Source organism: Sceloporus undulatus, unplaced genomic scaffold (genome assembly GCF_019175285.1).
Source record: "Sceloporus undulatus isolate JIND9_A2432 ecotype Alabama unplaced genomic scaffold, SceUnd_v1.1 scaffold_12, whole genome shotgun sequence".
NCBI classification, from domain to species: domain Eukaryota; kingdom Metazoa; phylum Chordata; class Lepidosauria; order Squamata; family Phrynosomatidae; genus Sceloporus; species Sceloporus undulatus.
Window position 1 is genome coordinate 2,640,124 of NW_024802934.1, and position 72,089 is coordinate 2,712,212.

A 72,089-nucleotide genomic window follows, 5' to 3' on the forward strand; every position below is an offset into this window, starting at 1 on the left:
TAGCTACAAGATAAGGGAATTGCCCTTCAAAATAAAAATTCTGCCCCCCAATAACATTTTCCTCCTGTCCGCACATTCCTAGCACTTCAGAGAGTGAAATACTGAAAACTCTTCTCACTTAAATCTCTTACATTTGCTGTGTTTGCATTCCCATGGTAATTTTGCCTGTCTCTAATTGTTCAAGTGAAGTTTTAAGTTACTTTCTAGTATTTCCAACTTGTCATTTCTGACTTTTGGTTTTCTCGACAAGATTTGTTCAGAGAAGGTTTGGCATTGCCTTTCTTGAAGGCTGAGAGAATGTGATTTGCCCATAGTTGCCCAGTGGGTTTCCATGATTGAGTGGGGATTTGAACCCGGGCATGAAAGAAACATCAACATGCATTGGCTGTCAGTCAAAAATGGTGGAAGAATAATATATGCTGACCCAGTAGAGAAATGAGGGGAGTCATTTACCATAAATAACTATGAAGGAGACATTTGTACATTATGTCATAAGCAAATGTTGAATTAGTTTTATCGAGGAAGTAGTTAACAGAATAATTTACTGGCTAAATGTGGCTGGAATAACAAAATGCCAAGATTCTGTGATGAACATTTGTGAGGTTCCTTTAAGGCTGAAGGCCAATACCTTGAGACTTACTGTGTGAAGGATTCGAGGTAAAGCATCTTCCTGATTAAATATTCTGCACTATTCCTGTTTCATTCATTGGTGCTTGCCAGGTTTGAAAGCCAAAATAAATGGCCTATCAGTGTGGTATATTTCCATTCAGACCAATGTATCTCTGAAGTGAAAATGCTGCATAATTATAGGCCAACACACAAGAGACACATAGAATAATATGAAGTTATCATTTCAACAGGATGAATTAAAGGCAGACAGGATGCAAAATTAATGGGTTCTGTCCAATTTGTTGGATCCCAGTATTTCCCACTTTTCATCATTTGGCTTACTGGTATGATGCCCATACACAGGGCTGCTTCCTGTGGCCTAAAGCCATCTCCTTTCCAAAGAAGCCACATTAAAAGTATCCTGATATGTGCTGAATGGATATGACTCATTTTGAAAGATGTGAGCATGATCACAAGTACAAAGAATGGGAAAATATGTGTCTTTGAAAATACAGATTCAAAATGTATATTACTTCATTGCATGTAAGTAGCTGAGTGCACTGATAATCATTTATTTTTATTATTTATATGCTATTTTATAACCAAAAAACCCTAAATATGCTGAACATAAGATCCCATCTGATATTGTAAGCTAAGCAGGGACAGGCCAGGCTAGTACTTGAATGGGAACCAAGGAATACCTGTTGCTGTAGGCAATATTTCAGAGGGAGATAATTGCAATCCACTTCTGAGTGTAATATGAAATTCATGGGGTCACCATAAGTCAGTAGGTGACTTGAAGGAACGCGCGCACACACACACACACACACCCTAAGTAATGTACATAATCAAAAATAATAAGGTAAATAACATTATTAAAAGCCATAAAATTTAATTAGTCATAAAAATTAAGATCTAAAACTCTAAATCAGGGGTCTGCAACCCCCGGCTCGTGGGCCGCATGCGGCCCACCGAGGTCGGGGGACCGACCCAAGCCCGGTGCTGCCGCCGATTGCCAAAGGCCCCGTGCTGGCGGCAATCGGTGGCAGCACCAGGCCCTTCGCGTGGGGCCTTTGGGGGGACCGCCAGCCTCCTCCCTCTCACGGGAGCAGCCGCTCACGTGAGAGGCCAAAGGTCTCTTGCGTGAGCGGGCGGGGCCTTTGGGGGGCCACCGGCCTCCTCCCTTTTGTGCGAGTGGCCGCAAGTCCCACTCACTCGTGCAAGAGGCCAAAGGTCTCTCGCACAAGCGGAAAGGGCGTTTGGGAGGCCGCTGGCCTCCTCCCTTTTGCGTGAGTGGCCACAGGCCCCGCTCGCTCGTGCGAGAGGCCAAAGATCTTGTGCGCAAGTGGGCGGGGCCTTTGGGGGGCCGCTGGCCTCCTCCCTCCTAGACCTCTTCCTCCAGCAGGTGAGTGAAGGAAGGAGGGAAGGGAGGAAAGGACGGAAGGGGAGTGGAGAAAGATAGGAAAAGAAGAAGAAATGGAAGGAAGGAAGGAGAGTGGGAAGGAGGGAAGGAAAGAAAGAGGTGTGGAGGGAGAGATGGGGAGAAGAGAGAATGAGAAAGGGAGGAAGGAAAAGGAAGAGAGGGGAGGAAGGAAGGCAGGAAAGAAAGCAAAAAAGAAAAAGGGGTGTGGAGGGAGAGACAGGGAAGGAAGGCAAGGGGAGAGTGAGAAAGAGAGGGAGGAAAAGAAAGAGAGAAGGAAGGAAGGTGTGGAGAGATGGGGAGGAAGAAGGAGAAGGGAGAATGAGAAAGGAAGGGTGGGAGGCAAAGGAAGAGAGAGACAGATGGAAGGAAAGAAAGTAAGGAAGAGAGGTGGAGGGAGGGAGAGATGAGGAAAGGGGAAGAGAGAGAATGAGAAAGGGAGGGGGAAGAAAGAAGGAAGAGAGAGGTGGTGGAAAGAAGGAAAGAGATTAAAGGAAGGAGAAAGAGTGGAAGGGTTGGAAAGAAAGAAAGAAAGAAAGAAAGAAAGAAAGAAAGAGCGGTGTGGAGGTAGAGATGAAGAGAAGAGAGCCAGGAAGGAAGAAGAAAGGAAGGGGGAAATGAAGGAGAGAGGGATTGAAAGAGGTGCGGAGGGAGAGATGGGGGAGGGAGGGAAGAAGAGAGACATGAGGGAAAGAGGGATGTGAAGGGAGACATAGGGAAGGAAGGAAGGAGAAAGAGAAGGGGAGATGGGAAGGAAGAAGGGATGGACCTCTGCCTCCAGCAGGAAGGGAAGGAATGAAAGAGGTGTGGAGGGAGAGATGGGGAGAAGGGAAGGGAGCTAAGAAGACAGGAGGGAGGGAAGGAAGAAGGAAGGGGGATGAAAAAGGGAGAAGGAAATAAAGGAAGAGGTGGAAGGGAGGGAAGGAAGAAAGAAAGGGGAAATAAAGGAAAGGGAGGAAGAAAGAGATGAATGGAAGGAAAGAAAGAAAGAGTAAAAGGGAGAGTGAGAGAGGAGGAATAAAGGAAATGGAGGAAGAAAGGCATGGAAGGGTAGTAAGAAGGTGAAAGGGAAATAGAAAGGGAGGAATAAGGAAAAGGGAGGAAGAGAGAGATGGATGGAAGGAAAAAGAGTGGGAAGGAGGGAAGAAAGTGGGAGAATGAGAAAAGGAGATGGAATAAGGAAAAGGGAGGAAGGAAAGAGAATGAATGTGAGATGGGGGGGCTGGCAGGGCCGGCAAAGAGGGGGAGGCCTCCAGCGCTGGTGCCCCCGTCGGCTTTTTTGCCAGCCTCTGACAGGGCCTGGGGCCCCGTCAGGGGCTGGCAAAGAGGACGAGGCCTCTAGCGCTGGCGCCACGTTGGCTTTTTTGCCGGCCTCTGACGGGGCCTGGAAAGAGGGCGAGGCCTCCAGCGCTGGCCCCTGCCCCTGGAGGGTGGAAGCTCCACCCTCGGTGTGCGGTACTGCCCCTGGAGGGTGGAAGCTCCACCCCCAGCACGTGGCACCGCCCCCGGAGAGTGGAAGCTCCCCCCCGGCTTCAGCCCCCCAGTTGTCTGAGGGACAGAAACCTGGCCCCCGGCTCAAAAAGGTTGCCTACCCCTGCTCTAAATGATTGTTATTGTTATTTATAATTGAAATAATTGGTGTGCATTACAGGCAACGTCAGAGATTGAAATGTGGGTAAATTTTGTCCTGTAAACCTCTAGCCTGTCTAAAATAGCCATTCTACCAAAAACTCTCAGTGCACACTCCTTAAACATAAAAAGGCATTGAATATTAGTCTATGTTCAAAGCCCTGAATGGGAGCTTACTGTCAGAATTTATAATGGAGTATAAAATCACCATAAGGTGGCAATACATTCCAGACCCAGCCGACACCCAGCCTCATAGCAGCCTGAGAGAGGCAGAACAGAAAATCATATTGTGGATCCAACAGAGGTGCCCGCCAAACAACCAATAAAAGACAGATGTGACTACTGGAAAAATAAATTGTGGTGTTGGGCTTATGACAGAAGGGGCAATTAAACCCTTTCCTCTTTTAATCAAAGCATGTTTTGCCAGGGAGAGAGGAAACCAGCACTTCAGGCTCCACAGAGCAGACCTTGGAGCAGTCGACAGAAAAGATCAACATTCTTGGAGAGTTCTGTGCAATGGCCCTGCCTTCATCCTCAATTCTGTGTAGAAAAAATTTGCTGGACTTTAAGCTTGTCACAAATGGATGCTCTTGCCAACAAGTTACTCCTAGACTTCAGACTTTCCCAAGGTTCCTTTCTCCAGTAATTACCTACCATTGAAGTGAGCTACAAGGTCCATAAGTTACAGCTAATCACTCTTAAGTGCTGGAAGCTAAGTGGCATTCTTTTCTTTTTCTTTTTGCAATGAACAGCAATCATACATGGTAAGCAGATGGCTGCCTCGTGTTTTGTGTTACAGCACTTTGCACAGCATGTTAAGAGAATGATGGATTTATGACCATGGTTGGCTACATTGACACGATCTGGTTTTACTGGAGAAGTTGCAAGAAGAAGAAAGAAGGGCAGATGATGTGAGCTGTTCCAAGCTTAAGCTACAGGGCTTTCTTCTAAGGAGGCAGACAAATTCTTCCACTTACAGGATAATATCTTATATTCAGTGTATCTGGCTTTTTTTTTTTAAAGGCTCTGGTTTCATAGATCTAATTGCCAACCAAGATCTGCAACAAAATGTAGCAATATATCCTTCCTGTCTTACATGAATGCTTCTTTTCAGGGTTTCACTCAGTCTACCAGCTAGTACCATATAAACTACAAAGTGATACATCAGATGTACACACTGACCCCCCCCCCCCCCGACTCCAACAAACATTTAATATACTACAAATCCTGTTCAGTTTTCATTCAGGTGTGAGTTTTTTGTATTGCTAATTTGTTTTGCTTTGTTTGTTTTGTTGGGATGTTTGTCTCACAGCAGATTTGCTTTTAAAAAAAACTGCTTTAGCAAACCTTGCAGTTCTCCCAGCCATACTAAGGACTCTTTCAGATTGATTGTAAAGAAGCATGAGTTCTTGAGATATAGCTCCATGTGTTTTGCCCAGCTTTACCAGTTGTCACTTCCTCCATGTCCACCCATTCCCTTCTTTTGAAGGGCTGTTTGTACCAATTTGTTTAATCTGATCTATGATTTTTCTAAAGGTTTGTTTTAAATGTGAGGTTTGCTCATATACTCCTGTGGTATGAAGGGCAAATGTTAACTTCTCTGATTGTTTTAATTCTTGGTATTATATTATCATAGGCCTGGTACAGACGGGCCTTTAAGCACATCCTGGTGATGTACTAGGGTTGCCTCGGGGTGCCTCTTACAGATACCCCTTAACCCTAGCATATCATCAGGACACCAAAGCTGAGCAGCACTGTACAGATGGCACACTCAGCTATGATGTCGCAGCTGTGCCGCATACAAATGGCGCAGCACAGCTATGATGTCATCATGCCACCGCCAGCGCTTTGTGGAGTCGCAGGTATGCTGCAAAAAGGAGCCACTTCTGCGCGCTCCTTTCTTGCTGCACAGTAGCATCGCACAATTTGGTTGCTGTGGCACTGCTGCAGAGCAAGGAGAGGCGCCTCTCCAGCACCTCTTTTTGGTGCTCTATACTGCACCATAGAGGCATCAGAACTTTTTTTGTTCTGATGTCTTAGGATTCAGGAACAACCCATTTCAGGGAAGGAATATAATATTGCAGTTGGTGCTGGGAATAGTAGTAAAATAGTCTGGGATAACAGAAAGGTTGTCAACTTACCCGTCCTCTACCCAGAGAACTACAGCGACAGATTCCATAACCTCCAGCAATGTCCCAACACATTGGCCTATTTGGAAGACCCCTGAGACATCACTTCTGTTTCCACATGGTCCCATTTTGGTTCCATTTCTATGGGTACCTGTGAATGGAAGAGCTGGACAAGCCTGGTTGATATCAACCAATCACAGTTCAGGAAATGCTGTGAAGGTGGGCCTATGAGATAGAAAGGAAACAAAACTAAGGCTTGTCTCTGAAAGACAGATAGGGCAAAGATGGCACAGAGAAAGGGATACGATTGCAGATATAAGAAAAATGGCATAGAAATAGGGGTAAGATTCACAGAGAGATAGGGGAAGATGGCATAGAGTCAGATAAAATAATGTAGAGAGCTAGGGGAAAGAATGCACGAGGACAGGGAGAAGAATGCAGAGAGATGGAAGACAGATGGCATAGAAAAGCTGTAATAGAGATAGGACAGTCATTTGGGGGGAAGAACTGAATAGGGATTTCGGGGGTTGTGACTGGTTAAATAGTTCAGGGGTTAATGTGTGATCCAACTGTATTAATAAACTTTGGCTTGTTTACTATGACTGTGCCTGGCTGGTCCTGATGTTTTCTAAATATTTTTTTATTAATACACAACTTTTAGTAATTTAAGACAACATATATGAGAAAAATACAACATCTACCCATTTTCCACTATACATTACATGCACTAACATAGTACATATAATAATAATACAGCAACAATTAAAGTCAAAGAAAAAAGGAATAGGCATGACTTCCAAGTTGCTAAATGATAGTTATACTAGTTATTACATTCTTTGACTTCCTCTAAGCAGATATGTAAAATAAACTTCTTCTTATTAATCCAAATTCTTGAACTGCTAAAATGTTTATTTCCCCCCAGTATTTTCAGTTATTAATTTCCATTTTTTAAGTTATCATCTTTAATAAAAAATGTTCAGTTTATCAATTTCTTTTTTATTTAATTAAAACACAAATAATAAATAATGACACATAATAACTAACAAGCATTTTACAAATAGATATTACATACATATACGCATACATATTATACATATTATCAGTAAATCTCTAAAGCTAAACACTTCCATTGCTTCCAGAAAGCCAATTGGTATCCCTCTTTTTTAGTTTATAGCAAATACTACCAAGAAAAAAAGAAAAAACTGTATTAGTACATACATCCTTTACAGTATCCGTATGGGGAAAAGGAAATAAGAGTAAAGGGAAAAATTCATATAAAATTATAAAAATATTTTTTTCCCCTTCAGTTATATCCATTCAATCGTTTAAGCCAGAGAAAAGGAAAAAGAGCCTATATTTTAATCTCTTCATTGAATATTAATTATTATATATATGCTATATTTCGTCTAACTCCCTAATTACACTGCTTTCATTCCATCATATATATTTAGACAATTCCATTCTTCCTTAACCATATTAACATTTTTATTTCTCAGGCTGGCGATAAGTATATCTAGACTTTTAGCCTCCCTGATTTTGACCAACCATGCCTCAGCTGTTGGGGTTTGCGGGTTTCTCCAAAATTGGGCATACAAAATTCTGGCCATGGTGATCATATACAAAATTAAACGTGAGGCTTCCTTTGCCTTTTTGTTTTCCAAAATTCCAGTCATATTTAACAAAAACAGTCGAGGGTCAAGTGGGATATCTAATTGTAAAATATTAATCATCAATAATCATATAGATCTCCAATATTCCCTGGCTTTGATGCAGGACCACCATAAATGGAGATAATCACCTTCATGCTTATCACATTTCCAACATGTTTTCTTCACAGTTTTATATATCCTATTCATTTTAACAGGAGTCATATGCCATCGATACATCATCTTAATATAGTTCTCCTTAAAATTTTGACATAAAGCAAATTTTCTAGTCACTCTCCATGATCTTTCCCATAATTCCAAGTCTATATTTTTTCCTAAATCTTGCGACCATTTCACCATGCAATTCTTTACTATTTCATCCTCAAGATCTCTACCTTTCAGAATTCTATAATATCTTGAAAGATGTCCTTTCTCTTTATTTTCTATAATCTTATCCAATTCATTAGATTCGATGGTAATTCCAAAATTAACACAATCTGATTTAAATCTTTCTGCTATTTGAATGTAACTAAACCAATCTATTATAATATTCTCAAATTCCAATTGTTCCCTTGTTTTTAAGGAGATCATTCTATCATTTCCCCTGAAAACAATATCAGAATATCTAAGCCAGGTCCTATTACAGATTTTGGACCTTTGTTGAAATGCTTCCTGAGGAGACACCCATCAGTTTATCAATTTTTGCAAAATCATACAGTTTTATCAACTATTCTTCTTGTAATGGAGTATCTACATCCTTCTATTTCTGTGCATACAATATTTTCACCACAGTAAGTATATAAAAGTAAGTATATAAAAGTATATACTGAACAATTCTTCCATGTTTCTTCTCTATCTGTTACTCCAGTATTCCCAATAAACAAATTCCTGGTTTCAACTGAAATTTAAGCTTCAGGATGCCTTCTATTGCAGGATGTATCTGAATCCAGTATTTTCTCACTTTGTCACAAGTGCAATACATATGATAAGAAGGCCATCCCCTTTTTGCTTACATTTCCATTGTTTGTTAGTGGAAACCTTGTATATCTTCAAGAGTCTTTCTGGTGTCAAACACCACCGATACTTCATTTTATAAAATGTTTCTTTCAACAAAACTCCCACAGGAGTGCTCACTGATGTTTTCTGAAGCACAAATGTGGAGCCAGAATTCATGGCAAAGATATTTTAAAAGATAATCAGAAATTTCTCGACATGTCTTCTTAATTTCATTCACAAACCTCAACTTCAGCAACAAAATGCAAATTTATTTATTTTTTTCTTGGATGGATGCATTTTGTACAGTCTAACTGATCAAGGTACTGTAATGGATAACTCCATTTCATAATGAATTTCATCACAAGTGTCTATTCCCAGTATTGAACACACACATAACTCAATGAAAGACTCAGTTGCATTCTTCTTCCCTTTTGATTAGCAGGCCATTGTGCATTCAAATTGCAGTAAACCAATTAACAAAACACATTCTCATTATTCAGTATCTGATTACACATTTTAAAAGCTATTCTACATCAACCTGCCCCATCCATGTAGATACTATTGGACCTGTTCTTGGTTTCCTGTTGTCCTACATCTGAGCATTCATCAGCTCATCAGTTTTGCTATTGATAATTGCTTGTCTGTAGAGTAGCTTTAATCAAACTGCATAATCAAAAGGATTTCTCTCTTTGCTGATTCACCTGTAAGTTGTTGTTTTGCAATGATAACTGTAGATCTTTTGACAGAATGCTGAAGCAAAAGAGGAGGCAACCTATATTCACTGTATTTCTAAACCAACTTGTTCTATTACGGTTGACCTTCTCTTCCTGATAGCCACACAAATCATACCACCCTTTATTCCCTCCTATCCATTAGACTGTTTCTCCAATAGCCATTCAATTGCCTGACTTCAACTGGTAATTGGATTCGCATTTGGAGAACAGCATTTTAAATTATAATTCAAATGAAAGGCCTGGTCAATGGCTGGAACCATATGTTAAAGTCATAGTTGTGTCAGTAAGGCCTAATGTCCTAACAATAATAAAATCAAGTTTAATCTTACTGTGGTGTGCATTCCATTAGCTATTGCAACTTTTGGGCCATGTTCCCATGTATTTATTAGTGTAATACTAAAATGTAAGGTCTTTAAAAGATGCAGGACCACTGTGAAGCTTTGCCGTGCAAAACGAAAGCACTATGCAAATCTTCTGGTCCTGTGAAAAGCTATGATTGTTTTATCCACCTTATACCAAGAAAGAAAAGATCATGCAAAAAAAGCTGGTCACATAATTTGGATGGATTGTAATGTGAGGGGAAGGTCACAGAGTCTATGATTTCTTATATGAAATAAGAGTACAGGCAAACACATGTTACAGTTTTATGAGCAATGTTTGATCACTTATATGCATAAAATAAAAACAATAATAAAAATCCAAAACCCACAAAAGAGCAATATCTATATTGAACAGGCAAAATGCAGGAAACACATCATGCAACCTTTCAAAGATCCACTTGCTTCTTCATTCTATATAACTTTTTAACATCTTTTGCCTGCTGAAGAAGATTCAGTGGGGCTTCAAAAGCTTGTATAGTGTATTTTTGACATTTTGGCTGGTGAGTAAAGACATCACTCTTTTATGCATTTTTGATTTTGTTTTATGTTACTGTATGTCCAGCACAATAACCCCTGAATATGTTTCCTGGATTTGAAGATACCTGATTTAGCTGCAACAGGGGAACCCTAAACAAGAGGGAAGTAAGAAGTAAGACTTAACTCTTTGAAGTTTCTATCTTCAAAAAAGGTAAAACACACAGACACACACACATATATACATATAATTGGCTGTCTTTTACCTACACAGCACCTAAAGTTTTTTTCAGATGTAGCAGTACAGAGAGTTTTTGAGAAATTCAGTGTTCTTTGCCTAACAAATTGGCTTTCACAAAAGGCAAAGAAGCTCTGAAATCCCAAGAGAAGTTATTTTACTGCTGCTAATGGAGATTAAATGTTACTGTGCTTTGTCTTGGTCCCCACATAACAAAGAGGGTAGTGCCTGTCTTGAAATCCTTCCAGAACAGCTGAACTACAGCAGAGACAACATCTGATACAAATGTGTGTGTCTCTGTATGTGCATGATAACAGAATGCAAAAACGTAAAAGCTAAAATGGATCAGAGCTAGGTTTCTGTCTATTGATAGAAACATAGGAAACTAGTTATACTGAGTCAGACCATTAGTCTATCGAGCCCAGTGTTATCAACAATGGCAGTCTGACAGCAACTATCCAGGGATTCAAGCAGGTGTTGCCTGATGGTCTTCCACTGAAATATTAACCATTCTTGACCATGCTTAGCATCCAATATCAGATAAGACTGGGTGTCTACAGGATGGTATGGAGATAGTATTTTGTTTTTTACAACAGCCAACCAGTTCCCCATAGAAAGTTCCCCACAATCAGAACATGGCTGCAACATCAGTCTACTTTTTATTTTCCCAATCAAATGGCATAGTAGTCATTACAATGCATCCAGACTTGGCTTCATGAAGAGTACAGTTCCTTCTCTTGCCACAGGGAACCAAATTCTTCCTGAGTTTCTTGGGGCAATGGCTTCCACAAATTCTACACTGTGAGGTCCTGAGTATTGCATAGGATAGGCCCACACACTGTTCTGAAGGTTACCAAGTTCTCTAGAGCAAAATTTCATAGATACAAAGTGCTGCAGGAAGTGAATAATTGGTAAAATTCAATCCTCTTTTGCATCAAAAAGATACCATATATTCTGGCGTATAAGATGACCAGGTGTATAAGACGACCTCCAAGAAGGGCCCTCCCTCCAGTCCATCTGCCTTGGTCTAGGCCTCAGAGGGAGAGAAGGTTTGCTGGATTTTCCCCCTTCCCCACTTCCATCCCCTTCTCCTTTTGTGTCTTGTATTTTTAGATTGTAAACCTGAGGGCAGGGAAATGTCTAATTTAAAATAATGTAAGCCACTCTGATAGCCTTTTGGCTGAAGAGCAGGGTATAAATACTATCTATCTATCTATCTATCTATCTATCTATCTATCTATCTATAAAAATAAAATATGCAAGTGCATATCCTCTAAGAACACATATTTTAAATTACACTGTGACACATTGGAGGGCTAAGAACTCTGTCAGAACATTCAAGAAATGTGAAAATAGTCTCTGTCCTATTTGGATGCTTGTCTGTAAGATGCAGATCAGGTTATTTATATCAGCATATGCAATGTTCAAATTCTTTAGGCATCCTTAACAACAGTACTTATCAACTTTCAAAAGTCTGTACAGTCACATGGTAAAAGTCCCACTTTCAGTGAAAAAGACAGAACTTGAGTTTCTAGTGAAGACACAATAGAAGTTCTTCCTCAGAGGTTCCAACTTAGTTCATTCCCCTGCCCCCTCTATATTTTAATGCACTCTCAGGGTCATATGTAATGGCCACTGCACACATTCAGCACTGTATACATATTGCCTGTGTAGTGGAGCAACAATCATTTGATTGCTCAGTGTCTTTCTCAGTTTACCTGTCAGAGCGCAATGAGGTGAGTAAAAGCATTTAGAAATCTCATTGTGTACAATGACAGGTAAGCTGAGTGAATGACACTGCCACCAAAAGACCCCAACACTTCATGATTGTCATGAATACAGATGTACTCATCTCACATCTAGGTGCATGCAGAAGGTCAGGTGGATTGCCCCAAGCTTCTCCTTATTGCAGAGATGAACTGAACTAGCAAACTATAAGAGCTATCATGTAATCTAATCTAATTTGAGATCAATCCACTTATAGCTACTCTTGCACAGGGCCTGTTGAACAAAATAGCATTTGCACTGGAGGAGCAATATATACACTGCCCTCTTTGTCTGCTGTCCATGAGCCAGCAAGGCATTTAAAAACACATGTTTAACTTTCAGGATATGAATGACATTGCAGAAATCAATGGGAGTACTCAAGAGCATATATATCCCAGCACTTGCTTAAGTGTTTTGCTGGATAAGAGTCAATACAAGTGTGATTTTGAGCCTCTAGAGGTCTCTTAACAATTTATTGTTTGATTTTCAGAAGTTAGAGAGAGGAACATAGTCAGCTGTTTGCAGAACATGGGACACAATACCCCATGTGCTTAACACAGTGAAAGGATTATGGAACTTGGAGCCACACAGAAAATGTAGAAAATATGCTGGCATGGTACAGTAGCATTACAATAAGGATGGGGAGAATTGTCAGTTTTGCTTTCTCTTACTTTCAGTTTATTTTTTTAATCAGGTTTTTCTTTCCCTTCAAACAACATAAAATAATTTTTTTCTCCTCCATTTGCACTGGATGAATAATAGAATCATAGAGTTGGAAGAGACAACAAGAGTAATCCAGTCCAACCTCCTGCCATGCAGGAATACACAATCAAAACACTCCCAAGAGATGGCCATCCAGCCTCTGTTTAAAAAAACCCAAAGAAGGAGATTCCACCACACTCCTTGGCACCATACTCCGATGTCAAACAGCTCTAATGTTGAGGCAGAATCTCTTTCCTGTAGTTTGGATTCATTGCTGCATGTCCTAGTCTTTGGAGCAGCAGAAAACAAGCTTGCTCCATCCTCAATATGATATCCCTTCAAATATTTATACAGGGGTCTCATATCACCTCTTAACCTTCTCTTCCCCAGGGTAAACATACCCAGCCTAAGATATTTCTCAATTAATTCAACAGCCATAGCCATTCCCAAAATGGAGAAGGCCATGCTATATCTTGCATGTCATATAGATGTTAAAGATCAGGTTTCATTGTTAGATGAGGTGAGGGGGAAAAAGAGATGACAACAATTTTTTCAGCAACTCTGGTGTTTATCACACGGAGCTTTTTGGAGATTTTGCAGCTAAGATCAGGGGTGACTGCGGGTCCAACGATGCGAATTCACGTTATAACGTGAATGTGTTATCAGACGAGATTCCTTTCTATGGGAGCTCCTTCTGTGGCACTTACCCAGTGATTCCAAAGTGACCCCTCATTTTGGTGAAATAGGGAAAAAGTGAATTGACAGAATTTGCTTTCAAGCTCACTTCGATTTCACTTCGAATTGGTCTGATGTGGAAGATCACTCCTATGTTGCCCCCCTTGGCCCCCTGCGTCCTACTCTTTCATCCCCCTCCTCCTCTTTGATGCCATCTCGGCCTCTCTGCCACCCTGCGACCTATCCCATCAACCCCTGACTGCTTCTTCACTCTGATCCTGGCCCCAGTGACCCCCTGCGACCTATCCCATCATCCCCTGGCTGTTCCTTCATCCCGATCCTGGCCCCAGTGACCCCCTACGACCTATCCCATCAACCCCTGGCTGTTCCTTCAGCCCGATCCTGGCCCCAGTGACCCCTGAGACCTATCCCTTCATCCCCTGGCTGCTCTTTCATCCAGATCCTGGCCCCAGTGACCCCCTGTGACCTATCCCATTATCCCCTGACTGCTCCTGCATCCCAATGAAGGATGACAGCTAAGGAGGGGGCAGGGAAGGAGGACAGCATCCAGAGCCCCATTGAGCATGCAGAAGGGTGCCGATTCAAATCACTGAACCCTCCAGTGTAGTAGTACAATGTGCACTCACCACGTTTTGCTTGCATCCACATCACATGACTTGTCTGGAATCGAACTGACACGCTTTCCCCTCGATTCAGAAGGGCAACGGAAAGGCAACCAGGTGTGGTAAAACATCACGTTTTAACATGAATTCGTATTGCTAGACAGGAGTGACTCCGGATCTGGTGTGGAAAACATCACATTTCGCGTTGCTAGAACAGGAGTGACTGCGGATCTGAGTTGCAAACCCCCCACGTGTGATAAGGCTCTCAGACATAATGTGCACATATAGCAATTCGACCTCAGACATTTTAGAGCTAACTGCACAAGGCCGGATGGATGAATACCACCATATTGGTTTCCCCTGCTTTCTGTAAAAAAAAATTTAAAAAGTCACGAACCCTCCCCATGTTCCATAGGGTTATAGCTTTGTATGTTGATACATTTTATTATTAATTTTTATGTTTGATCCCCTTTCTCCCTCTCACTACATACACCTATGAATTGGATTTTAATTGTATATTGTAATTAATGTAATGTGGTTTTAATTTTATGTTGTTTTAATAATTTTACTATGTACACCGCTTTGATCACTGCGGAAAAGCGGTATCGAAATAAATTTTATTATTATTATTATTATTTTGAAAAACAAAGTGAAATGATATTCTCACCCATCCATATATTATAACCAGCAGTGTGCATTGCAGGACCTGCTTTAACTCTGGCAGAATGACTAGGCCTAAGTTACACAGCTGAGGTAAAGAACAAAACTGGCTTCTCCTCCACATCCCATGTACAGAAGGGATGCTGAAACATACTTCAGCGTTTTCAATGAGATAGTGTCATATACAACTTCTCAGATAGTGAGAAGGATAGGCTAGAGTCCCTGAGATTGGACGTATGGCATACACATACCTCCAACAAATGAGAACAGCTAGAATGTTCAGGAGGAATTGCTGGAAGGCTGCATCTGCCCTTCAGCATTTTCTACATGAGGCAATTGCCTCACTCCGGCTAAAGATAGTGCCAGCCCTCCAGACAATGCTGATTTTTTGGAACTTTGGTTTCTCCATGAGGGCTTAATACTGTAAAATGTGGTAGAACATGGAGTGCAATGCCAGTTTACATCACATGAATTGTTATAGAACATGGTGTTTGTGGTACTATTGGTGATAGTGTGCCTTCATGTCATTTCTGATTTATGGCGATCCCAAGGCAAATATATCACTGGGTTTTCTCAGCAAGATTCATTGATTTGAGAGTGGTTGCCATTGCTTTCTTCTGAGCTATGCTGAAGATCCAGAAAATGCTGACGTGAATCATTTGGAAAATCAGGTTACAAAGACAGGATTATTATAAGGATCGGGAAATGTGTTAATATTGCTTCCTCCTGCATTCAGTTTAAAAATTCTTTATAATTTGCATAGTTCTTTTTTCAATGGTTTGATATGACTATATTTCCTTCTACTTAACATACTTTATTAAATATAAGGTTGTGACTATCTGAATTATATGAAGCTAGTTTTATATTGAGGTTGGTTTTATATTGGACACCACTACAGCTATCAGCTTCGAAATAAATCATTCATTCATTCACAGGGAAAGGAAGAGCACTACTCACCAGACACAAGCTATATTTCTTCTCATCTGTTGTACTACATTTAAGGCTAAAAGCAAATTGAATAAAAGTGAGACTGTTGGAAGAAAGATGGTCAAAAAATGAGAATGTAGCTGATTGGAAGAGAGCCCTTTAGAAACTTGCTGTTTCTAGACAAAGAAGGTTATATGATCAGGATAGAAGAAAACTCTTTTGCTTTGCCAATAAGGGATAGTGGAACTGATCAATTGACCAATGAAATATCTGGCTTTGGATTTAATGGAATCTCTTACATGGGGGAGTTCTAAACTCTCAATGCAATGTGGGATAAGCATCACAGATCATTTATAATGAAGTCTTTTATTCATCAACGAGGCTCTTTTAAAGGCATCCTTGAAACGTCATTCATCTCTTCAGGATTGCAGTTTATTATCTCATCCATTTAGTGAGTATTGATAACATGATACATAGAGATAAAAAGGAAAAAAAAGGAAATGTTGTCCATGGAGCCAGACTTATAAATGTGTGCATGATAGTTGCAGAATCAGAAAAGTTGCACATTGAGCAAATATCCAAATATGCATCCAAGCTGTTTATCTGTACTGCATTGGGCACCCCACCATGCTAATATGTGCCCTATTGAAAGTGATGCAGAGAAGACAGGTTGCACTTTTTCCTGATAGCATTTATGTGAGAGGTGAATCTATATTTGAAATAATGGCATCCATCTTCCCTAGAACTGCTTTAGCAACCAGAGGTGCTGGTTCAAAGACAAAAGGAAGCTAAGCAGGATCTGCTTCTTTCCATACCATAAAAGATTATAGGTTTCAAAGAATTTGGAGAAAAATGCATCCAAGTATTCAGCTTAGGTCCACCACATATAGGTAAAAGCTGATCTTGCTCTATCTTGTGCATTTATCATGGTGATTGCTGAGGGAGGGAGACAATGGCCCTGTGCAAACTGGCCATTAAGGCCGGTCTGGGGGCGGAGTTGGGACAAAGTGTCTACATGACGCACATCCCGACTCTGCCACAGGGTGCCACATCACACAGTGCCATACTGTGACAACCCACGCCACACCGCATGGCGCAAGGTGTCAAGGTGCTCCTCTGGTGCTGCACCAAAGGAGCACCATCAAGCCACCACACCGTAGTTATTGCACCCTTTCCAGGGTGCAAAAAGGAGCCGCTTTTGTGGCATCTTTTTGTGCTCTGGAAAGGCCAGATTGGGGCTGCAGCATGCAGTTACCACGGCCCCAATCCGGCACACCTGAAAGTGGTTGCAGGCCACCATTTAGGGGCAGTCTGCACAGCCCCAATGTGGATCAAAAGAGCACCATATCTGTATTCCAAAAACAAACAAACAAGCTTCATTTATATATTGCTTCATACCGCCTAAGCAGTGTCTAAGCGGTTTACAATTGTAAGCTAATTTGCCCCCAACAATGTAGGTACTCACCTAGGTACTCGAAAGGATGCAAGCCTGAGTCAAGCTTGGACCCCTTTGCTGGTCTTGAACTTGCAACCTTGTGGTTTTGAGTGAGTGGCTGCAGTACAGGCATTTAACCACTGTGCCACCAAGCTCTGCTTTTTACAGAAGACAACGTTCTGCTTCAAATGATGACCAGTCGAAATCCAAAGAACCATAAAGAAGGAGAACAAGAACCCTGAAGCTGGCCATTAGCAGTTAGTGCCTAGCCAGCAGACTAAGCAGTGACTGGGCAACAGGTTTCATTTCTTTTTATGGTGAATTGTTTTTCTATTTAAATTCAAGCAACATTCAACTTTACATCCACACATATAGATGGGCCTCCTGCTAGTGGCATATGGAAGCAGCTTCCACCTTATTTGGTCACAGCACCAGTTGGTATTCCCTTCCTCCTTCTATAATGATCACGCCACTCAACTTCCTTTTGAATCTCCAGCTTTACCCCCATTCAGCAATTCTGGTATAGGCCAGGAGAGATGGAGAAGCATCTGGCTATCTTCCTGTAGCCAGATGCAAAATAAATATGCCATCCATTGTGACTTCCAGACCTCCTGGGATGCCCCAGAAGATGAGGTAAGGCTGATCTAATTCTGCTTTATTGAACTCATGAAATATTCATAACAGTGAATAGTCCATTCTAGCTTTCCTTCTACTTTTCCCAAATGTCTTCCCTCCCCAAAGTGACTGTGCTCTGAAAAACATGATCTTCCGTACCAACTCAGTGTCTTCTTCTTTCCAGTTACTTTAGGGAGCAGAACAAGGTTGATACTAGCCAGCCACAATAATCCTTGAAGTGGTCAGTGAAGGAAAGAAAGGAATTTACCTTAAAGTGGATTAGCCAAAGAATGTTTGGATGGCAGGTGCCAATCCTTCTCAGGATACATCCTGGAGCAGAGTCTGGAAAAATTACATTTTGAACTACAGCTCCCAAAATTTATAAGCCAACATAGCCACAGCATGGGGGTTGGAGGATTCTGGACACTGTGCTAATTTTTTCCCCATGTTCTGTCCTGTCATAGTCAGTTGGTCATGAACCAAAGGGTTCATCTCAACCTTTCATGTGCCCTTGCCAGATGATAAGCACTGCACTTTAGAACTAGATAGTGCTGCACTTATTATTACAAAACTCTTTAAGTTTCATTATAACATATATGGCCATATAGCTTATCATTGGACTCGATTTTGAGACCATCCAGCTCATTTGACAAAACTCAAGCTCCCTTATCTTTTTTAAAAATGAACTTTTACCTAGAACTTTTTAAATCCCAAAAGGCAGTACAATATAAATGTGGACAGTAACAAAAATAGCATTTGATAATAGCAAATATCAGACTAGCAGAATAATTACAAGCATTGCCATTACTCCTGTTTTAGAGGGTGGAAATCATGTAGCCCTCCAGGTTTTGTTGAACTGTAACTTCCAGTAGCCTTAGCCAGCATAGCAAAGGTTAAGGAAGGCTGGAAGCAATAATCCAATAATATCCTGAGGGCTGAAGGATCCCCACCACACCCAAGTGTAATGTTTGCATAACCACTAGCACAACAAGAGAAAGCATAAGCAACACCTGGCTTTGAAAAATCATAATGAGTTGTACAAGGAATAGCAGGATGTATTACAGAATAGTTTCATGCAATGCCTTGTAAAAGAAGAATAAAAATACATGTATAAAGATGAAAAATAAGATTTCTGCAAGCATTTAAAAGCCTTTCACTAGCAAAATGACACCATTGGCTATGACAAGAACAACCTCCTCCTCCTCCTGTTCTGCTTCATCCTCTTCCCATTATCATGTCAGTTTTATAGTCTACCAGGTGTTACTGACTGGAGCTTTGGACCAGAAATGATCTGGATTCTATCCAAGCATGTATGAATCAGTGAGATATCACTAGATCATGTTCTATGTGTCACTTCTTTAAATTGTGCTATTGTGAACCTATCTATGGTGATTTCAGTCATGCCATTTGGAACTGATCCCAGAACTGCTGCTACTACTACTGCTTTTCCTCCTCTTCTTCCTCCTGATTCTAATTCCTGAATATTCTGCCCTTTCCCAGAAATTTGAATTCCAGGTGGCTTACATTTAAAAAAAATACAGATAAAAGCACATGCAGAGACTTCAGTAAATCAACATTAAAGCAGCTACATAAAATAAACAAGGGTAAAATTAACAGACAGGACATTCACACTAGCATGTGAGTATTGGACTTTGATTCTGGAGACCAGAGTTTGAATTCTCACTCAGCCATGAAAACCCACTGGGTGACTTTGGTGATGTTACAATCTCTAAAGCCCACAGAAAGGCAAAGGCAATTCCCCCGAGAACAAATCCTGCTAAGAACCCACCCCCCCATGATAGGGTTTCCTTAGGGGTGCCATAAGTCAGAGTGACTTGCACAATCTATCTCCACAAGTAACAAAATGATGCTGTCTGGAATCCTGTCCATATCCTTATTTGAGCCTCCCTTCACTCCAAAACTTCAGCCCTCAATTTGCCTTTAAATATCATCTGAGAGACTTATTTCTATGTTTATTACAAACAATGATAGTACTGAATGTAATCTAGAATGCATGGATTCTATTTTCTTACTCTGCGACATTTTTCAAATGTAAGCTTTTTTCTATTCATCATGTTTAAGTATGTTTCTACATGTGAGTAACAAAAGGTATAAACAATCTATATTTTAAAAATATCACATTGAATTAATTGTTCCAAGTTTTTTAAGTTGTAAAAACTCAATAAATGTGGAATATTAATAATTTATTTGCAAAAAGTCTGCTATGCCACACTTTGCCATCTGTCCTAATTAGGTCCAAGTAATGTGGCACAACAATACAGTCGCTAACAAATAAAAATCATGTTATCTTGATCTGCATATTGGAAATAAGTTTCTTCACGTACCTACATGCATAAAACAACTATCAACAATAACCATATATATCTAGAGCTAGTCCCAAGCAATCAGTTCAAGGGATACATGGACAACAACAAAAAAGAAATGGAAGCCTGATTGCTCCCACATTCCTCTTTGTAGTGAAATGACATAAAATTGAAATATGTGGCAGCTTCTCAAATAGATTTGAGCAAACTCTGCTAATGCACTTCTTGTCTTAATGCCAGTATATTACTACATATAGTCATATTGCTATATATCACTACATATTTTTAAAGCAATCAATGTTTACCTCTAGAAGGCAAAGACAACTCATTCCCTGGCCCTTTTTTACCTGTAGAAAATTCATCTGCAGAACCCTTTTATGCCAAGGTCTGGAAGTCCAGCATTCTAGCAAAACATTTTTAAAAATTCAGTTAATGATCAAGATCCTGAATTCTGGGAGAAAAAAAGGCATATAAGTGAAAATAAGTAAATAAATCAGTATTGTCATGTTTTGCATATGCAGAATTACATATTTCCTTTTCATAAGGGTGCCAGAGGATGTGCCCAGCTGTAAGGACTCTGCCATTCCTTTCCTGCTGTCTACTAGCCAGAAAATGGCCACATGGGATGTGGAGTGCATTACAGCAGTCCTACTGGGATGCATTAAGTCCTGTACTAAGGTTGCCAGATCAGATGCTTCCAGGAATGGGTGCAGTTGTTGCAATATTTAAGTGTGCAAAAACATTCCTGGCCCCCAAACAATCTTGTGTCTCCAGGCTAAAGACTGAATTCAGGAGTACACCCAAATTATGAGCCTGCATCTATAGGGGGAATGTAACCCCCTGCAGCTCAGGCTATATCATATTCTCTCATCTCCCCTTTGACTGAGCTCTCCCATTTTCCCTTCAGCCCCATGCCCCCTGTTGGACTGTCTGACTTCTGTATGTTCTAATTACATCCATGGTATTATTTGCAACTGTGTTTTTGTTTTGCTGCAGTCCCATACTGGCTCTGGGCTGTTTATATGCTGGTGAGAAGGTGCACATTTTCCTCCTTGAGTCAGAGTATCCCAGATTCTTTTTGCTCCAGCTTTTAGCATGACTTCATTTTATTTGCCATCTGCTTTCACCTTGGGCATCATCTAAATACCCTGCCTTTGAAATGGTTAGAAGCTGCTTTATTTGGCCATTCTGGACTGACCCTAAGTCCATGAAACCTTAGGCCCGTTACAGACGGGCATCCTAGTACGCGAGGAGCGCGTACTAGGGTTAGAAAGGGGCATCCTTTCCAGACACCCCCAACCCTAATATGTGCTCGGCGCCCATTCCACACAGGGGATGCCATTACGACATCATGAACGCGCCACCTCCAAACGGCGCGGCGTTGACATGACGTCTTTGCACCACACGAGGGCGCCTAGAGCACCCTTTTCACGGTGCACGAAGGAGCTCCGAAACGGAGCTCCTTCCGCAATTTGCATCTCTGGCGCAGTCTTTAGACAGCTGTGCCAGCGACGCAAGGGAGAAAGGGGCCAAGCAGCCCCTTTCTCCTCCTCCCCGCTGCCACTGGGTGTCCTTGGGGCATGAAGCCCTAAGGACACCCCTTTCCAGGCAGCGGAGAAGCAGCCTTTTGCCGCTTCCCCACGGCCTGGAAAGCGGCAGATCGGGACCCCAGAGGCTGCCGTTTTGGCACCTGAGGCCCCGATCCAGCAGGGAGAGGAGCGCCTACAGGCCACCCCAAAGGGGAAGTCTGTAACGTGCCGTAAGCTGAAATTTCTTCATCCTCAAAAGTGCTACTCAGTTCCTTTATTACTTTTTATGCTTAAACTAGGATGGCTATCTTTTTAAAATATATTGTATTAAAAAAAATACTATTGGTTTTGTTCCAGGTTTGATTTAACTATTCTTTAAGCGATGCAGAAGAGATGGGCACAATCAATTAGGAATTAAGCCTCCACAAGAAAGAATGAAAGAGTGTAATGCTTTTATGCAGGGAAAATTCTCTGTACTTCAGGTTTCTGACATCACAACTTCCCTGGAACAGAAGATAAAACTTCAGAATTTCAGAAATATTATATAAAAACACATGAGTGTTTCATTGTTTATTTGTTTCATATATTCAGCATTTAAATCCCATGCTACCTGGAATATAATCATGTAGTAGACTTCTAAAGAATGTCAGCTTTGAAAGAAAAAGCAGACAACTCCCCAAAATGTGATTTTAAAAACTGTGTGGTCACAGGATAATTAATGCAGCAATAATTCAAGAGCCCATAGTCAATAGAAGACTGAGACAACTATTGACACTTTAATGCATAATTAGATACGTATACAGAGAGAGAGAGTGGTGGGATCTGTACCACACAGATGCCAGCAAGGTGATAAGAAAAGGAAATTTTAGTATCCATAGGAAGAGAAATGGAAACAAATCTCAGTTCCTAGAGCCTGTGGAAACTGAAAATTGACTTGCATGACAGTGTTATAGAAAATTGTTAAGATTCTAGGAAAAATCAATGTAATCCAAATTACCATAAAACAAAAATCCAATAGACTCATACTAGTGCCATCATATTGATGCATCTCCTTTGATTCAGTAAAGGAACCAACAAAACACTATATCAGACAGACTTCTTTTAATGTACATAGACCAATTTTGCCTCCCCCCCCTCTTTGTAGTCATGTTTTTCTAGTCATGTTTTAAAGACATTCTGAGCCTCCCCCCTCAAAAAAAAATAAATAAATAAAGGACATGTGAAGTAAACAAATACTTGGAAAGAGAATATGCAAGCTAAGAATTGCTGCCTTCCTACTAATACTCCTAAATGTCGTAATACTGGCCTGAAGCTTTTGGTGTAAAAGAATACACCAGAATAAGATTCTGTATAAGAATAAGAATAAACCAGAATAAGAATAAGTTCATGGGAGGAGAATAAGGGAGTAGAAAATGGAACCCACAATTAGAGGGCTATAAGAGAACAAAAATATGTGTGAGTGAGTGTGTGTGTGTGTGTGTGTGTGTGTGTGTAGGTTTTCAGAGTTATGCAGAAGCCAATGCAGCCCTCCAAACAAAGGCAATTGCCCATCACTGCATCACACTGATACAGAAACTTCATGCTTATACATTGTGTTGTTTTGAAATGTAACTTTGACACATCCTTGTTACCTGTGGAAAGTGGTGGGCTACATTGAAGGTTTTCAATCAGAAGCAGGGTAGAAATCTGTTAGTTATGCTTTATTAAGGAATTCCTACATTGTCAGAGGATATAAACAGATTACCCTTGTGTTCTCTTCCAAGTCAGCACTGCTATGAATCTCTAATTTTTACAGTTTTCTGATTTGCTTAATGTAATTTGTAATCACCATGAACAAAGCTTTCCAGTAAAATTATTAATAACTCAAAATATTCTAAATGAACAAAGAAACATATTTTTCCCCAGAATAATTGCAAGTGAAAAACTGGTGAACCATTAGTTCTCGTTAGCTAGAGAATTCTAAATATTTGATCCTAAACTACAAATCCCAGGATTCCATGGGACTTTATCATGTCAATTAAAGTGGAATTGTAGCACTTTAATTGCATAGTGTGAAACAGCCTCTCAAGCAATTATTACCATTATGTTTTTTTAAAGACAGATTTAGTTCTCCTGTATTATTGATTAATAATGGAAGGATTTTTTATTTTATTTTCTACCTTAATATTATGCCTGTATTTTTGACTAGATGCCTTTGAGGTTGCTGTCCAATTGTAAAATGGTAATAGCTGTGAGATAAGCACAAAACCCGCCTGCACTTTGACTATAAACGGACCCAACAGAATGAGAATTGAAAAAAAGTGAACTTACCACAACAAGAAGATAAAAAAAATCATGTGCTTTTAACCTTATTCTAGATTTCTTTCTCTCCATTACTACTAGATTTCTTTCTCTCCATCTTCCTGATTATTTGCAAGACAAATAACACATATGAGGAAACCTAGAATAGGAAAGAGTGTGTAAAAAATATTCTGATGCATGTAGAAAGAGAGATCAATGCTAATGGTCTCAGCTATGGAAAAGAAGATTTCATCTTATATATGGTTTCTCCTTACAGACACTAAGGGGCAATTTATGGGATAAACAGCAAATGGGACCAGAATATCTTTTATTCCAGTGTCCATGCCCTTGAGAGTAATTTTGTGCTTCCTTTAGTAAGTAGTCCACAACATAGCTATTACTCCTGCTAATGAAATTTTCACAGAGTGAAGTCCTCAACAGCCATGTGATGCAGACTTATAGAAATGTATTTTGTTACAGAAATAGACACATGTCTCCCTTTAACAATAAGGTTGTGCATATAATTCCTGGATTGCTGAACTACAGATGTAACAAAAGTGTAGGGTCTCAAGGAATAATTAGTCATGATAGAGCAATGCTCAGATAAATAAGGAAATGTCTTGTGTCTTTCACTAAGCAAGCTTCTGCTTGACAAAGAACCAAACACATAAAATAAAATGAGAATGAAACTCAGTGCAGAATATAGCTCTTTCTTCAAAGAAAATTGACACCTTTTAAGGTTCTCATTCACTTGAATCTACTTGAATGATCAAAGACATCCTTATGAAGCGCCTGCCTCATCTTTTGAATTCTGTTATTATATGTAGGAATTGCTTTATCTTTACATTATATTTCATATGAGTCAGATTTTAACACTGTTCCAGGGAAGAAAGGAGGGCAATGATGCACCAATAAAATTATAAATGACCCATCACTGGAACCATTATTTTTAATTGACATCTGCGAGCATATTTTGTTGGGTTGCATCAAGATAGATGCGTGGCTTTTGTGCCCTTCTGACAGTGATGGTGATCATTAAAGATTTACAGGGGTCATTAAAATGAGAAATAGCAGTAATGCAGAGCTGAAAATAAGCTTTCCATATGTAGCCATCCCAAAGCGTGACAAAACCAGGGTGGAATTAGCTGAGATCACACAATGTCCTGTTCCCCTTAACCCTACTCTTAAAAAACCATTGACTTGAATAACACACATTAACACCATAAACCAAGGTTTATGGCAGATATTTCTTTGAAAGGACACACCATTTCTAAAAACATGTTTCAGGAAGCTTTCAGAAGCTACATTTATGATCCAAACAATACAATCATATAGAAGCACTCCAGTACAAAGGAGTAAAGTAGTAACAGATATTTTTTTTTTGTCCATAATCTCCTAATCTCCAGTACTTGTTTGGGGAAAGTATATTTATCTAGGCCAGTCAAATAGGTGGACAATGAGGTCATAGTAGCAAAACGTATAAGAATGAAATGGACTGAAAACAGATCTTTATGACAATAGAGTTTCTGGCATTTCTTATTAATATTATTTTACTTCTATATTTCCACCAAATCAGGTTAAAAACAGACCTTTCTCAGCAGATGAAAGGCAGCCTAACATGTTATGCTTATAAAGAATGGGCTAGTTTGTATGGAATGAAAATTCCAGAAGATGCTCTAGACCAATGCTTCCTGAAATTTGGTCTTCCTGGTATTTCTGACTTCAAGAAGCCCCAGCCAGCTTGGCCAACAGCCAGGAATAATGGAAGCTGAAGTCCAAGACAGCTGAAGGACCAAAGTGTGGGAACAGTTGCTCTAGACCCTGGGCCAGATTCACCAGCATGTCTCTTCCTCAGTGGTCCAGTTCATAGAAGGGACTGAAAGCTTACAGATCCTTCCCATTCTCCCAGATAGCATGCTGACTTTGCCTCTGCTCATGTACACAAGGGGATGGAATGTCAGAATGCTACCTGCATGCATATAATTCAGAGCCTGAGTTATGTACAGATTGACCAAATTATGTTGTGTGTACATATTTTGGGTTTTTTGTTTGTTTATTGTTTTTATTTTCATTTGCTGTTGTTGTTGTTCTTTTAAGGGCTGGCCATTGTTCTTTTCACACCAAGGATTGCCAGAAAGCCACATTGTACACAAAACAGAGGGATTTACAGGAATGCCATTGTTTGACATTCTTTCCTTTTGTTTCTAATATAACAATCCAAACAAAATTAATAGCTTTATCACAGTTCCTCCTCTTGATTGCTACATAATGGTCATGATGTTAGGGTCTGGTTTCCCATTTTTGGTGAATAAAGCTGGGAATTTGGAGAAAGCATTTGAATGATTCTCAGGATTACTCACATACATTTCTACTGAAGCTTTAGTACAAAAGAGGAGCATATTTTCCAGAACTTCTCTGAAGTTGATCAGTATCCCCACAAGAACTAAAGTCCCCTCTATCCTGACCTCAACAGCTACTGAAGCCTTGCCACTTCAGTCAGAGCTAGGGGATGCTGATGGCTGCCATTTCAGTAGCATGGTGAATCTAGTCCAGGATTTCACACAGTCATTAAAAGGTGCTGAACCCTGGTCCTAAATGGATTCCGCACTATGTATAGCTAATTTAAAGCTAGCTCAGTCACTCCATTGATATGGAACCACCAGATGCCAGTGAACAGATCTAGATACCCAAGTAAAGCTGCAGCTCTACACAAGGCTTGTTCTGTATTTGCATGCTGCTGAAATGACTCCTCAGCCTGCTTGTATGACTCTCCAGCCTGAACTTCCTACAGAGCTTTTCAGTTTGCTACTTAATTTGTTATATTGGGGCTCCTGCTCTGATTTTCTGCACCCTGCCTGAATTCAAAACTTCTCAATTTCATCTAAATTCCCTTGCTAGATCTCAAACTCATGTATATCACCTCTCCCTTATAGAGCTAGGACTCCCTCCAGCTAAATCCACTATCTGGAAAAAAAAACAAATAACATTTTAAAGAACACTGGGGCTAATTGTCATTCTAGTCACACTGGTTGAGGAGAATGCTTTTTCAAAGCTAGATTGCTAATCCTAAAATCAAAGCACACTTTTAAGAGAAATGTGTGTTCCCTGAGATTAACCCATTTTTCTGCCCAGATCAGATCATCTAAGATATACAATGGGCACTTGATATTGACTGGGGTTTGGTTCCAGAGCACCCTGTGGATACCAAAGTCTGTGGATGCTCCCATCACATAGAATGAAATATAAAAATGGTGTGCCTTATATAAAATGGTGAAATCAAGATTTGCCTTTTGAAATATTTTAAAGTCATGGATGGTTGAATCCATGCATGCAGGATCAACAGATATGGAGCGCTGGCTGAAACTTGCAAATCAAGCCTGTGCTTACTTTCCAAACACCAAACACACAAAAACATGCAAAATAACAGGTGAGAAAAATAAAGTTCTAGAACAAGCAGACATCTTCCACCAACTGAAAGACTACTTCTAAATACATGCTAAGCATGCCATCTAATGCAACCCATAGATTGATTCTTCATATAGTTTCTTATAAGCTGTAATAAATGCCCTCTTGTTCACTTTCAGTGCCTGTATTTATAGCACTCTAAAGGCTTCATCATCTCCCTGCAAATCATCAACATCCATACGCAGCCATCTTAGTGTTGAAAAAGAAACAGAGCCAGGAATTTCATCCAACAGGGATATGAAAAGCCAGCACTCCTTCCTTGTGAAGATTTGTGATGTTTGACTTGACTACTTTCCACTGAATTAACCTATTTTGCCCAATAACAGAAATGTTAAGAAGGCACACAAACCTGACTCCCTGTAGATTATTGCTTAGGAAAGAAATGCAGGGCTTTTTCTCTGAAATATGGTTCCCCCCCCCCCCCGGGACCAGTGAAATAATAATAACAATAATAATAAATATGTTGTGAATTGATATCACAGAGGCATTATTGAAAGAGAAAGCAGTGATGTGCATTTGGAACGTATGCTTGCCTTGCTTTGATTATCCTGTTTGCTATATCAAATGGAACAAAAAAGGGATCCCCTGGGGAATTGGATTCTGAGCTTGTTTTAATCCATTTCCTTTGATTCCCACAAGTTGCTCAGATTAAAGGTAGGTATTCTTTTACTGTCTGATGTTTCCTCTTGCTGTGCTGTTAGCTGTGAGAAGGAGCAAACTCTACAAAGATCTTTGTGTGATATGGCTTCTTTAACCAACAAAATACCTTTCTGCGTAAAGTGCTGAGCTATTTGATGGGGGGATGAACTAGAAAATGCTTCCTGTCTGTCAAAAGAAAAGCAGAATAACTGGCACACCAGGCTGCCAAAAGAGGTTAAAAATAAACGATGAAATCTGCTTCTTCCTCCTTTGAACACAAACATGAATACAAAGGCACACAATGTAAAATATGATATAAAAAGAACCATCTTTGATATTTTGAAAGCTTTGTGAACTCCAGCTTTGAAAATACAAGAATTTCAACCTTTGTCATGAACATCTTGTAACAGCAAAGGAAAGCTTGCAAACAGATACTGGAGGGGCAAAGAACACCCAGGAGTAAACACAGCTTAACAGTTTTGCAGGTAGGTTTCATGGGAAACTAGTATCAAAGCTATTTATGTCTACAAAGAAATATATTTATACAAGTAAATAAATAATATATTCAGAAACACAAATATTTATTTCATTTCACAGTTTTAAAGAAAATAAACAAATAGCCTAGACATTTTTTTTAAAAAAAACTAATTCAATAATTTTGAAAGGGGAAAATATCCTTTTTAAAAAGAAAAAAGACCTGTTAGTATTTAAAATTCAATATCAAGATTATAACACTGGACTCTCAAGTTGAGTGACTAAGACATTATTTTTCAGAAGGAGAAAAAAGAGTAATTTTTCAGTTGTGGGCATGATACTACTTTTCCTTTGTCATCCTAGTCAGTACTTATTGTAATTTTTGTAATAGAAAAAAGTTACAGATTTCATTGTGGTAGGTGACACACTGATATTCCAGAGTACAGGGTAAACAGAAACCTCTAAAAAGTTGTGATTCTCAAAGAATTTGGTATCTACTGATATTTACTGTAGTTGCAAATTAACCATTGGTATGTCCATATTTTGAAGCCTGGTGTCTCAACTGGTACACCCACAGCAGTGAAAATGTTTAAACATATGCTTTATGTTCTAGAATGACTCAGAATATTGTGTCTAATACTTTATATAAACCTTTAATACACCCCCAATGCATATGGTACAGTAAGATAACATATTTTCCCAGGTTGTTGGAAGCACTCATTTCCCTTCATGCCTCCTGATTCTTCCAAGGAGAGTGTTATCTCCTTGTAACACATTCCTTGTTCTGCCTGGCTACTTAATTATTATACATAGCATTCCAGATCAGAATAATTATTATCTCAAATGAACATTATAAATGGTAGGGTCTTCTTCCTGACTTGGAGTTAAGTGAGAATTTTTTAAACTGTGCCTTAGATGGAATATTCTTGGATGCAAACATGCTGTTTTTCCTCCTCTGTTACTCTTCTTCTAACATCCCTCTCCATCTTATTAACATAGGAAATGGAGATCTGATGCCCAAAAGCTCCAAACAACCAAGGATGTGAAAAATCTCTTTCTCAGTCACACTGTGTTTCTGTCACTCCCTCCTGCATTTTCCTCCAATCCTTATTTCATATGGGCTTTCAAGATTTTGTGTGTGTGCTGCACATTTCCCCTAATATACATATTTTAAAGCATTTTTCTTAATGTAACTTTGCATGCATTTTGCCATTGACTGATAATGTCTGTGCACATTATTCAAAGATACACAGTAAAAGCGCCACTATGATATTGCTCCTGTTACAAACAGCATTGTGACAGCTTTTGCAAACCATCAGGTAAGACTAAGCACAACATATTAAACAGCATATTCTTAAATGGGTGTGCTGGTTTTTTTTAGCAGAATGGCTGTGATTGACTGGTTGACTGACTGACTGACTGATTGATTGATTTCAAAAGACAAGACCATTTCACTGTGTCCTGTCATCTGAATCTTCTAGCGGGTTGTGGAAATTTTCCTCTAATAAAACTGGTTTCTCTTACTTCACCCTTTAGCATTTTTTTAAATTATTCTTTTCTGAATATTTGTAATATTAGTTTGTTTAATAATAGCTAGTCTAATAAAATGTAATCTGTTTAGATGATATATTCAGCTGATTCAATATTATAAAATTATCAAGATCAACCACAACATACATGACTGTGATATTCCCCTGCCATATCTACACAGTCAGTCTCTGATTTTAGGAACACATGACTCTGACCGATACCAAGTCAGGTGGTTCATCCATGTAGCTTGATATTGTCCAGTAGTCACTCTCCAAGGTTCCAGACAGGACTTCTCCCAGTTGAACCAGGGACCATTTCATATTACACAATTATAGCACTATTATTCTACTTGAACTGCTATGGCTGCATCTTATGGAATCCTGGGGTTTGTAGAATTCTAAATATCCCTCCCAAAACTGCAAATCCTAGGATTCCACAGGATGAAATCATATCAGTTAAAGTGGATTCATAGTGCTATAATGGTGTAGTGTGAAAGGGACCCAGATATGCCAGGAACAGAACATGAACAGGGGTGATGCAATGTCTCCTGTTACTTGAAGCAGCAATACATGCAGCTTCTCTCCTTTTCATGCTCCCCCCCTCCACCATTGTAGCCATTTAGTTCTTCAGATTTGTTCGTCTCCTCCATCATTTCCTAGTCTCCATGGGAGATCTGGCCCTGAACTTGGGAATATGGGCATGTGCTCTGCCCCTGAACTACAGCCCTTCAGTATTCACAGCCAAAACAAACAAAATAAAACAGCCTGCAGACTATGTTTGGTTACCTCAGTATTGGACCTGTCCCAGCTGAAATTGCCAGTGATAATGAAATACAAAGAGATTAAAGATGCCGACTGTTCCCTTAGCATCTGCTCAAGAAGTGCTTCAACTGAGAGCATTTGAAGTGCTTTTTTAAAGATGTTTCTCTGTCAGTTATAAAGCAATAAGAAGGAACAGTGATATTCAGCAGCTTATAGTTATTTTGAAACTTATTCCTGGCAAAAAGGATTCAGTAGGTGGGATATTTTGTGTGAGTGTGTTATCAACTTATTTTCTACAACCTCTTCTTTCCTCCCCCCCCCCCCTTTTTTTTCTTCTATTTTACTTGCTTTTCTCCTGCTGGAACATTTTGAGACACGTAGTAAGGAGACAAAACTTCAGAAACTCAAGAGGACAAACCCACAACAACCATATTGCAGCCTTATACTGTAGTATGCACATACAATGTACAACATATGCTCTATACAACATCTCACGTGGCACTTAATCTGGGTAGGAAACAACAGTGGAGTGAAATTACCCCTGAAGATCAACTAGTCTTTTCAAGAGTAAGGGGAACCTTCAAGAGAGGGATGTCTGGAGATGATTTTGGATATGGCTATGGAAGATCAAGCTTCAAAAACTGCCAGTTCTGCCTTATTACTGCTGGAGGAAAAGATGTTCTACTGATTTATAACCCTTGACTTTTCCTAACTCCAAGCATGTGTCTGTGTGTGTACATGCACACATGAGCATGCATTTGTGTAGAACTATGTGTGTGCTCACATGCATATGCATGAATATACAATGTGTACAGGAGAGAGACAAAGACACGGAGAAAGAAAAGAAAAAAAATAGAATTTTTGATTCTTGCTATCTTCTTGTCTTCCCACTATGGGGGGAGGGTGCTTTTTTGTCTACATTTGAAGGGAATGGTAAGTATTAATGTGTGAGGAAAGAAAAATAATGGTCTGTGGGTTAACGTCCCCTTTCAAAGTCACTATATTTCAGGCTGTATCCTACAGCCACTGACATAGGAATAAGCCCAACTGAATTCAATGGTGGTTATTTTTTCATGTTAAGCATATGATTGCCGTGTTCAGTGGCTTCTTTAAATAGAAAGCAATATTAAAAGGGGAAGTCTTTGGCAAATGCTGAGAGAAAGTCAATCTTTGGGTCCATTTTAAGAAAGAAAAAGAAACCACTGACCTTCTCAGTGGAAAGTTACTCTGCAAAGCCATCATTTAACTCTGTTGTTGTAATTATTATATAATACCACTGTGAGTATCTCTTAGCATTTTAAGAAGTGTTTCTTGAGTATACAAAGCACTCATCCTAAATTACCTCAATAATCCCTACTAATTCCAGCTATAAAGATTGCTATTTTGATCTTTGTTTTTATTGGATCCTATTGTGAATTATTAGTGGGTTGTCAAATCTTATTTCATGATTAATTTCATGAGACGATTAGGCTAATATATGATTATTTAAATCTGGAATTTATTATTGAATTATCTGGAAATGTGATTGTTTTGAATTATCTAAGAGCTACTGATGTTACTTTGAGCATGGTATTATCATGAAAAAGTGGTACAGAAATAAACATGAACTTGATGCTTATGATACTGTACATAGGTAGAGCTGAACAATTTTAGATGCCTCAGAAAAGATCACAAACTTTATAAAATCCCAATTCCTGGGAAAGACATACTTCATTGGTATCTGCATCTCCTGCAGCTGTTAAAGACCCAGGAGACAGTGAGGAGAAAAGATGGTAAAACAGTGAGCAAATTGCACAGAGAGTGTAGGATATTCTCTCCTGTGTTATCTTATGGAAAATCAAAGACAACTAAACCTTCTCTTTCCTATTTATAAAACAACTTTGAAATAATTGCTTATAAGGGAGAAATTAACAGGATGTCTATATATGTCACTTAATCTATTCATGACTCACCACATGATTTGCATGATGTACAAACAATTTGCATAATATGCAAATACAGTGTGCCCGCACCATACGCGGGCGTGCCATACGCGGCCTTGAGCATACGCGCTCAAGCCACGGGGTGCGCGCGGGGCGGAAGGGGCAGCGCGTCCCGTTCAATTGAATGGGCGCGCGCACCCGTTGTGCCCCACGCGCGCCTACGCTGCCGCACCACCGCGCACGAGTCCCATTGTTTCCAATGGGGCTCGAGCATAGGCAGAATTCGCCTTACGTGGAGGGATCCGGAACGGATCCCCCGCGTAAGGTGAGGACAGACTGTATTGCCACTTATACTAGGGGAAATAAAGAGGCAATCTAGAGAGAGATTCCTGTTAAAAGTGGGTACAGATTAGGGGACAGAATATCTGAACAAATACCAGAGGCAAAAACCATCAAAAAGATGAACATGGGGTCCTGGCATGATCAGAGCTAGAGTGGTCAGAGGCCACACCTTCCAGGATGTGTGCTTTGGGTCTTAGTAGACCAGAAGCTGAACATGCGTCAACAATGTGATACAGCAGCTAAAAAAGCCAATGTGATTCTAGGCTGCATCAACAGGAGTATAGTGTCTAGAGGACTGAAGGAAATAACAGCATCACTCTGGACTGCTTTGGTGAGACCTCATCTGGAATGTTGTGTCCAGCACCACAATTCAAGAAGGATATTGACAAGCTGGAATTTATAGAGAGGATGGCACTCAAAATGGTGAAAGGTCTGGAAACCATGTCCTATGAGGAATTTTTGATCAAATGCTGCAAATGTTGGCTAAGATTCTAGATTAGCTAATTAGGGGTGAAGCAGACCAGTGGCTTCTGGCTGCTCCAGTCCTGATCATCTTGGGTCTGTGACAACAGGATGCCATAGTCTGGAAGCCAGCCGCTGCTACGGTCCTGAAGGGGTCATCAGCAAGGAGCAGCTTTTCACTGTTCCTTTTCTGGCCAGATTTGGGCTGCCTTAGGCAGCCTCAGAGTGGCTTCTGTCCATGTTGGGGATATGCATCATCTACACACCACACTCCCAAAGCAGCCCTAAGCTGCACTTTTTGGCCCATCTGTTTTGGGCCATAGTTACATAACTACCTTAGTTGCATAGCTAAATACTGTCTGCAAGCCTTTCACAAACCCCCAACAGGGGTCTGTTCCTCTACTGCTCAAAATGCAGCAGACTGTTTCTACCTGTTTACCATAACCAATCGCCGGTGCTACAATCAGAAGCATGGTCCCTGCCACAATCTCTCCTGGCAGGAGGAAGGAGGAAACATCAGTCTGCTGCATCCTTATTGACAGGAGAACAAACTCCTGTCTGTCACTCACAGTCACTGTTGCCCAATAAGACTGTCAGCACAACCGCTGGGGTCCAACAACCACTGTCAGCAACTCAAACGAGTCCTGTGATTAAATCAGACCTTTGAGCAGAGCTAGCAATTTTAGAAGCAGAACCGTGGTTCCAAAGGCAGTTGAGATAACAGCAGCTGGATGTCTTCCAGGAACTGAAGCAATGCAGGAACCTCCTGGACACACAGCAAACTGATGCCAGACTTCTTCTAATAAACCACCAGAGAAGCTAAGTCTCCCGAAGTGCTCTTTATTCACAGTGCTATAATACAAATATAGATCTCTCCAAACTTCACAACGCATACCAAACCAACTCCTACTACAAATCCACAAGCTATCACTTGAAACCCCTGGGTTTATATAGACTCCAGACCATGTGGTCTCCCAAACCCAGTGAGTTCAGGTGTGTAACCATGTCATGTGTCCCCTGTGTAATCCAAACACATTGTTTCATCACCCATGGCTATGTGCATTTGGACACTAAAGTGTCCTTGAGCCTATGAGCATCAGCTGTGCTAATCAACCTTGTCCTTCTGCTGAATGCTGATGGTCAAACACACACACATCAAGCATTTTCCTGTGTGCTGTTATTAACCCTTGACACTCTGACAAAGACTACCCAGTAAGTCTGTTAGAATCCCTACATATTCTTACACTAATGAATCCATAGAGATAATGAATACAAACTAGACAAGAATGCCTAATTCTAGGCTACACATTTGTAACTGTGATCATAAATTTCAGCCACTGCCTCTTAAAAGGTCAGCAGCCAACCTCTGGATGATAATTTCAATAAGATTGGTAGAAAGCAAAAGATTCAAGCAATATACTCATGTTATCATGGTTGTTGTGGATTTTTTTTCTGACATGGTGATTTATGGGCAATATATTCAGGAGTCAAAGGAAACAACAAAATATATCCCCATGAATGGATCTCCTCTGTGACTGTGTCACTAAAGTTGAGCAAAGGAATTAAATTGCCTGGAAGCTGGACCACTTTCTCCTATACCAAAAAGATCTTTCAAAAAGCACTCAAGTGCTTTGGTGGAAGCAGGGAGGAAAAAGCTTCAACACTTTTTTCTTATGACTCTTTTTACCAAGCAGGAAAGAACTTCAGTCTCTATTGCTTCAATAGCAGGGTCTTTCATAAGCACTAAACATGGTAAGCACACAATAAAATGTAAACATGTAAAGTCAGTAAAGATTACAGAATGTAGTAAATTTGACAGTTGAGACTGATACCTCCCTTTTTAACATAGGCACCAATATACTTTATAGAGAAAGGTTTTGGCAGCATATAATTTCCATCTAAAATTAGGCACAAAGCAGAGAATAAGGAGTTGCTCTAAAATTGAACCAGTTAAAATCTGTGCCTTTCTTCACCCTTCCATTCTTCGTGAATCTAGGCACTCAGATTTAGTTCCAGGTTTATAACAGCTCACTTTTTATTGGAAATCATATCCTAAGCATTCAACATCAGGGCAATAAATGTGAATTAACTTCCTGTTCAGCACACCGAGGCATCCATTTCTGTTTAATGATGGAGTGGGGGATGGGGTGGAATCTTGTTCACAGTTTGGACTTTTCATTCATAAAATGTTGACTTGCTAAATTGGCAGTGCATTTGTAAAAATGAAATAGTAGTTATATTGGCTATTCCAAACATGTATTTAAATAGGCAATAAAAAATAAAAGGCAAAGCCCAGATGTTGGATGTACAGAAGTACCTGATGGAAATTCTACTAAAACTAATAGGTGATAATAGAAAAAGTAGGAAAAATTGCATCTGCATCCTTTTTACTAAAATAAAAACATGATGAGGCAAACATAATGATATTAGTATTACCCCCTGCCCCCCCCCCTCCTTATTATGTTGACCATATGTATGCTGACATAGGGCCCTTCCAAAGTATTTAATAAATAATAATAATAAAATTTTATTTTTATACCGCCCTTCCTTCGATCAGGGCGGTGAACAATCCAGTGAAACACAATACATAAACAAGAAATGATATACACAATTACAAATATTAAAAACATCTAAAAAACCCAATCAGCCATCCGTCTTGCCGACAGTGGAGGGAGGAAGGCCATCTGGATCTTCACTCAGGGAATGCAGTTCGAAATAGAAGGGTTTTTAAATCCCTTCTAAACTGAGCCAGGGAGGTAGCCGAGCGGAGCTCTTTGGGCAGCGTGTTCCAAAGAGCCGGGGCAACGATGGAATATGTCCTCCTCGTTGTGGAGGAGAGTTTGGCCCCTGGAACCCTGAGTAATTGCTGCCCAGAAGTTCTGAGGGTGCGGGGCGGAATATATGGGGAGAGGCGGTCCTTCAGGTATCCTGGGCCCAAGCCATGTAGGGCTTTATAGGTGATCACCAACACCTTGTACTGTGCCCGGAAGCGAATATTTAAAAGAATTAAGATGGCTGGTGTCAGATGGCGCTGCCTGACAGTAGCGTTTCAACACCAGGCGTCACCCGGTGCGGGAGGGGGAGACTTCTGAGTGGGTGGGACTTCCGGGATGGAGCTTCTGGCTGGGTTTTGGTGTGGGGCTTCCAGGGATGGTGGTGCACTCCCACTCTCTGAGCCAGACACTTGGGGGTCAGAGCAGCCAGAGGGTGAAGTGACATGCCCAAAGGGGATGGTGGAGTGGAGCATACATGTGTATGCAGACAGAGATGCACTCTTGCATGCATGTGGGCAAGGAAAGGCATTTGTGCACATGGGAGAAAAATGCTCATGTGTACGGCAAAGGTGCACGTATGTGCAGGGGGAAGAGGCGTGTGCGCCCAGGAGGCCAGACAGCACGCACATTACACAGAGTGGGAGGCTGGGGGGAGGAGGGCTGACCAGCACCCAGTGCAGTCCACACACACACACCTCAGTGATGCTACTGTTGCCTGAGCATTCACATGAATTCTATTTTTAAAAAAAAAACAGGGTAGTGGAGGTGGTGATGAAAAAGCTTTACAAAATGCTCAGTCTTCATTCATATCTCATTAATACTGTAGACCACTGGCCATTCATCATTCATCCATCCATCTCTTGCCTCATTATTAGTTTTGGGGACCTTCACAAGTATGCCTTCTATTTTGAAAATATAGCATTCCAAAAATATTTTCATGCTACTGTAAAGGGGAAAAAAATGAATGGGAATAAAATGTTGCTACTTGTTCAGGGAATTGCTACTGATTGGTATGGGACAGCACAAATGTTGCTGGTTGTTTTAAAAAAAGTGCCGCAACAAATACAGCTGCGAACAGCAACATTTACTGTGTGTTTTCCTCCATTGTCTCTAACCTCTCCTAAAGAAAAGGTGAATTTGTATCATAGCTCTGACTAAAGATTAACAGGTCTTGTTCTGTAATATTACTCTGGCTCTGGATTGGATCCAGACTCAGACTTAGAGTATACCTGTTGAAATCTGTTGAAATAAAATAAGCAATAAGGCCTATTGATTTCAATGCAGCCCTGAGCAGATGTGCCAAGGAATGCATGTGCCAAGCCCATGCTGTCCTGGCCTGGATCTCAATCCAGATTGGACCCTGGACTGGCCAGGGGCGGGGGGTGCTGGGTGGTCATACATCACTCATCCTCACATCACAGACCCACTACCCCTATATGCACCTTACCCATTGCTACTATTGAGAAGCCTCCATTGCCATGTCTGATAGGGAAACAGGGGACTTGGCCACACTGTTTCCATGTCAGATATGGTGATTCTCACTAGCAGCAACAGCTGAGTATCTTAAGGGGTGTGGGAGGGGTGTCTATTCTAGCAGGGTTTACTGAAGAGTTTCCACAAAACTCCATGGCAAACAGCCAGACATTTAGACAGATATTAAGGCCTCTTTGCCCCAGGATCAGGCCAGATCCACCAGGTCCACATCTGGTCTACTGGATCCAGGTCCAAGCCCAGCCAGGATATGTGAGGCTGGGGGGAACACAGGCCTCAAAGAATTAAAAGGCCTCAGCCCAGTAAATATTAATAGGACTGGATGCCCTGCACATCTGGAGTTTAGGAAAATTACTTTGTGGGTTACAGCTGCCAGAATACCCCAGCCAGCATGATCACTTAGTGGGGAATTCTGGGAGTTAAAGACCATGCCTTGTATCTAGGTATGTCATTGTGCTAGGGGAACTTACTACTGTGTTTTTGATAAGTAAAGGGATCTTTACTTCTGATCTATGAGGCTTCTGCATGCACTCTGTAATTTTGTGTTTCATCTTATATTTAATGTATTTTTCACAAAATGCACATTTTTGTACATTGCCCCTTAAACTATGTATCATGTATGTATTTTATCCCCTAATGACCATTTTAGAATGGCTTTAAGCCAAAAATATAAACAAATAGAACGAAGAATGATGGACATGAAGGCTAAGGGAAAAACAGCACTTTGAGAAAGATCAATAAACTACAGGAAGAATGTTGTACAGGGCACCAGTGAGAAGGCTGTCTCCTGTTTGTTCTCGTTTGATCTCAGGAGAGCATTTGCAAGAGGCCATCCACTGAAGAACTTGATACACATGAAAATCAGTGAAGTTTCAGGTACACTAGCCATAAGCTATGAAGGGCCCATATCAGAACATAGAACTGGCCACAGATATGGACTGGAAATCAATGAAGTTACATTGCATAGATGTATTATGATCATAATCCTGAGTTCATACAATAAGCAACTTCTTATATATTTTCAGAACATTTTCAGAACTAGCCAAGTAATGTAATGGAGAGTGTGAAAACAAGGACAACTGAGATTTAAGTGTGAGAAAATTGGTTGCTTCAAATAGGGATGAGTGCTTCTATTGTCCATCCCAAAAATGTCTGAGGGCATGCTGTAGCTACATATAGTTGAGTGAAGTGTTTCATCAAAGTTCATTCCTCAGCTTTTGCTGGCACAAGTCCTTCCAACTGGTATGTGCACATGATCTCAGTTCAGTCCCACTCATTTCTGGTAAATGTTGGCCTGTTTAGGTTGCTACTATCAAATATCTGTACTTAGTGCAATGTGAACTGATGAAGCCATAGTCAATGCTGATGTGCATGAAAATAAATATTGATCACAGTGCAGTGGTTAGCTGTATAAATCAAGCACAGTTACCTACCCAATTAAGTAGTTACCTCTAAATCAAGATCCAGGAGTTGCAATTTTATATTGAGTTTTAGCTACTCAGCATCATCACCCTACCTCTTAATCAAGGCAGTGATGATGTGCCAACAGTCTTTTTAAATCTAACTTAAATTAAGTGAAGTAGGTGCTAATGAGCCAAGTACTTTTAATGAGCCAGATATGTGACAGCTTTATTTACCACATATTCCCTTGAAATGTATCTTTTCAAAGCCATTTCGGCTGCAATTCTGGTAACACCAATTGAACACAATACGATTTTCCAAGTAAACATGCACAAAATTAAAAGAAGGAAGACTCTTAGTTTTTTATTATTTATTTATAGTATTTATACCCCGCTCTTCAGCCAAAAAGCTATCAGAGTGGCTTACATTTTTTTTAAAAATTAGACAGTTCCCTGCCCTCAGGCTTACATGCCTTTTAGATAGTCTTGCATGCATGTAGGATTTGCCTCAAATTGCCTAGTGCACAGAAGACGAGAACTTCCTACTGAGCAATTCTCCCATAATTGACTACCACCTTTTCTCTTTTTTTGGGGGGGGGGACTGGTGGGTACGCTGCCCAGAAGTGGTGGTTTCACTGCTGCTCCTCTTGCAACTGCCCTGAGTTGTAGAGGAATTTTGTGGTCTACTTGAACATGAGTAAACTGTGTGAAGTGGCAGTTAAAAAGGCCAATGCAATTTTAGGCTGCATCAATAAAAGTATAATGTCTACAGTGGTACCCCGGGATACGAATTACCCAGCTTACGAATTTTTCGGGATACGAAAAAATCCCATAGGGATTTATTGTTTCGGCTTACGAAGGTTTTTTCGGGTTACGAAAAAACCTTGGCGCTATTTCGCCACCGGAGGGCAGCAGAGAGCTATTTTTTTCCATTAGCGCCTATGGCAATTCAGGTTACGAAGGTTTTTCGGGTTACGAAATTAGCCGCGGAACGAATTAATTTCGTAACCCGAGGTACCACTGTATATCAAAGGAAGTAATAGTGCCACTATATTCTGCTCTGGTCAGGCCCCACCTGGAACATTGTGTTCAGTTCTAGGCACCACAATTCAAAAAGGACATTGAGAAACTGGAGGATGTCCAAAGGAGGGTGACTAAAATGGTAAAGGGTCTAGAAACCATGCCCTATGAGGAAAGACTCAGAGAGTGAGGGATATTTAGTCTGGAGAAGAGAAGGTTAAGAGCTGATATGATAGCCCTGTTTAAATATTTGAAGGGATGTCATTTTGAGGAGGGAACAAGCTTGTTTTCTGCTGCTCCAGATACTAGGACCCGGAGCAATGGATGTAAGCTACAGGAAAAGAGATTCCATCTCAACATTACGAGCAACTTCCTGACAGTAAGGGCTGTTTGACAGTGGAACACACTCCTTCCTCGGAGTGTAGTGGAGTCTCCTTCCTTGGAGGTCTTTAAGTAGAGGCTGCTTGGCCATCTGTCAGGAATGCTTTGATTGAGATTTCCTGCATGGCAGAGGGCTGAACTGGATGGCCCTTGTGGTCTCTTCCAGCTCTATAATTCTATGATTCTATGATTCTCCCAGTGTTTGACCCTATCTGTTCAGGTGTCCATTATCATCAAAATTCCTGTACAACTCAGAGCAGTGGGTCTGATGTTGTTGTTGTTACTATTGCTACTACCACTACTACTAATATCCTGCTTTCCCCTTAAAATTACCCATGTGTCAACAGATCCACCAACTGGCCCTGCTCTGTGCAGAATCAAACTATTTTCTGAAGACCCCTATAAGCCTTCCAGGGCCTTAGTCACATCATCCCCCCCCCCAACTCCAAACGATATGAATAATATCACTCAAGCATTCTAGGTATGTTATTCACACCATGGAGCCACACCTTTTCAGCAACTGCATCATTCTGCATCTCTGCAAGTTCAAGTGCTCACACGTGCGGGCACCCTTTCTTTGCCCCACACCCATTGGCACCTCTCTGCCAGGGTCAGAATCCCTTTTTTTTCTTTTTCTTTTTTTTTTTTTTTACTTTTCCTTTCTCTTTCCTCTTTTTCCCAAGCAGTGGATGTTCTGCTGTCTTGACCACGTGGGCTGTTGATGATGTGAATGCATTCATAACCCCTTAAAGTCATGGAGAGTTTTATCCTCAGTCTATTTAAGTCTATTTGCATAATTGTTCAAATAGCTGACAATTCAATTTTTTGTAAAAACTCGGGAAAAAGTTTGGTGTTGATTATCCCAGAGTAAGTCCCCAACTTAATTGAGTGCATTTGGGATGGATGTGAACAACAAAGATTCTTCCCAAATTCATCCTGAATTATTTTCATTGTGTGAATAATCATCAAGTTACTTTCTGGAGTTTTATGGTGCAAGAGATGACATCATAGATCAGACCAAAAGGCTCATTAGTCCTATTCACACAGTGGCCAGTCAATTTTCTGTGTGAAACCTACAAGCAGGATATGAGTGCAATAGGTTTCTCTCAGTTATGCTCCTCAACATAACTGATATACAGAGGCATGCTGTGTCTGGTACTGGTGGGAATGTATATCTATCGTGACTAGTAGCCACTAGTTCAGCTTCCGTGAATTCGTCCATTTCCCATTTAAAGTTTCTCTAAATGGCAGATGACCCTTCCTGTTGTTTTGTGTCTTCAGATTGACTCTGACTTATATTAACACCTCCATAGGGTTTTCTTGGCAAGATTTATTCAGAGGTTGTTTGCCATTGTCCTCTTCTAAAGCTGAAAGAGTATGACTTGTGCAAAATCACCCACTGATTTTCCACAGTTGAGCAGGAATTTGAACCTTGGTCTCCAAGAGTTCTAGACCACCATTCTCTGATTCTTCTGTTTTGACACTGGTTTCTTCTATTTTGAGAAAGAGAGAAAAGCTTCTCCCTACCCATGTTCTACACACCATGAATAATTTTGGACACCTATAACATGTCTCTCCTTAACGTTTTTAACAGCCCTTTGCTAATAGTGAAGTTGCTACAGCTGCTTATTTTGATTGCCCTTTTATGGCCTTTTCACGTTTTACAGTATCATTTTTCAATAACAGTAACCAGAGCTGTACACAGTGTTCTAGATGAAGTACACCATAGATTTGTGTAAAGGAAGCATGTTATAGGCAGCTTTGTTTTTGATTCTTTTCTGATTATGCCTAATGTGGAATTTTGCCCAAATACTAATTATATCCAAATATTGTGATGATATTTCTATTATTCACTAAAACCAAAATGCCTTTCACAATCAATGTTCACTCAGATCCTATATATATGTGAAGCTAAGACTGCTGACCCCAATATGCATCATGTTACACTTGCTTAGGGAATGGGAAGTGAATATTTACATTGGCTTATAGAATTACACTTCTTTAGGAAAAAGTGCAAAAGCCCTAGCATTTCTGTGTCACAGTCTGGAATCCAAGCCAGTATGTCCAGGCCCCAGGGCAGGACTAGACAGCGGTGTTTCATGTCCCTCCCAGCAAGTTCCAAGAAATAGACAGAAACAGGGTTGTAATAAGTCCCACCACACTTTAGGGTGAACAGGTGCAAAACACTTCCTCTGCTATTAATGTTGTGTGGAAAAGAGGGTTTTGGCAGGTGTGGCTGCACTTGCTTGGGTGAAATTTCTGCAGCTGCAAGACACATCTATTAAAAGTAGAGGAATCTGGAGGTCTTTATTCATTTGTTCACTTACACCTCTCCCAGAGACACACAACATTTAAGAACAAGAGAAGGTAAAAAAAGAAACTGAACACAGAAATTCAAATTGCAAAAACTCAGTGGACCTGACTGAGAAATTGAAGAGCAGTATTCTTGAGTTATGCTGAAGAGCAAGAGGGAATCTACTTGAAGGAGGCTTTTAGCAGAAGAAGTCATATCTTTTCTGGCTTCAGCTTGTAAAAAAAAAACCTTTGAGCATTACCAGCCACATATCATGGCTCTAGGGTTGCCAGTTCAGGATTGTATCAGAACCTGGATTTTCTGGGCCTAAACCTGCAGCCTAGGGATAGTCCCTGGTGATGTCATCAAATGTTATGCATTAAGTCCATACCATACCATAAACCTTTATTAGGCATCTCAAATAAAAACATCATACAAAGTTAAAATTTTAAACTAAAATTATTAACATAGATACTTTAAAATTCCGTCCGTATAACATGTAATTCTATGGACTACAGTTGTTCAATTTATACCAGATTTTTGTTGCCTCCATTAGAAAATTTGCCATCAATCGTGTAATCTGCTCATTACAATCCTCCAATAAATGCACTAAAGCTATATCCATTACACAGTAGTTCATTTCCATTAGTTTCTTTATCAATTTCTTTCTCGGTTTTTGATATAATGGGCAAAGAAAAACAATATGTTGGAGGGTATCTGGAACTGCCTCACATATACAAAGACGATTGACAAATGGAATTTTCATATATCTTGCATTAAGTCATAGTTTCTCACAGGTTTTCATTCTAACATAAATTTTGTTCCATAGTTTCCTGTTTGGAAATTAAGATTAATTTTAGCTAAGGGAGATCTCTTGTAGCACCTTTGAGACTAACTGATAGAAAGAAGTTGGCAGCTTGAGCTTTTGTAGACTTAAGTCTACTTCTCAGATGCGTTTGAGGAAGTAGAATTAAATCTATGGAAGTTCATGCTGCCAACTTCTTTCTTTCAGTTAGTCTCAGAGGTGCTACAAAATCTTTCTACATACTGATTCTACAGACTAACATGGCTATATCTTTGGTTTCTACCCTTAGCCAAGGGAGCATTTCTTGGATCAAGGTGAAATCTGTTTTTATTCCTTGCCACTTACTGTACTTAGGGAGATAGAATAAGGAACATCACTTAGCCTTTTTGCTTCTATGCAGAAGGTAAATGCAGAGTAGAGGACAGTCACAAGAAGTGGGAAGAAAAGAATAAGAAAATACATAGACCACCCTCTTTAGAAAGGCTTTGTAAGTTGCAGCGACAAATAAATTAACCCTTACAAACTGTAGTGAAGTGCTGCTCTACTAGCTAAGCTAGAGAGTCACAAAAACGCCTGTCCTCTTGCCTAAAACTGAAGCCATTAAAACTGAAGAATTTGCATCCTTTTTTCCCACCTGGAGATGACCCACAAAACTGGAGACTGAGGGCCTGGCTCTAAAAACTGACATTCTTAGAACGCTCCAGTGTATTCTCATGGTTTCCTCAGAGTTTTGAACCAGGACAAAGGATGTTGTTGGGCTCCTGCCTTTTAAGTCTTAGAATTTAAAGTTTGTCATCTTTATTTACTGCCCTTTTTCAAAAGAATTGCCCTCACCTAAGAAATAATGAAAACCTTTTTTTGGCAAGAAAAATAACAAAGGTTCTGCTTTTCACCTGACCCCTTTCACTTATAAAGGATGCTTCCACTGAGAGGGCATTTATTGAATATTTGACCTCGCAGACATTGCACCACACCATTTTCCATACTATTCTTTGCAAATGCCTTACCTTTCATGGGAAATTATGCACCTTGACACAAAGGTAATTCATAGCTAAACCCTCCATAACCAAGCATGAAAAGCAGAGTCTTTAAACAAGTATATAAAATAAAAAAGTAAATACTTCTGGCAAACAATTCAGCTTGGAAGCTGAAGTAAGAGTGAGAAAAATATGAGGAAAAGGGAGAGTCCTTCCTTCCTTCCTTCCTTCTTTCCTTCCTTCTTTTGTCTAAAGTACCTGCTGTCATTCAGCTTGGCATCACACGTTTGGCAGCAGCTGCTCCACAGGATAAATTGAGAAGATCATTAAAGAGATTTTTTCCCTCCCTATTTCCGTTTCTGACATCTTATTGCTAGTGAGATCGAGTCATCGTGAAAGTTTAGTTTACCCTGACAAGATAGCTTTTTCTTCAGGCTATTAACCTGCCCATTGGCCTGTGACAGAAAGTGCAGACAGAGTGAGAGTGAGGGCGAAAGAGAAAGAAAAGGAGGGAGGAGGCTAAAGTCAGGTGCCCTTTAAAAAAAAAAAACACCTTTTCATTTATTTATTTCTGATGTGCTAAAATAAAGCTATTGGCTAAGAGAGAAATATATATTTCACAGACTGCAAAATCCTCCTGGACCTGTTTAATATGTTTCTTAAAGCCAGCCCCCCTTCCCCTTTTGATATATCTGATCTCTGAAGAAGATTATTCCTTTCACTGAGCACAACCTGAACCTATTGTTGAGCTAAAATTGGCATAACTGATGGGAAAGGTCACTAGATTAAATGCAGGTAAATTCAGTTGTGTGCTGTTCGTCATATTTTACTGACTGGCAAGGGAAGAGGGCAGGCATGTAAGCCAGTGTACTTTCAGGCATGGATTACTGCTCTCTTGTGAAATGAGTATGTTTTGTGCTGATTAAATTGTAAGGAGTGTGCACCTGGGCCACATAAAACCTAATGCTTCTTCAGTACAGGTTGAGCTGATTATGAGAATGTTGTACATCATAATTTCACAGGCATGAGGAATCTTAATGTATAATCACATGCTCTATCTTGGGTTTTTTAATGTCAGCACAATAACACAAGGAAATCACTGCTAATTAGATGTCACTCTTTGAAAGGGTCTATGGCTATGATGCAAAGTACTGCAACAGCACCTGCTATTTATGATTTCTGGCTACCAATAGGTGGCTATTTGTAAGCCTTGTAATATGGGGATAATTATACATGCGCTATAAGGACACCTGAAATAATATACTGAATGTGCTTTAACTTTTGAAAGATTCCACCCCCTTCCCTCCTCCTCACAAAACCCCCTCAACATAGAACTAAAGTTGTTCATTACCTTTATGACACCAAGGTATCATAAACTGGAAAGGGCTGGGCTTTTAAATGCTGTGCAAGTCAAGGTTTGTACATAGTTTTTAATTGCATTTTAATTTTTAATAAGTAATTGTTTTTACATTTTTAAATTGCTTTATTGTTTTTAAACTTTATATTTATATGTTAATGCTTTATATTGTTCTAAAATTGTTCTGTTTTAAATTTGTTGTTAGCTGCCATGAGTACTTATATTGGGAGAGAGGCAGGATGTAAGTAAATAAAATAATAAATAAATAGTAATGACCAAGATCCTAACTGCCTTCTTGAAGGAAACAACAATTGATTTTAGCATTTTTCTTCCCACTGTGAAGATTTCTTTTATCCTGTTTCTTTTTTCCTATTCCCCCCCCCCTTTTTTTTTTTTTTTTACTTTTTATAGTATGACTGACTAACATGGCTACTTTTTGAAACTGTTTCCAACAATGGTTCAGCACCTGGATAGCTCCCACAATAACTGAAAGAGCCACGGAGATAGCTGCCATGAAAATTGAGGATAGTCACAGTAACAGAGCCACTGGCTGAACCTTCCTGAATCCATTGCACTCAACATACAAAGGTCTAATTTCGGGAAAACATGTCACTGAAATCCATGTGTTGAAAATGAAGCCCAAAGTTCATCTGATCAGGAACAATGGGAGTGAGCCCCCATGCCTTGGAACCCAGTTTTAGCCTATGTGCATTCAGACCGGTGCCTGTACGAAGATCTCCCTCTCTCTCTTTCTCTCTCTCTCTCTCTCTCTCATCCACCCCATCAGCTTCATCCAAACCCTAATCCTACATAACTCTCCCCCTCTTCATTCTTGTACTACCTCCCACTCTTACTGTATCCACCAGTCACCATCCATGTTCAAATTTGCCCAACATGCTACCTCTGTCATTCAGTCTTCTTATACTCTCCTAATTCTACTTACTCTCTACCATACTATTTTTTATTGTGTGCCTTCAAGTCCTTTCCAGCTTATGGTGGTTCACCGGGTTTTCTTGGCAAAATTTGTTCAGAAGGGGTTTGTCCTTGGATTCCGCAGATGATGAGAAAATGTGACTTGGCCAAGGTCATCCAGCGGGTTTCCATGGCCAAGCAGGAATTCAAACCCTCCAGAGTCATAGTTCAGAACTCAAACCACTTTACCATGCTGGCTGTCAACAAACTATAATAAAATCCTCTTCCTTGGCTTGGTTACATCCATTTTCACTTGCCACACCTTATTCCTGGAACAGCAGCCTCCCAGTACATCTTTGGACTGCCTCTATGCTAACTGGTTTTAACTCTGAGCTAAAGACATTTCTGTTTACCAAAACATATGGAACTACTGATATTGTCTTATAATAAGATAATTTTATTTGTGAATATATTTTAGCCATTTTATATTATTGTTTTATTTGCTTAACTATTATAGCTTATTATAATATAAACTTATTATATACATTTTATGTTATATCACCTTAGATTGTATGCCGTTGGCAGGATTTTATTGTTGTTACTAGTTTCTGGAAAGGGCCATGTAAATTTATGGCCTTATACAAATTAAATAAGAATAAGAATAAGAATAATATAGCAGTAGCCACAATATAACATGTGGCATTGCAGAGATGCACAAAACTAATTCATAAAATGTTTAATTTGTTTCACACATACACACACACATTTGGGGAAAGGGATACAAATAAAGAATTCCAAACATGTGCATGTGCATGTGCATGCTAATGCAGATACAGATACACACATACACACACAATCCAAAGACCCACACATTAGATGTTCATATAGGCTTCCCCGCCCTCTTTCTTTGTTTCCTAGAAAAACTTTATATGATAATGTCAATATATTTGCATTCCATTCCTATGCATGTCTATTCAGAAATAAAACACTAAGATTTCAAAGGGGCTTATTCCCAATTAAGTGAGTATAGGAATAACAGAGACCATGTATTTTTGGAAATCTCCATTATTTTATCTAACCAGATATATGAAAGGTCCATCCCAACCACATATGCAAAGAGAGACTGGAAAGGAGCAAATACTAGCAGTTCTCAAGCCCTGATGCTCCTGCTCAGACTACTTTTGGGTAGGTAATCTCTAGGTAGTTAAGATTTCTGGCCAGTATAAGGTCTTGGGCCAAGTTTCAGGATGGGCCAAAATCTTATAACAACTCAGGTTGCTTTTTCACCAGCCCTTTTCAGCTGTTATCCCAGTGCAACTTGCACGTCCAACCAATTTTCTTGTAAAACTTGTTATCCCAACTTGATGCTGTCATCTATTTGGGAGCTGGAAATGTATTTTTTCTGTGTCACTGTGGCAGTTTTTCACCTTTTCATGGGGTTGTTTTGCTATTATCTTCACTTGCTTCTAGGCTGTGGCACAGGTTAGTTGTGTGATGCACCCTGTACATGATTTATGGCTACATGCTGTTTTGACACAATTAGAGTATATGAAGGTGATGAGGGAAGAGAGAGACCAATATAAATTGTCAGTGGGGAAGTGAACCCAGGGGAGGAATAGAACAATGGGTTGGAGAGTGAACCTGTAGATTTGGGCCATTGCAGTTTCAGACAAACAATGCCTATCTGCCTGTTCCCTTAGCAGACTGCCTAATTTAGCTCAAGTATAAAAACATGTTTTATTTTGGCCATTTAGCTTGTCTCTCTTGAGTGTTGTTCCGTCAAACTGGCATACAAGTTCTTTTCCTGTCTTCCTTTTTAGCATATTACTATTGGGGCTGTTCACTACCAATCTAGTTGTGGCCTAAATATAATTTAGCCATATTTGTATAGTCCAGATTCTTCCTCTCAGCACAAAAGATCTTAAGTGTATGCATTTTGCCATGTTTATAGCAAATTTCCTGTTGTTGTTGTTATTGTTGTTGTTGTTGTTCTGTTTTAGTAGCTGCTGGGCTGCATCTACACTACAGAATTAATGCAGTTTGACACCTCTTTATAACTGCTATGACTCAATGCTATGGAATTCTGGGATTTACAGTTTTGTGAGATATTTAGCTTTCTTTGTCAGAGAGCTCTGGTGCCACAAGAACTACAAATCACAGGATTCCATAGGATGGGGGCATAACATATAAAGTGGTGTCAAATTGCATTAATTCTACAGTGTGGCAGCAGCCCTCTTCATTTGGATGATTTGCTCAGGAGAATCTCCTAGTTCTTTGTAGCCCTGGTAATGCAGTGGTTAAATGCCAGTACTGCAGCCACAACATTGTGAGTTCGATCCCAGGACTCCAGCATTGACTCATCCTTCCAACCTTTCATAGGTCAATAAAAGGAGTACCCAGCTTATTGGGCGCAACTGGCTTACAGACTGAGAGTGCTGAGCTCACTATAGAGTAATATAGAAAGATTATAGCAGTATAGAAATGTAAATGCTGTTGCTTTGCAATATATACAAGCTGACATATATTTGATAGAGCAGGTTTCTGTTGCCCAGAAGAGTTCAGTGAAGATAAAAATATGTTGAAGAATACATAATTAATAAATAAAAATATATTGAAGAACACTGTAAAATGTGAGTAATGTGTTAATTCAAGCTTGACCAGGACCATACCTTGCTACTAGCACAAATATCAACTGATATTTTATTTTAGAGGGATGCACAGGCTTGGACTCTGGAGGATCTCTGGTGAAGGGAATTCCAGAATGAATGGGCTCAGTGTTACAGAGACCAGAGTGGATAAGCTAGGTGGTGTCAACTTGCTCCAGCTTTGTCCACCTGGGTATTCAGTGCAGCATCAGTCCAGACTGGGGAAAGGGGCAGTGGGAGAAGTTGCTGTCATCCATAAGGATTCAGTCTTTTTCACAAGGAAACCCATCCATTCTAGCACTGATGGGGTCTTTACCTTCTGTTGGGCCATAGTTAATGGAAAATGCAGGAGCTAGAATGGACTTTGGATATCATATAATATCAGTTCTAAACGAATTCACAGACTGCCAATATGTTTGTATAGTTCACCCTTGGTATCTGTGGGCTTGTCATCTCCAGATTCAAGCATCCACAGATGGCAAGCCCATGCTGGGGAGGAGGAGGAGGAAGAGGCAGGAGGGGGAGGAAGAATTGAAAGAGGTGGGAGGGGGAGGAAGAACCAGGAGAAAGAACTGGAAGGAGGAATTGGCAGCCGACGCCGCCACCAGCCACATGCATACCAATGGTGAGAGCCAGGAGAAGGGAGGGAGGGAGGGAGGGAGGGAGGGAGGGAGGGAGGGAGGGAGGGAGGATGGGTGGGCAAGTCCCCATTTTTCCCAATGATGTCATGGCTACGTGGTCATACCTCTATTGGGACAAGGCACACCTGAGCATCTGCGGATTTTTGTATCCGAGGGGGAGTCTGGAACAGTCCCCCCATGGATACTGAAGGCTAACTGGTATTCTGAATTGAAAGTGCTGGTGATAACATGTAAAGCCCTAAATGGCTTGGGATCTCAATACTTGAGGAAGCGCCTCTCTCTCTATATGCCTGCCCAAGAATTAGATCTGTTGGAGGGGCTCTCCTCTATATCCCATCAGTAGGGGAAGTACATTGTGAGAGAACATGAGAGAGGGCCTTTTTCTGTGGAATACCCTCCCCCTAGAGATCCTATTTGTGCCACTGTTGGAGCTATTTCAGTACCAAGTTGAAACTAGGCTTTTTATTGAATCTTTTGGGCCAAGCCTTTTATCCAAGTTGTACATGTTCTATGGTCATTTTATTTAAATTTCTTTTAACTGGTTTTAAATTGTCTGTTTTTAATTGAGAGAGTAATACATTTTTAATATTTTACAACTTTTGTAATTATTGTTTTAAACTGATTTTATTGTAAGCCACTCTGAGATCTTTGGATAAAATAGAGAATGTAAATATCTAAATTAATAAATTAATAATAATACTCTTGGCTTTCAGTGAAATTCAAAGTTTTAATGAAGATGAAACAATCTCTCCTGCACACTGGACCCAAATATAGCATATACTGAAAACAACTGGTGTTGTTTTATTGGATAATAATTTAAATAAAATATCTTTTGGGGGGAAACTGGTGGTAATTCAATACAAAATAAACAAACCTTCAGCTCTATCAATGCACACATGTGACATACAACTGCCTTCCATAAACCATAATCCTACAAATCATATTTGTAAAGGACAGAGGATATAGAAGTAAGTGTGAAAACAGAGGTGGTAAAAGTCAAGCAACAAGAGAGAGAGAGAATGAAAACTATCAGGACTAAAAGAGTTCCAAATATTCAAACCAGATGCCTGAAGGCCCAAGTCATTTTATCATTCCCTCTAACTGCAAACATAGTGGCACTGTGCCAAGTAGGAGAATGTGAAAAAGAACCACACACTGAGATGGTGGGGTTTCTTGATACATGGGAGATTCCCCTGCATACGTGTAAAGTCCTCCCATAAGCAAGGAGCATGAGAATCAATTAAAAGGCCTGCAATTGACTAGACCAAGGATGGAATTGGATCGCCAAAGGCATAGCTGGCCCTACTATTAGGTAGAGTATGGGAGTGACTTCAGGCACATTATTTGGGGTGCTATGAAAAGGCACAACATTCTTTAATTTTATTTTTTAGTTCTTTCTTTCTCTTTCTTTCTTTCTTTCTTTCTTTCTTTTTTATCTATAGTCTTTGTTACTATCTAAGAGTCCTATTTGTGACATCCTCAAACTCAAGTGATGGATACAACCAACTTGCAGAGTAAATGTTCCTTGAAGTGGAGAGGGCAGGGGGCAGTTTGATATTTGTCTGTCTCAAGCAGCAAAATGTCTTAGTCCTGCTCTGCCCAGAGGGCCTGTTTTCCTGCTACTTCCCACAGCCTCACCAAGGACAAGCCCAGAAAAAAGGAGGGAAGTAGATATCAAAAAGAGTTTTGTTTGAAACTTATGGACCAACAACACATGGAGAATCACTTCCCCTCTGGCAATTCATGCTACATTTTATTTGTGGAGGCACAGTCAGTTGCAAAAGAGTAAAAGGAACTGTGTGGGGAATTATAGGGGTTGTGCAGGCTCAATGATTCAAGGAGCTGAAATCCAAAATACTAGCAAGTTCTGCTGTTTCCATTCCCAGTTATCACCTGAGTCGGTAAAAAGAGGCTAAGTTTTCTCTACAACTGCTAATATTCTGTAAAGGCCCACTCTCATGTTATATTATTTCTACTATGCACGAGATACATTTTCTGTTCAATGCTGGGCACTGAAGGCAAAGCAAGATAAAAATCTAAAAACATTCAATTTCACCAATATTTAAAAAGTGATTTACAACATTTCTTCAGGAATATAAAAACTTCTAATCAGGTGCATTGCAACAAAATCCAGCAAATGTTTTAGAAAACCAAAAGGTTTTCAGCTTTATAGCCAGCCTTTAAGATGAATGTTGCTTTTTATCATTGCTGGCAGAGACACTGCTTACCTTTTTAGGTCTTGTAGAACTAATACATTTTCAGATGCATGGAAGCATTCTTGTAGTTTGCATGTTATAGATGGTTATTTCACACACATACACACAGAGTCACTGACAAACTTTTGTAGGATTTTCATACATCTTCAGGGAATGCGTGTTCAAACAGAAACTTTCATATAGCTCATAAAAACTGGCCAGTCCCTCTTGTGAGAAAGCTATGTGTCTAACTCCTGCAATTTACATGTTGTCAAAAAAGAAGAAATATATCACTAAAAAGAGAACAAAACTGAGGCAAGATTTGCATTAAATTTCATAGAATCATAGAGTTGGAAGAGACCACAATTTGTATATATTAATATTATACATTCAAATTTAAAACTAGTAATAATAATCTAAAGTGTGTTTTAATAAAATATTTTGATACATTTCACCTGTAACCCAGGTGAATCTGCTGTCCAGATATTAACTATTGATGGGTAATTTGAAGGCCACAGCTCAGATTCTTGTGAATTAATTTCACCCAGACTTAAACTGGGGCTGTCCTTCAACTAGAGAACAGCTTCTAGTATTGTCTGCAAAGCAGGACACATGGCCATCTTATGCTAACATCTTTTGTTCAGTGTCAGTATCACCAATGAAGATGTACCACAATTCACTACTGGCCATTGATAAGTGTTGTTTGCCCAAGAACAAAGGCCTCAGTGTTGAAAAGGAGCATGACATCACTGGATATTCTATATACATTACTTACTTCTTAAGAGTGAAGCAAAGAATCAAACAATAGAACTAGTCAATCAAGAGGATGACTTTAAGACCACAATAGTTGTGGCTGAAAAGCTTGAGGAGAAGAAATATATCATTAGCACTGGGGGAAACATTCCAAAGTCCTGAATCATGCTATCATTTCCTGGCCAGGGAATGGCCTTCAGCCACAGGATTCTCCAGGGAGATCAAATGTATCCCTCTTTAATTATTACTTATATAGCGTGAGTCTCTCATCTTCTCTCTTTTCATCTGTTTTAAGAAATCACTACAGTATCTGCAGTTGATTGTGTTACCAATCCAAAGATGCCACTTGCCATTTCACACGTGTTCTTTGGGACTTGCTTCCCCCAGTGTCCTGGATGACATGCCAATTTTCCATTCTTCTCATATCTGTATTTTTTCTAACATAAAGAGACTGAGCTCAGTTGAAATATGACACTGTCATTTCTCTCACTTTGATATGATGGGCATTCCCCAGGATATATTTACATGACGTCTTGAGTGCAGTTTGCTTTCTGGGTGGAAAAGAAAAGGCTGGATGGTTCTCAGTTATACAATTTGGATTCAGGAGGAAAAAAAGTGGATGCCTAACATTCTCTCATATGATGTTGTGGGCATCAAGAAGATTTAATTTTAAAAGTGGCTTCCCACTAGATCGTTGTACCAAATGAAGCATCAAGAAAAACAATAGAAGGGAAGCATTAGCATTTGAACATTTCAGTGGTCAGATGTTGTGACTTATGTTAACCCCATGTCACTTTTTCTGGATATTTTCTAGAGTTTTAGCTTCAAGTACTTGGAAATTATAGCCACTTACACGTGTCACCAAAAAGAGGACAAAAAAGGGACACACATTTGTAGAATATCTGCACATGATACAAGACATATAAATACACCACAGGATTTTGGTCCAAGCATCCATAAATGTATTTATCAGTTTGGACCATTCTCTCAGATGACTCCAAGACTGTTGTTGTTTTCTGCCTTCAAATCGTTCTGACTTATGGCAACCCAAAGGGTCCTGTCATGGGGTTTTATTAGCAAGGTATGTTCAGAGGGGGTTTGCCTTTGCCTTTCTCTGAAGCTGAGAGAGATTTGCCTTTGCCTTCCTCTGAGGCTGAGAGAGTATGACATACCCAAAGCTTTTGCCTAGTGGGTTATCATGATTGAGTGGGATTTGAACCCTGATCTCCAGAGTCATAGGAGCTTATCATACAATATCATTTTTCACTGCAATCATGTTAGTAAAAGGAACCAGATACATACCAGCTTGGGAGCATTCCATATTGCATGGCTCTTCAGTAGTGCAACTAGACCCTTGTGTTATCTTCCCACTCCTCTCTAACCCTCCTTCCTGCCCCATACACTACCCAGTATGCCTTTTGGTTTTTTAAAAAATATATTTATTATTATTATTATTATTATTATTAGTAGTAGTAGTAGTAGTAGTAGTGTGTGTGAGTGAGTGTGTTGTTAACACGATTCTGGAGATATGCTAATACAATTATTAAAAAAGAAAAAAAGTTTATTAAAAAGGAAAACATTTTGTGCTTGGGAATTCTGAAGGGGAAGGGGAAGAGAGGAAGAAGAGGAGACACTGACAGCACATGACTGCCCAATACGAGAACTGCCACCTGAGGACTAATGCTACTTCAGGATCTTTGGGAACTTATTGATGGGGTTTTCCCATCAATGACAAGGGGTGATCTAACAACACTGAAGGCAAAGCAAGTTATGAGATGGAGACAGCATGGTCTAATAAGTATCAAACTTTAACTCAGGTTTAAAAGCCATGTGTGACAAAGCCTGTAGTCCAGTGCTCAGACCAGTATACCACACGTCTTTCTACAAAGCAATTCTTCTTAGATTTAGACTACTACGCTGAGTGCAGAATTGATGCTATAAATAGTGCTGATACCTCCTTGCTCTAAACTCCATTGCCTCCCCATTTTTGCAGCCCAATGTCCTTTTAAAAAAAAAAAAGGGAGAGAAATAGTGATTGGGTGAATGAGTTTGTAATGCAGGTAAGGATGTTACAAGCCAAATGCATGCCTGGGTAAAGAAAAAGAAAGACAGAGATAGAGAAGCCAGAGGCCCATTCACACTACATATTTATAGCACTATGATTTTCCTTGAAGTGCTATGGTAGCATCTGATGGAATCCTGTGGTTTGGAATCAGGTGAAGCAGTAGAATTCTCTGAATGAGAATTCTAAATACTCCTCCCTAAACTGCAGATCCCAGGATTCCATAGGACATTGCCATGGCAGGTAAAGTTGAATCATGGTGCTATAAATGTGTGGTAGGAAAGGGCTGCAGCTCAAAAGAAAGGATGGAGGGCTGAAAAAAGAAAGCATTGGGTTGAAGGAGGGAGAACTGTGTTTTTAGCCTGGGCAAACCCAGGTACTTTTACCAGTTAGTACTAAACTTCCCTACTTTAACCCTTGCATCTGTTTCAAGAGCTTTGAATTTACATGCACATGCACGCGCGTACACACACACACTTGCACTCCCTTGTTACAAAATCCCACCCACATGTGTGTACTGTATCTGTAGAACTGTAGAGTTGTACATATACGATTAGAAGTAAGCCTGAGAAACAGTGGGAGTTCCCAACCACTACTTACAAAGACTACTGCCGATGTTAGCAACCTCATTTGACCCAGATTTTTGGCAAATACTAGTTATGCCTACACATTAATTCTGCCTGAAATAACTGTGGTATTCATTGCAGACTTTAAGTCTACCAGAGGAATCAGATGAGGGTTTCTTTCTAACTCAACTATGTGAGGTAAAAATGCATCCGACACAGTGAAATCTTTTGTGTCAGCCACCTCCAGAATCTTTGTAATTGAAATGTTTTCCTACCACAATTGCCAGCTAAACTTTTTCTCAGAGAGAAAGAGAACATAACAGCAAACTGTTCTCACAGTGTCCAACTAGTCTCCAAGCCTATCTGGGGTTTTGTGGCTTACCATGACCTCGGTTACAAATGAAATATATTGAGCTTAGTCTTCAGACACCACAACACTAGCCTATGGGCAGGAACACATGTGCATTTGAGTGCAATTGGGGGAAACCACCGGAGAGATCCTGAATGTCATTCCTGCCATAGTATATCTCCTGAAGTATATTACTTAAAAATAATGACCTGATCCTAGGATTTATGGCACTAGGGATGGAGGGGAAATTAAATCTGTTCACACTAGCCTACTTATTTTTCACTTCCTAAACATTTTTAGACATTATTGTGTTAGTGCTCACATCTATGAATTTTGCAATGGAGTTCTTCAATTTAAAAAAAATGAACAAAACCGGGTATATTTGTCAACCTAATGTCGAAGTGTGTTGGATCTGGGGAATTCCATGTAAAATTGTGTACAAAATTCAAGTACTGGGGAGGGGATACAATGTGGAGGAATTTTCATGTTGACTTTTTTTTAAAAAATGGAATGGAAAAAAAATGTCCCATAAATTGAAAAAAAAATGAGAAAAATAAATTTCCTTGAAATTACAAGCCACTCAACCAGTTTCAGCCAATCAGCTATCTTGCTTTGAGTCATTTCAGTTAACCAACTGAAGTGATGGTTACATCAGCAGAATTCAATAATTCTAAGAAGGGTGAACAAAAAAATATTTTTAAATAGGTTGTGTGTGTGTGTGTGTGTGTGTGTGTGTTTATTTAATTACATTTTAATGCTACCTTTCTCCCAGAAAGGTAGAATAAAAACATTTTAAAACACTTTACAATAAAAGTTATAAAAATAACTAAAAACATCAAATAAAACAATATAAAACCACATACATTAAAAACTACAATACACACCCCATATAACAAACACCCCCTATAAAAGCCATCCCATGATTATATATTAAAGGCCTGCCTGAATAAAACCATTTTTGCGTGCTGACAAAAGGACAGCATGGAGGGGGCCAGATTGGGCTCCCATGGAAGGGAGTTCCAGAGAGTGGGAGCAGCCACCAAGAAGGCTCTCTCCTGTGTCCTCAGCAGGCGAGGCTGCAATGGTGGTGGGACCGAGTGAAAGCTTTCCCTTGAAGATCTTAGGGGTCTGGCAGGTTCGTATGGGGAAATACAGTCTCTCAAATAGTCTGGACCTAAACTGCAGGAATTACAGTCATTATCTGGTCTTTTGTGATACCAAAATTTGGTTTGTTTTCCCACTGTGAAGTCCCTCAGATATTTAGCCTCCAGAGATTTTCTATCCCCATCTGTCCTCTTCTGAGTTCTGTAGATCACAATGTAAGTATTGTATGCTTTCCAGTTTTACCAGTAAAGGGGATGGATTTAGATTAATCACATATAAAATATCAATCTATATATAAAAAATCTGTTTTGAAAATAATATGTGATATAATATATAATGTATCAATAACAATATTTCAACAAAGATTCCTGGAAATTGTTAAGGACTAATAAATTTATTATAAATAAATCAGTCTGTGGAGTCTAAACTGAATCATTGTCTCTACCAAATAATTGTTAAATACATGAGTTAGGACAGGTCTGCATGAGCCAGAATACTCCAGGAGAAGCCTGATGGGTGCTCTCATAACAAATACTTTATATGTGAGTCATCTATATCCACCCTCTTTGTAGGTAAAAATGGAAAGGATGCAAAATTTACACTGTGACAAACAGAGCTCAGAAGAGGAGACAAGGGAATAGAAAATCTCTGGAGGCTAGATATCTGGCAGCCCAGCCTCTGAGGGTCTTGAGAGTGAAAAAACAAACACGTTTTGGTATCTCAAAAAAACAGATAATGGCTGTAATTCCTATAGTTAAATCTCAGCATATTCATATCTTTTCATTTCTTTTCTCAGCATCAGTGTTTATTACTGTGATTCAGATATGGCAAAGCCATACACCTCAACTTTTCATAGATAATAAAAGGAACACCTGTGTGCATTGGTAAGGCATATGGCTGAGCAGCACAAGGATGTGATTGAAAGGATTAAGTCAAATGCAAAACTTATTAATTAGGAAGAACACATAGAACTGTAGGGTTTTAAGCAGAGGAACATCTGGAGTTCTGTACTAAATTTCAGTAAAAAGAAAAATCCCTAAATCAAATATAATTGTATGTGTATACAGCATTATTATAAATAGTATTACATTATGGATCAATGTAAAATCAACCATACCTGGCACAGAGTGACAGCTTTCTCTCAGACTCGCAGTCACTGCATGAGCTCCTTGACAACACTTAGCCCATCTGCTCAAAACAAATTTTATATCAGATCCACATGTATCCCAGTTTCCCAATAAGCTTATGTGGTCACCTTCAGGTAATCACAGCCTCTTAGTATAACCTATTACACAAGACAGTTAAAATGAGGGAGAGAGTGAGGAAAAATATTATCCAATACCTTCAGTTCCAGGTCAGCCAGCATCATGTAGTGGTTTGAGTTGTGGACTATGACTCTGGGGAACAGGGATTAAATTTCTACTTAGCCATGGAAATCCACTGAGTGACCTTGGTCATATCACACTCTCTCAGCCTCTGAGGAAGGCAATCGTGCTTTGAACAACTCTTATTAAGGAAATCCTGAGATAGGTTCACCTTAGGATCTCCATACACCAGAGACAACTTGAACTTCCACAACAATACAACTTTCAGCTCCAAGAGGTAAATGGAATTAGTTCAAATACATTTAGTTGGAACAAACATGATTACTATAAAGATTTTGATGTATTCCAATGTTCTTTTTGGTTGTTACATGGGTTACAATCTTGGGCCTCATTCCCACTTACATTTAAACCGGTTTGTGATTTGCCTTCACTCCATGTTGGTGAATCGATTTCAAAAGGTCTGTCGTTCCCACTATGAAAGTGGATCTTTCCATTAGCTCCTTTTAATCACTTCTTTTTTGGCACAATTGTCATCCCCACTGGTTTGTGCCACTTCAAAATGCATGTCAGTCATCTGCACACATCGGTGACATAAGCCCAGCTTGGAAACTATTTTTTTTAATAAAAAGTGATAGAAGATTCGATTCTACTTGCCTCAGTGAGCTGCTGTTGGCCCCATCACCCAGCTTGCTGCCCAAGTAATTGCAAGTAGTTGCAAAATCAATGAATCAAATCTTCTATCAATTTTTAAAAAACATGCACCCATAGGTTACACTACAAGCACAAAGGCAGTGCTGGGCAGGGGGGGAGGGATGGTGGATCTACCAAAAACTGAGGTGGGATGGTAAACACCCCTCTGCCATTAGTCCCTCCTTTCCAGAATGATGCGATTCAGATCCGTCTTTTCCACTTGTTGAACACACTTCGGAATCGATTTTTTCCCCAAAAGATCCGGCAAAGAACTAGTGTCAGGAAAGAGCAGTTTTTTCGTTTGCCTCACTTCATCAAGAATGAAACCAATCACAGTAAGATTGGAACTGGTTTCCAATGGGAGTGACGGTCATATAACCCAAGCAGCAATTTGCTTTAAATCATAGCAAGACCATGACCTTGGAGACATTTACTTCATTTCAAAACTATATATTTTAATTATAAGTTTAAAAATACAGTAAAACTTACACAAACTAAAAAGAAAAAAAGAAAAGAAATATTTTTAAAAATGGAGGGAAAGGGGAAAAGAACAAAGACCAAAAAAGAAAAAGATGACTTCCAATCTTCCTTCTGGCAGTTATACTGTAAATACATACAGTTGCTCATAGTTCTGTCATTACAAATACAGCTATACTCTTCTTCCAATAATATATTCTCATTGATTATCAGCACCCATAACTACCAGTTCTTTTCACTTGTTATTATATCCCATTTTTAAAAAAGAAGGTGTCATCAACAACTCTTCTCTAGTCAAATCATTTATTATATGCATACCATATTATATTTATCAGCATCAATATCCATTCCTCCTTTTTCAGTATTGTTAAATTCTTCCCTCTTAGTAGCTCCCACATCTGTTTTCTAGCTCTAAAATCTCCAGATTTAAATCCATACATCTACCCCATATATTAAAACATCACTACAAACAGTACCCACAAACATCTAAAATCCATTTAGACAGTCTAAGCAATTCTTCTAACAACCAAACATAATAGTTCATTTTATAAAAAGTCTGCTTGAAGTCATAATTGATCCCCACCTTGACCTTAATATCTTCTGCCATATTTTCCTGTTTACCTATCTATGTATAATTTCTTATACACTCTATGACCTCTTATCCATCTATTAATCCATTCTTATATTACATCTAGAATGTTCTATGCCAACTGTACATCATTTTGTAAAAATTCATTTTATAAACATTCCTTTAAAAAGAATAAAATCCTCCAAATGTCTATTTCTTTTATCTCATATTCTTACCATTAACACACCAGTACATTATAGCCGGAATTTATAACCCATTTACCACACATTTTCAATCTTCATTTTACAATAAACTTTTGGTTAAACATTCCCATTTGCAATTGTTCAAGTGGTTTATCATTTACCACGATCAGCACTGTCTAAAATGAAAACATCACTGTGAACAAAACATTTTCTCTATCCCAAAATTTATCCCCACCAAAAACAAAATCCCTCCTCCTCTATAGTAATCTCTCTAGGACTGCATCTGCACTGCAACAATAATCCATGTTGACACCATTTTAATCACCATGGCTCAGTGCTCTGGAATTCTGGGAAATATGGTCTTGTGAGATACTTAGTCTTTTCTGTCAGAGAGCTCTGGGGTCATAACAACATACAATTCTCAGAATTCCAGAGCATTGAGCCATGACATCTAAAATGGTGTTAACCTGGATTATTTCCACAGTGAGGATTCTTTGTCAGCTGCCCTCCATGCCCAAACCCGTTTCTTCTGAGACCACAAAGCATTCACAAAGTTCTTGGCATCATCTCAGTATTTAACTTATTTATCAGCTTTAAACATTAGTTTCATACACCATCTGGTCTTGTTCTTCTATACTCTCATATGTTTCTTTGTTTTTCCAAAACCAAATGAATCAAATCTTTCCCCCTTTTCTTCACTGGTGATTTCAGTTTGACTTTCCAGTCTTTCTTCTTTCTCCACTTTGTGTTCTAGTTCCAAAGTGACCTGCACAATTGTTTTGCAGCTTGTTCAGGCTCTTCAAATTCATTTCTCAAATCTTCCTTCAGTCCTTCTTTTAATTCCATAAACCCATATTTCAAATATCTGATCTTTTCCCACAGCTTCTGAGAAATTTCTGGGGAAAGCTTTATCTGCACAGATTCAGCAATTACAGGGTTAAAAACAAAAAAGCAAGCTCCAGCTCAGTCTGAATAACTCCAACACCACAGCCTGGATGTTCTCAGTGCTATCTTCTTTTAAAGTAAATAATCCTCTTTTCCCACAGAGAAATGTCCTCTTTGCACAAGACGTACTCAATAGTAAAGTAAAAATATCCTTTATCTTTTGAAGTTGCTGTCTCTACAGTCCAATATAAAACTTTCTTATTACACTTTTTTTTCTCTTGCTTTTTTAGCTGAAATCTTGTAAATAGTATTTTTCTTTCTCTGAGCTTGTTTACAAATCTCTAGAGCTTTGTTCTCATGGCCAGTTGCCAGTTGGAATCCATAGCATGGAGATATGACAGTTAAAGCAGTTTAAAACTGCATTAATTCCGCAGCGTAGCAGTCTTCTCTCTCTCTCTCTCTCTCTCTCTCTCTCTCACACACACACACACACACACACACACACACACAAAATTCCCATCACAAAGATACATTTCCTCTCTCACACAAATGATCACACATGCTTTCACACTCACACATGGAAAAACAAACATCCTTGTCTTTTATTAAGATACACACAATCCGGGGGAGGGGGGGCTTTTAGAACTACCCCTTGCTTCCTGCCACTCTGTCCTTGCTTCTCCTTTCTCCTTGTTCAATCATGTTCTGCAACAAGAAACAGATACCCCGCCTTGCCTTGACGTATTTCTAACAGAACATTCCGATAGATACAGGGTATATATTCCCTATATGGACTGCCTATAAAGCTCTTAAGACTGCCTCCCACCCACCTTTTGATTAACTGATGGGTTGCCCTAATCCTAGGAAAAGCATGCCACAGTTTTAATATCTATGGTGGGAAGAGCTCATACTGGAGTTCTGAATCTAGGATTCTGCTAGTGCTAACAGTATATCAGGACCCAATGTTCTCACAATTTTGGTGAGCTCTTTGGAGGGTAGGGTAAAGCACAACATACACTTATTATGGATTAGTAGTAAATAACTCCATTTCAAAGAACTAGGAAGCCCCATTTGCAGTTTGCTCAATAACATGTTCTTGCAGTTCTCATATTAAAATTAGGAGGATTGAGAGAGGTAACCGAGATCATGCATCTCACCCTGGGCCCAGATGTCGTTTTCAGGGACCCTAATGACAAAGAAATGGAAAGCCTGATTAAAACAATGTAAATTGTCTCACATCTAGTTGCACATCAACATGGGTATGTGGTCATATTTGCACCTCTGTTGACCATTATTTTCCTTACTGAGATAATCATTTATTTAATCACCTTGTTCTAAAGAATTCACCCAGAAACCACAGTTTTTGAGCAGAGCTTTGAAAAGTTATCTTTAAAAGACTATAACTCACACATACCCTTCAGCACTCCAAAGATGAAAATTGGGAAATGTGTACTCAAACATCAGAGTATGGTCAAGATAGCAAAAGTTATTAATGAGGAAAAATAGGCAAGCTAGGAGAGGCTGCCTCTGTGGTCCTTCTTGCCTCCAACCTTGGTATATCTAGAGATGATCCCAGGGCTGCGTAACACAGCCAGTACATTGAGCTAGTATTAAATTTCCTAAGACTGAGAGACAGCTAGTCCTAAGGCCAAGCTCCTGTCCTGGTTATAGCACCCACACTATGGAATGCCTCCCCATAGACACCCACCTGATTGCTACCTTGGCCTGATTCTGGTGGGTGGTGCAGCATTTTAAAAAAAAATTATCTGCCTTTTAAAACTGTTCAGCATCAGTGCCAACAGGAAACTGAAAAACTGAATTACAATGAGACTGATAAGTATTTATATCTCTACTTTAACAGTTCACTCTTAATAACCTACCTGGAAACAACTAGGACTGAACATGGAGGCATTCAGCTTATATAAATAAACTACTGTAATACATTCATCATCTATATATGTTTATTTGTGTATGTAACAAAAAAGAGAAAATTATAGCATTATAAATGAAGCATATTTTGAAATAAACCCACAAATGTTTACAAATCCATTAGATTTAAGTTGGAATCAAAACCACTAACAGACCTTTGTCAAAACTGCATAGCTCTTGCAGAATTTCTGGTTTTCTTTAGAGCTGTTCAGATACATGCTAGTGAATATTGTGCTCTGTTCACATTTCAGCTTAAACAAACAACATAATGGGGGCATTTGTCATTTTTCATTTACTTTCTTATTCCATTCTCTCAGATAATAAAGTTGTATTTACATGAAATGAGGCTGGGTGCACTGATATGAATACAACCGACAGATGACTTGGGTGAATATTTCTTCCTTTTCCAACATCACACATTCTAGCCATTTCAAAGTATGTTATAGCATTTCTGAGGCAATGCCCTTATCTTTGAAGTAAGCAAGATGATACTAATACAAAAGCTAATCTGTTTTTCCTCCAAAGACTGTTGTGGCAGGCCCTACAATGGGTAGAAATTTCAACCATGAATACAGCAGCAGATTTGGCTCTCTAGCTGTGTCTAACATGTTCATATCAGAGCTAGCTGACATCTTAACATGAGGATATTTTGTTTTCTTGCTGCTTTTAGTAGCGAGCATGATGATGATGTTTGGCACATACAAACATTGCTGCTGAATCTACATTGAAGTGTACAATAAACAAGTATATCTGTAGGGCATAGGTATTATTACCTGTGCAGTCTGTGTAATGCAGCTGAACTTGGAATACAACTGGAAAATGTTAAAATGCTGTCAACCTGGATTATTTCTGCAGTGCGGATGCAGCTAATGTTTTATTCAGGAAATGCAAATCCAAGGAGAAATAGGGTACCATTTATAGTGAGGAGGGATGTAGCAAAAGCAAGAATATAATGCAAAGTCAAGAATATAATACAAAGTCTGATCAAATTATCTCATAGAATCATAGAGTTGGAAGAGACCACAAAGGCCATCAAGTCTATCCCCTCTGCCATGCAGGAATATACAATCAAAGCACTACATCCAGCCTCTGCTTAAAAACCTTCAAAGAAGGAGACTCCACCACACTCCAAGGCAGCATATTCCACAGTCAAACAGCTCTTACTGTCAGGATGTTCTTCCTAATACTGAGGTGGAATCTCTTTTCCTGTAGGTTGAATCCATTGCTACAGATCCTATTCTCCAGAGCTGCAAAAAACAAAGTTGCTCCATCTTCAGTATGACATCTCTTCAAATATATAAATGGGGCTATCATTTCACATCTTATCTTTCTCTTTTCCAATCTAAATATACTCAGCCCCTTAAATCACTTACCTTTCACCATTTTGGTCACCCTCCTATGGACATGCTCCAGCTTGTCAACATTCTTTTTGAACTGCAAGAGCAGTTTGTCAGTGAAACCAATTGCTTAGAGAGGTGGTGGGGTCTCCTTCTCTGGACATCTTCAAAAAGATTCTGCTTTAGCTGGAGATCCTACCTTGAGCAGGGTGATGGATTTGTTGGCTTATTTGGCCTCTTCAGACTTTATGATTCTGTGAAATGCAGCCAGCATAAAAACATACTATTAATAATTGTAAAACAACAATATATTGAAAATATAACTCTAGTACTGAAACAGATAAAAACAATATAACTAAAGGGCTTTGACAAGCACATAAAATCACTGAATTAATTTAGGAATAAAACCATAGAGTTTAAAACTCAGGTCTTGATGGTAGCCATATTTTAACAGGAATAGCTTTTTTTAAAAAAATCAGTTTTAATGTGGCTACATGATCATGGTCCCAAAGGACTAAATCTATACAAGAAGCAGCTGAGTGCCCTGTGTGAGATAGCCTACACAGTGGTTAAAAGAATGTGTGTTAAGCAGATGGGAATGATGGACAAGAGGCTGTGCTTCCAACATTCCACATACAGAATCCCTCCAGCTGAAACTTCCAGTATTAATGATGACAGCTTATTCCATCAACCTGAAGACAAGGGTAGTGATAAGAGGTATGCTGTCATTGCCACATCCACCAGCATTTGTCCTCTGAGGAAGCTGTCTCTATGACACTACCCAAAAAATTCTGCAGAGCAATGATTTGGCCAGTTGCATACTCATGAGAGGGAAGGACAGGGCCTAGCAACTGGAAAAGCTCCAAGTGATCCCCTTGCTCCAACAAAGTATGAAGCTCTACTGAGGCTTTATGTTTCTCTTGGCCATGACTATCCTCACAAGTTCTATCCCTTTCCAGAAGGTAAACATCCCTAACGCAAATGTGGGCCCACTCCAGCCACCATTTTGTGTTGCCTTTTATACCATTCTGGCCTATTTAGATTGGTCAGCCCCCAAAAAACAGCATTTTGCAGCCCCACCAAAAAAAAACAACAAAAAAACGACTTAGAACCATTTCAGTACATTAAAGAATGACTTTTTGGCTGAAATTTGGTGAAAAGCTAAACCATTCAGGGATCTGTGGGTCTCCCAAGAGTTGCACCAATCCTTCCCCAAATGGCATTGCATACTTCCTAACCTTGTCTTAACGAGATAGATCTTTCGTATTGATATTCCTTTCCCTCTTTAAAAGCTCCTGCTAGGTGTGCTGTCTGCATGGGATCATGAATTCTTGGAGGAGACTTTGCTGTCCCCACACTGCACTTGGGCTCAGAAGTCAGTCTGAGTCTGTGGATTTCAGATTAGAGCTTTCGTGTATGGGGTCCCTGGCCCTCCACTGATATTTGGGCCTGGCATCTCCTCTGCTAACTCCATGGGATCCTGAGACACCACATCCACTGTCTACCACTGGTGTTCCAAGCCATGATAACAGTTATGGTAATCCTGTATGTCAACTTTCTTATTTTATTGAAAACATTCCAAACAGTACATCAAAAGTGACAGCTTCTGAACAAGAGATGTAAGCTATTAGTACAAAGATACTGTAAGTACATTTAAGTACAAATCTACCAATGTCCAGTCATTTAGAGTCAATAACAAGAGATTCAGTTAATAAATGGACTTATGATGTTATTTTTTTCATAGAACATGAAACAAAGTCCACTATTGTTGTTCAACTAGTTGATAAGCTGAAACCATCTTTCTGTGAACTTGTTCTTTCTATCCTCCCCTCATGTCCCACCCTTTGCTGTTGAGATACATACGATTACGTAATAATAATAATAATAATAATAATTATTATTATTATTATTTATGTTTCCCCACCTCTCCCAATGGATCGAAGCGGGGTTACAGACTAAAATAAAAACACAAAGTGTTTACATTAAAATTAAATTACAAACAGCTAAAAACAATAAAATATCTAGCATCAGGAAATAACAATAGCATCAACCAACAAGACAGGGATCATACACAAACAGGGGCATGTCCTTCATATCAGGTGGGGTATGCTTGGCTGAAAAGTTCAGTTTTAACCGCTTTTCTAAATGTCTCTAATAAGGTCGCCGAATGGATCTCCTCAAGGAGACTGTTTCAAAGTCTCGGAGTCATTATTGAAAAAGCTCTTTGCGAAGTAGTGATGTATTTGGAAGTTGCTATTTCCAATAAGTTCTTACCCGATGTTCTGAGAGTGCGGGGCAGATTGTATGAGGAGATGCGGTCCCGTAAGTAACTCAGGCCCAAGCCATGTAGGGCTTTATAGGTAATAACCAACACCTTGTACTGTGCCCGGAAGCAAATAGGGAGCCAGTGAAGATCTTTTAAGATAGGTGTAATATGGTCAAACCTTAATGAACCAGTGGCCAATCTGGCTGCCATATTCTGCACTAACTGAAGCTTCCGAACTTGGTGCAAGGGTAGCCTCATGTAAAGCACATTACAGAAATCTAGACAAGAGGTTACCAGAGCATGTACCACCGTTTCAAGGTCCCTTCAGTCTAGGTAAGGTCGCAGTTGGCGTATCAACCGAAGTTGATAGCAAGCACTTCAGGCCGTCACATCTACCTGAGATGTCAATTGCAGCAACAAGTCCAGAAGTACTCCTAAACTGCAAACTTCGTCCTTCAGGGGAAGTGTGACCCCGTCCAGGACAGGTTGGCAAATTTCCTTCCTTAGACCCAAGGAACCTATCACGAGTACTTCTGTTTTCTCTGGATTCAATCTGAGTTTGTTTTCCCTCATCCAGCCCATTGTCCAGTTTATTCACAATTTCCCCAGTGGTGCTTTCTTACTGTACAGTTATATCATTTTAACTACATCCTATAGAATCCTTGTATTTTGTGTTTGGTGAAATATTAGAACTCTCTGGCTAACAATTTTAAATCTCACTACCCAAACTGCATATCCCAGCATTGGATAGGATGGGATCATGACAGCTGAACAAAAATCAATTTTGCAATTGTGTAGTGAGAAAGAGCCCCCAAATTCCTTTCATGCTGAATTTAAGAGGGAATTTTTAACATCTGGAAGAGACAACAGTGTGTGCCTGGTTAGAGTAGGGAAATTATTTCTGGTGGGCAGCTATTTTAAAACATTGAGATGGAGTGGGAGAGTAGCTAAAGGAAGAGGTGCCAATTAAATCAAGGTATTTTGTGAGAGAACCCCTTACTTGGACTTTACCACATACGTTGAGACCACTAGTCCCTAGTCTGCAATTTGAACCATTAGGGGGTCAAGCGAGGGAAATGTCATAGTTCCCCTGCTGCTTCAGGGTGCCAAATATGTTGAATCAGCCAAAATATCTCCATCTGGAATAGCCTAAGGGAGAGTTAGTAAGTGGGTGTGAGGATAAATCATTTCCATTTCTATGCTGAAGTGTCTAATTACATCTAACATGAGCAAAATGTTAAATTTCACCTGAGGATGTAGCCCTCCCCATTTTTTCCTCTTTTCTCTAACACTTTTTTCCCCACACTGGGTTGGGAAAGCCTTTGCTTCTTCCAAAAAATTATTTTTCTCTAATGTAAACTGTTCAGTTCTTTCAGTTAAAGAATGTCCCTTCAGGCAGATCCATTACTTTAATAAATCAAAAAATAATCAGCGCATATGACTCGGGCAGTTTTGGTACAGTTCTTCAGAGCCACCCACAAAATATAAAACATTTTATTGCTTTAGTGTTTTCCCCCCTTTTTTATTGGTACTAGTAGACTGAAGAATTTCCCCCCCTCCAGTTTCTTTTATTACTACCACAGGCAATGTCTAAATCTGATGTAAGCAAAATTTACTGTAGTTCAAAAGGAGGACATTCACAATAGAGAAGTGAAGGGGAAGCAAGAGAGTGGGGGAAGGAAAGCAAAAGAATACCGAAAAGAATTCTCTTAACCAATAAGTTTCTCCATTCGTGGATCTCATTTTCTATTTATTCATGCATGGTGTTCTGTTGTGCCTTTGTGCTCGGAGTCTGAGTGATGCTCAGATACTTGTATCAGGGTGTTGTTTTGTGATTGAGGTCTTGCTATGCTGTGCTGTGGAAGGGCAAGGAATCCCTTATAAATTATGCAATGCATTTTTATGGAGTAGGAAGCCTGGATAATTAGTCAAGCCATTCCTGAGAATGAGGATGACCATTTTACATAATGGCTATTGCAGCTGCTAGAACTCCAGGGAATCTTTGTTCCATCAATTTATATCCAAGACATAAAGAACAGCAAACCGAAGTCCAAGCAAGGGCCAACTCTATCATTAGGACAGGTGAGGCAGGCCACATCAGGCAAAGCTGATTTTGAGTGCCATGAGAAGGCACCTCATTGGAAGTCACCCCCTTATTTAATTTTTCTTATTCCTCATTTCATGTATTGTTGTTATATTTTTTCCCTCCTGCTAATGAAATGATTTGTTGGATTTTCTGCATCAGGTGCCAAAAGAATTTGGAGCATTCTAACTGACTGAAAAATGGATTGATTTAGAGAATTTATATCCCAAACGTCAGCCAAAAAACTTTCCAAAATGGCTTACAATTTGTTTTAATTTGTCAGTTCCCTGCCTCAGGTTTATAATCTTAAACAAAAAATGACATAAGGAATGGAGGGTGCCTGTGAAAAAGGTGGGAAAGCCAGTGCAGTGTAGTGGTTTGAGCACTGGACTACAGCTCTGGAGACCAGAGTTCAAATACCCACTCAGCCATGGAAACCCACTGGGTGGCCTTGGACAAGTCATATTCTCTCAGCCTCAAAGATGAATCCCTCTGAACAAATCTTGGCAAGAAAGCCCCATGATACATTTGCCTTAAAGCTGCCATAAGTCAGGAATGACTTGAAGGCACATGACAACAGTGGGGAAAGTGATTTAATCCATGTCTCTTCTTCTGTCACTCAGAGACCAGGGCAATGGCAGCTGGGATGAGGAAGATCCTTTCATCAGCTGATGGGCCTTGGCACAAAAGAGATATGTCTGCCTGCTCTTCTCTCATTCACATCCTCTCATTCACGTCCATCTTGGCTAAGAAGAGGTGGAGTTTCATTTACTATTCTGCCTTGTTACCCTAAAGAGTGGGTGATTTTGGGGTTCCTCACCAGAAGTGTCAACATTTCCCTGAAATTTAGGGGAAATTATAGCTCAAAAGGAAACCTGCAAGAGTAGGAGAGGGAGGAGTGAGAAACTGTGCCCAAGCTGAGAAGGTTGGACTGCTTCTGTACTTTGGCAAGCAGTGAGACCCCAGAGGATAAGTTGGATCCCAGAATCCCTCAAAGACCCCCTGAAGGAAGGCTTCCTAGGAGATCTACCCAGAGCTAGAGATAGTACCCTGAGTTCCAAGGAGCTGGCAAGCACAAGCCTACTTACAAAAGGTATTGGTAGTTTATGGTGGGACATCTATGGGCAGTGTTGGTCAATGGGATGTCCTCCCAGAGCATGGGAGAAAGCCAAGGGGGAAGGCACAGAGAAAGGAAGTACTGTGTTTCCCTGAAAATAAGACATACCCATAAAATAAGCCATAGCAGGATTTCTAAGCATTTGAGCAATATAAGCCATACCCCGAAAATAAGATGTAATGATAGGCCCAGTGCGGAACGGAAGGGGGTGGGAATGGTTTTAAAGGAAATGTAGTTGCAAGAAATTCAGGATGGAATTCCAGGTTTGGAGAGTTATGCAATGTTCCAGAAGAAGATGACTTAACTATATTTGAATAAATGTAGATTGTTGTACCATACTTAATAAAAATAAGACATCCCTTGAAAATAAGCCATAGTGTTTCTTCTTGAGGGAAAAAATATAAGACAGTGTCTTATTTTTGGGGAAACACAGTAAATTGGTGTCCTCAGCCCTTCAAGAAGACTGACTGCTGTGGAACAGAGATGAAGCCAGAGGAAATGAAGGTGTGATATGACACCCTCCTCAAAGTCTCAGAAGGTGAAGGGAGATTAACCCTAGTTCTGTTATTAGATAGAAGTTGGTGTTAAGTGCACTATTTGGAACTGTGTGGTATTATTCTGCGGCTGCACCATGGACATTGGACGGAAGTCCACACCCCAACAGGGGGACTCTATGGGCCCCATGACACATGGCCTGGGGCTGAGGGATATTTATATTTCATGTCATGCCCTCAGGCTTGATGTTACCAAATGATGTAACAAAGGTTTTACTGGTTTCCCCAGTGAACTGACAAAAAGGGTCCAGGGGACTTGATGTTTTCACCAGAATGTCAATGCACTGATTATATTTTTGAGACAAGCACTTGAATTGGACAGGAAGGGGAATATAGAAATGTCAGAAGGTGCAGTACCAGGTATGGTCACTGATTGCTTTAACAGTTGCTTTCTTTTGTCTAATTGCAAGAGGAATTGAAACAAGTAGGAAGGGGCAAGGCATTCAGCAAAACCGATCAGTGCTTGTCTTTTGTTCTGTCTTGGTCTCACGCAACTCCTCCACTCAGCTTGACTCCTACACATTCATTTCCACAGGTGATCATGACCTCTCAGAAAATGTGCAATGTTAAATGTTAATTATAAACCCCATATCCAGCGAGAGGGGCGTAGGGTATGCTAACAACCTGTGGCAGCCAAATCTCATAGGACAACTGCGGCCTCGATCCCAGTTTGCAGATGCCATTTGGTTTCACTGACCATGTCACTAACTGTATTTCCACTCTCGCAGATGTATGGTTGGGTGTAATATAAATCCATCTCCTCCTAAGGCATGGGACCCTCAAACCTGTCAACATATGGTTAATGAAGAGTAGCAGTATTATTGAGAATGGAAGGATAATAATTATCATCAAAAGATATAATGTTGAGCAAGTTCCTATATGTAAATGGATATTTCAGAACTGGAAAGAAAACAAGAGTCTGTTTCCAAGCAGACAATGGGCCACTAATTAAACAGACACAAATCCTCCTTGCATATCCTCCCACCCTGAGGCCTTGCCATTGAACAACAGAACAATACACAGATTAACATGTAAATCACTCCTCCCAACCTAGAGTCACACAGTAAAGATATCCCCTGCCCACTTCCATGCCAGCATTCTCTGAAGATGCCAGCTACAGATGCTGGCAAAAAATCATGAATAAACTCTTCTAGAACATGGCCACATAGCCCGAAAAACTCACAAAAAACTATAGCGTCTGTATTCTTTTTGAAATGGATTTGTTTCAGGGGTATAGTTTCCAGGGATGGGGAAGTGAGAGCATTGCTTCCCCATAAGCATTCTCTCCCTAAGATTTTTGCCTTCAGTACTTACATTTCTAGCATTAGAAATAGTGAGTTATTGAGCATCATTGACTCCTAGAAATCTTATATATTCTGTGTTTGCATTTGCTTGGTAATTTTGCCTGCAATTTCTTTTTGGATGCATAAACTGTATTTTTACCTTCTCAACTCAAGTTTGAAGTTACTGCAATACTAGAAATTTGGGGGACTGAAGAAAAAATCATTTGGGGAACAGCATTATTAACTGGGAGAGGCAATAC